The sequence below is a fragment of the Herpailurus yagouaroundi genome, unplaced genomic scaffold (assembly GCF_014898765.1).
Source record: "Herpailurus yagouaroundi ecotype Mexico unplaced genomic scaffold, PumYag 100, whole genome shotgun sequence".
In the NCBI taxonomy this organism is placed as follows: domain Eukaryota; kingdom Metazoa; phylum Chordata; class Mammalia; order Carnivora; family Felidae; genus Herpailurus; species Herpailurus yagouaroundi.
This window is the reverse complement of record NW_024412391.1, coordinates 50,795,660-50,867,748: the sequence shown is the minus strand read 5'-3', so window position 1 is coordinate 50,867,748 and position 72,089 is coordinate 50,795,660. Positions and strand designations below refer to the sequence as shown.

Below are 72,089 nucleotides of genomic sequence, written 5' to 3'. Positions count from 1 at the left end.
AACAAAATTTCACCTGTAGATAATGACAATAATTACAATGGTCTTCTCATCAAAAACCATGCAAGCAGGAAGAAATTGGTGTGAAATAAAGTGTTAAGAGAAAAAACACCACCAACCTAGGACTCTGTATCCAGCAAGGTTGTCTTCAAAAGTGCAGAAGATATAAAGAATTTCTCAAACAAAAATTGAGAGGATTCATCAAAAACAGACCCATTCTGTAAGACAGGTTGTAAGGAGTTGTTCAGGAAATAGAAAAATTACATAGGACAAACACTGAATTTGCATAAGAAAGAACATTGAAGAAGAAATAAGTGAGTAATATAAAATGTTTTATATTTGATTGGAGCAGTAACTACTTTCTTAAATAAGAATATTTTTTGATGTTTATTTTTGAGACAGAGAGAGAGAGAGAGAGAGAGAGTGCAAGAGTGGAGGAGGGACAGAGTATCCAAAGTGGGCTCTGTGCCAACAGCAGCCTGATGCAGGGCTCAGACTCCTGAACCATGAGATCATGACCCAAGCTGAAGTCTGCTGCTCATCTGACTGAGCCACCCAAGGGCCCCTCTTAAATAAGAATATTAATAATATACTGGCTGGTTAGAGCATAAGTCAGAAGATTAACAAAACATCTAAAGGAATGAGAGCAAACTAGGACTACCTGCATGACACAAGAAGTATAGTTACTTGACAGCAGACATAGATTAGTTAACAATTTATATTGCAAATACTACCGAAATCACTAATTTTATTTAAAAGGTATAATTGATACTTTAAGATAAGATATAGAGGTTTCATATGAAATAATTAAAACTGGACAAGGTAGAAGATATAAATTTTAAAAAGGAACAAATGCAGTGAATAAACAGATGATCTAAGTATGCCAACTAAAAGAGGCATATTGTCAGAGTGAATAAACAACAAGAACCAAATGCTATCTATAAGAAACAATGATAAAGATATATTTTCTTCTCTATATGCAGTGGAAATACCAACCAGAAGAAACTGAGAGTGGATATATTAATATCAAAAAAACTTCGGAGCAAAGAAAATTATCAGAGCCAAAAAGGGAGTTCATATATTGACCAAAGCATCAATTCACCAAGAAAGTATAGCAAGCCTAAATATGTATGTAACAAACAATAGAGCTACAAAACATGTGAAGTCAAAATTGATAGAACTAAAAAGGAAAACAGACAAATCCCTATTTATAACTGGAGTCTTCAACACCCCTCCCTCAATAATTAATAGCACAACTAGACAGACATCAGCAAGATTAGAGGCACTCAACAATATCCTCAACTGACAGAGATTAATAACATTTATAGAACACTCTCCCCAACAAGACAATACATTTTTTTTCAAGTGGCCATGGCACATGTATCAAGATAAACAATAGCATGAGATAGAAAAAAATACAGATAGGTTTAAAGAAAAGGAAAGGAGAAAGGTACATCATGCTACTACTAATCAGAAGAAAATGAAAGTAGCTGTGCTAATTTTAGACAGCACAGAGAGACTTCAGAACAAGGTCAGTCATCAGGAATAAAGAAGGATATTAAATAAAGGAGTCAATGCCCTAAAAAGAGATAACAATCCTAAACATGTGCACCAAACAAAAGATCTTCAGTATAAATGAAGGAAACTGAAAGGAGAAATAAATAAATCCACTGTTATAGTTGGAAGTTTCAATATCCCTCCATCACCAACAGATAAATCAAAGGCAGAAAATCAATATAAATTTAGATGTCCTAAACAACACTATCGATCAACTTGATCTAATTGACATTTATAAAATATTCCATCAAACAACAACAGAATACACATTCTTCTCAAAATCACATGAACCTTCACAAAGATAGACCACATGATGGACCATTAAACAACTGTGAATAATCAACAGTTCAAAAGGAAGCCTCAAGAAAAGTCAAAAATAGAAAAAATATTTGACATCTAGTAATGAATGGATAAAGAAGATGTGTGCGTATATATAATAGACCATATACAATGGAATATTAATCAGTAATCAAAAAGAATGAAATCTTGCCATTTGCAACAATGTGGATGGAACTAGAATGTATTATGCTAAGAAATAAGTCAATCAGAGAAAGACAAATATCTTATGATTTCACTGATATATAGAATTTAAGAAACAAAACAGATGAACACAGGGGAAAGGAAAAAAAATGGAATAAGATAGAGAGAGGGAGGCAAACCATAAGAACTGTTAAATACCGAGAACAAACTGAGGGTTGCTGGAGGGAAGGTGGGGGGGGATGGGCTAAATGGGTGATGGGCATTAAAGAGGGCACTTGTTGGGATGAGCACTTGGTGTTATATGTAAGTGATGAATCACTAAACTCTATTCCTGAAACCAATACTACACTATATGTTAACTAACTTGAATTTAAATTAAAAAAAAAAGAATACTTTGAATTAATGAAGTAGAAAATATGACCTTATAAAATGGGTGGGATGCAGTGAACACAGTGCTTGTAGGGAAATTTATAGCATTAATCACTTATACCCCAAAAGAAGAAAGATCTAAAATCAATCTAAGCATCCACCTCAGAAAGGTAAAGAAAGAAGAATGATTTAAGACTAAATTAAACAGAAGAAAATAAAGAACAAAAATTCGAGCAGAAATCAATGAAATTGACAAATAAAAAGAGAAAAATCAATGAAAACAAAAGCTGATTCCTTAATATAATCAATAAAATTAGTAAACCTCTAATGAAGAAAAAAAAAAGACCCAAATTATCAATATTAGAAATAAAAGAATGGTCATTACTATTGATCTCATGGATATTAAAATTATAATAAAGAAATACTATGAACAACTCTACAAATTTGTCGACAAATTTGTAGTTTAAGTGAATAGTTTAAATGAAGAAATTACTTGAAAAACACAAACTAAGGAAACTCACTCAAGGAGAGATAACTGTAATAGCCCTAAACATATTTCTGAAAATTAATAATTAATAACCTTCAAAAGGAAAACACCAAAGCCACTTTGCTTCACTGGTGGATTTTATCAAACATTTAAGGAGCAAAAAGTACTAATTTTCCATAATATTTTCAGAAAAAAAAAGCAGAGGACAAACTTCTTAATTTATTCTATGAGGCCAATATTACCGTATTTCAAAAACCACATAAAGACATTAAATGATAGAAAAACTACAGACTGATGTATCTCATGAACATAGAAATAAAAATATTCAACCAAACATTATCAAATTGAATTCAGTAATATAGAAAAATTATACACCATGACCAAATGGGATTTATTAAACATATGCAAGATTGTCTCAACATTCAAAATTCAATTAATGTAGTCTGCCTTATCGAAAGGCTGAATAAAAACTATAGCATATTAATTGATGGAGGGCAAAGCATTTGAAAACATCTGCTGATTCATGATAAAAACTTTCAACAAACTAAGAGTAGAGGAATTTTCCTAACTTAGTAAAAATATCTAATACCTTTTTGAAACAGGCTTGAAAGAGGTTTATTCTATAAAAATCTAACACCATAGTTACTGGTAAAAGACTGGATGCTTTTGCCCTAAGAGTTGGAAAAAGACAAGGATGTCATTTCATACCATTTATATTCAACATCACACTAGAATCCCTATTTACTGCAATAAGGGAAGAAAGGGAAATACAAATATGCATATTAAAATGCACATTAAATGGAAATACAAAGTATGCATATTAAAAGGAACAAAGAAAAAAATTTTTTTTCAACGTTTATTTATTTTTTTTGGGACAGAGACAGACAGAGCATGAACGGGGGAGGGGCAGAGAGAGAGGGAGACACAGAATCGGAAACAGGCTCCAGGCTCTGAGCCATCAGCCCAGAGCCTGACGCGGGGCTCGAACTCACGGACCGCGAGATCGTGACCTGGCTGAAGTCGGACGCTTGACCGACTGCGCCACCCAGGCGCCCCGAGAAAAAATGTTTTTAATTGCACATGAAATCATGGTCTGTGTAGGAAAACCAATGAACTTACACAGTAATTCCTATGACAAATGAGTGAATACAGAATACAAAGTCAATATACAAAAGTCACAGAATACAGAGTCAATATACAAAAGTCAATTTCTTATCTATATACCATCAATGAACAAATGGAAGTGAAAATTAAATATTATATTTATACAGCACCAAAAATGAAACACTTAGGTATAAATCTATCACATTATGAATAGCATCTGCATGCAGAAGCCACAAACCACTGAAGGAAGAAACTGAAGATCTAAATAAATTGAGAGATATTTTATGTTTACAGATTTGAAAATGCAATGTAACTAGGATGTGAATCTTCTCAACTTGATCTTTAGAATTAATGGAATCCCAACAAAATTCTCAGCACATTATTTTGAAGATGTGGACAATCTTTTACTAAAGTCTTTGTGGAAAGGCAAATGACCTAGAATAGTGAATACAGTATTGAAAAACAAGAACAAAGTTTGCAAACTCACACTACTCAATTTTGTGACATATGGCAAAGCTCCAGAAATTAAGACAACAAGGTATCATTGAAAGAATAGATACATAGATGGAAGATAATGGAACATAACAGAGAGCCCCAAAGAGATGCATGCCTATTGAGTCAACTGATTTTTCGCCAAGGAGTAAGGCAATTCAAAGGGGGAAAAATAATTTTTTCAACAAATGGTGCTGAAGTAATTAGATGTTCATAAGTAAAAATAATACATACCTAATCACAGACTTTACACCTTACATAAAATTAACTCAAAATAGAACATAGAAGCATCAAATACAAAATTATGATTCCTATAGGGGAAATTAAAGGAGAAACTATATGAGTTTCAATTTGGTGATGAAATTTCAGATGTATTACCAAAAACATCATGAAAGAGAAAGTGTTGGATTTTTTAAAGCTAAAATTTCTACTTTTTGATAAACACTTGAGAATGAAAATAAAAGCCACAGATTGAGAAAAAAAAATATTTGCAAAACATATATGTAATCAAGGAATTTTATCTGTATGCAAAGGCAAACAACAAAATTCCAAAACCTTAAAACTCAACAATAAGGAAATAAAACCTCTCAATTAACAAATTGGCCAAAATAAAAGCAGACACCTCTCCAAATATATATATATATATACAAATGGCAGCTAAGCGCATGAAAAAAATGCTAAATTTATTTATCATACGACTGGAAGTTTGTACCCTTCAACCACCATGGTAACTACACTGAATAATACTGTGTTATATATTTGAAAGTTGTTAAGAGAGTAAATCTTAAAAGTTCTCATCACAAGAAGAAAGAATTCTATGTGTGATGTTAGATGTTAACCAGCCTTATTGTGGTAATTATTTTGGAATATATCTAAATATCAACCATTAAGTTGTACATCTAAATCTAATACAATATGTCAATTCTATCTCAGTAAAAAATGATGCTCAACATCATTTGTCAGTAGGGAAATTACAAATTAAAACAAGATGAGATACCACTACATAACTATTAGAATGACTAAAACACAGCAAAACAAAAACCCGACGTCACTGACTGCTGGAGAGGATGCAAAGCAACAGGAACTCTTATTCACTGCTGATGTGAATGTAAATTCATATAGCTATTTGGGAAGACAGTTTGGAAGTTTCTTGCAAAATTAAAAATAGTCTTATCATGAAACCCAGCAATTGCTTTCCTGGGTATTGACTCAGCTGGTTTGAAATGTTGTAGCAGCATAATTGCCAAAAATGGAAGCAACCAAGGTGTCCTTTAAAGGGTGAAAGGATAAATAAACTGATGTATCCATACAGAGGTGAATATTAAATGTATGTTGCTAAATGAAAGAAACCAGGGTATGTATTATCTAATTCCAGTTATGTGGCTTTCAAGAAAAGGCAAAATTATAGAGATGGCATAAAGATCTGAGGTTTAGTGGTAGGGGGAGGGTTGAATACAACACTCACTGGGGACTGTATCTATTTTATATGATACCGTAATGGTGGATACATGAAACTATGTATTTGTGGAAACTCAAAGAACTTTACGGCAAAAATGGAGAACTTCATGCATATTTGTTTAAAAATTCATTTGGGAGTTCAGAGGGGTCCTAAGGTAGAATGCAGAATGTGACAAAACGATCTAAGTATTACAAATACATGAAACAACTTCATGGAAGGGAGTGGAGGGAAAAGTGCTGACCTATGTGACTTTGACAGTAAGATGAGCCTGTAACATTACATACAGATGAAGCTACACATAAGCACAATACTCTGGTTGATAAAGTTGTTTTCCATGGGAATGTCAGTTAACAACTCTGAAAATACTATATATGCTATATATGTATGCAGAAATTGAACAATTAAATGTACAGTGATTCAGGTTTCTTGTTGGAGAGGGAGGGTATAAAGCAAGGGAGAGGGTTAGAATCATGGTGATAGGTTAGAGTTGGAGACATGAGTAAGAACCCATGTTTACCCTAATATAGTACAGACGTAAGTATTTGTAGACACATACACCTCTGTGGGTTACTATACACACATGTGTTTCCTGGATGTGTCACCTGAGAAGGCCTAAATGGAACAACAGCCCAGCAGCAGTGAGCACACCTGGCACCCAGGTCCTGGTTTCTAATACCATTCTGTAATGAGTAAAAGAAATGAAAGCACTCCCAATGGCCAAAACTAGAATAATTTAACAAGAAAATAATTAAAGGAATATAGAATTACAAACTGAAGTATTAAATCAATCTCCGTAAGTCCATATTGTCATAATTAATGATTGAGTAAGTAAATAAAGAGAGAATAGATTTCCTCTGCAGAAGAATTCCAAATAAGAATTACACCCTTTTTTTTTGAAAAAAAATTTTTTTCGATGTTTATTTATTTTTGAGACAGGGAGAGACAGAGCATGAACGGGGGAGGGTCAGAGAGAGAGGGAGACACAGAATCTGAAACAGGCTCCAGGCTCTGAGCTGTCAGCACAGAGCCCGACGCGGGGCTCAACTCATGAACTGCGAGATCATGACCTGAGCCGAAGTCAGATGCTTAACCGACTGAGCCACCCAGGCGCCCCAAGAATTACACCTTTAAAGATGTGGAGCAATTAGAAAAGTACTAATCGAAAGGGACACATGCACCCTGATGTTTATAGCAGCATTATCTACAATGACCACATTATGGAAACAGCCCATGTGCATGGATGGATGAATGGATAAAGAAGGTGTGGTATATATATACAACGGAATTTTACTCAGCCCTAAAGACGAATGAAATCTTGCCATTTGCAACAACATGAATGAAGCTGGAAAGTATTATGCTAAATGAAATGAGTCAGAGAAAGACAAATACCATATGATTTCACTAGTGGAATTTTTGAAAAAAATATTTATTTTTGAGGGAGAGAGAGACAGAGGGAGAGTGGTGGGAGGACAGAAAGAGGAAACAGAATCTGAATCAGGCTCCAGGTTCCGAGCTGGCAGCACAGAGCCTGACATGGAGCTTGAACTCACGAACTGCAACATCATGACCTGAGCCGAAGTCTGACGCTTAACTGACTGAGCCATGCAGGCACCCCTCAGGTGGAATTTAGGAAACAAAACAAATGAGCAAAGGAACAAAAAGGAGAGAGACACAGTGAGAAACAGACTCTTAACTAGAAAGAACAAACTGATGGTTTCCAAAGGAGAAGTGGGTGAGGGGATGGGTTAAATAGGTGATGGGGATTACTGAGTGCACTTGTGATGTGCTCCATTTGTTGTATGGAAGTGTTGAATCGCTATACTGTACACCTGAAACTAATATTATACTATGCTAACTAATTGGAATTTAAATAAAAGATTTAAAAAAAGAGGTGGAGTATAACTCCCTATTCTTTAAATGTGAGCTGTATGTAATTTAGACTTCCGTCTTAAGAGAAAAGTTGGAAAGCAGGAGCAGGCTGGGGTGAGAGAGAGAAAGAGAGAGAGAGAGAGAGAGAGAGAGAGAGAGAAGTCCCTTTACAGTGGAGAACCTTGAAAAACACCATGTCAGTCAGGTGATGAAGGTCAATATCAACAGTGGTGAGTGGTGTTGATAGTATGTCCCCTTGACATGTTAAGAACAGTACTTTACCCCTTCTTCACAAAAAATCCATAATTCTGGTCTAATCATGAGAAACATATCGGAAAAGTCCTGAGGAATATTTTAGAAAATACCTGACTAGTACTGCTCAAAATTGTCAATGTCATTAAAAATAAGGAAACTGTAAAAAAACTTCACAATCAAGAGGAGACTAATGGACATGATGATTATCCCGAATGGAATACTGGAACAGAAAAAGGGTGTTAGGTAAAAACTAAGAAAATCTGAAGAAAGAATGGATTTTTAGTCAATAATAATATGTCACTACTGGTTCGTTAATTGTGACAAATGTGCCATACTAATGTCAGGTGTTAATTGTAGTAGAGAGTGGATTTGGGTACACTGGAAGGCTCTATTACCTTTACAACTTTGCTGTAAGTCTGAATCTGTTCTAAAATAAAATGTTCATTAATTTTAAAAAAATGGGGACACCTGGATGACTTAGTCAGTAAAGCATCCAGCTCTTGATTTCAACTCAGGTCATGATCTCCTGGTTTGTGGGTTCATCAGGTTTGTCTCTGACAGTACACAGAGCCTGCTTGGAATTCTCTTTCTCCTTTCTCTGCCCCTTCCTCCACGCACACACGCACTTTCTCCCCCGGCCCCCCCCCCCATATCTATCTATCTATATCTCTATCTATCTATCTATCTATCTATCTATCTATATCTGTCTCTCTCTCCCCCAAAATAAATAAACTTTAAAAAAATTTAAAAAAACTTTTTAAATCAACTGGCCATATTTATGTGAGTCTATTTCTGGTCTCTTATTTTTCATTGATTTTGCATCTACCCCTTTGATACAATAGTCTGATTATTGTCGTGATATATTAAATATTTAAACGGGGTAGTGTCAGTTCTCTAACAATTTTTTTCCTTTTCTATTTTTTTTTCTATTTACTTTATCTTATCATACAGAGTTTAGAATCTGTCTATAGTTTCAAAACTATTATACTAGGATTTTGATTGGGTTTACATTAAACTATAAGTCAATTTGGAAACGTAAGAATTTTATTTTTTTAATGTTTATTTACTTTTGAGAGACAGCACAAGCAGGGGAGGGGCAGAGAGAGAGGGAGACACAGAATCCAAAGCAGGCTCCAGGCTCTGAGTTGTCAGCACAGAGCCCATCGCGGGGCTTGAGTCCATGAACAACAAGATCATGGCCTGAGCTGAAGTCAGATGCCTAAGCAATTGAGCTGCCCAGGTGCCCAAAGAGTTTAATTTTTAATTCTTCATTACTAGTGTATAGAAGTATGATTGAATATTTTTGTGTTAGCCTTATATCCTTTAACATAGTAAACTAAAATATTATTTGCTTTTTGGGATAAATATCTAGGGATTTTCAGGGTGCCTGGGTGGCTCAGTTGGTTGAGTCCAACTCTTGATTTTTGACTCAGGTTATGATCCCAGAGTCATGGATCAAGCCCCAAGTCAGACTCTGTGCTGAGCATGAAACCTGCTTAAGATTCTCTCTCTCTCTCTCTCTCTCTCTCTCTCTCTCTCTCTCTCTCTCTCTCTCCTCTCTTCTCTCTTCTCTCTTCTCTCTTCTCTCTTCTCTCTCCCTGTGCCCCTCCCATGCCTGCCCTTTGTCTCTCTCCCTATCTCTCTCTCTCTTAAAATATAAAATCAATCAATCAGTTTAGGGAATTTTGGTGTCAATCATGATATTTCAAATAGGGACCATTTTATTTCTTGCTTTCTAATTTGGATTCCTTTTATTTCTCTTTCTTGCATATCATTGCACTGATAAGGACTTCTAGTACTATATTGATTAGGAGTGGTCGGAATGAACATCTTTGACTTTCCACAAACCTAGGAGGAAACCATTCTTTCATTGTTACATAGGATGTTAGCTGTGGATGTTTTCTGGATTCTATTAATCAGAAAAAAAGAAGTTCTTGTTTGTTTGCTGAGAATTTTTTTTTTAATAATCAACAGATGTTGAATCTTGCCAAATGAATTTTCTGCAACAATATGATCTTGTAGCTTTTCTTAGTTTGTTAATATGATGAATTACATTGTTTATTTTAGGAATATTGAAATTGCCTTGCATTTCTAGTACTAAGCCCACTTGATCATGGTGATTAGACTTTTTATATATTAATTTAATTTGTTTACATTTTGTTGAGGGTTTTGTGTCTGTTCACAATAAATATTAATTGGTAGTTTCATTTTCTTGTATTTTCTCTAGTTTGGAGTAAATCTAGCTTCATGAAATGAACCAGAAAGTGCTCCCTCTTCTTTTCTCTGGAAGAGATTGTGTAAAATAGTATTATTTGTTCTTTAAATGTTTGGTAGCATTTGTTAGTTTGAAGCATTGAGTTCCTACCTGCTTTCCATGCCCTGTAGTTTCAATGTGACTCCAGTTTCAGAGTGCTACCCAATAGCCAATAGGAGACCTGAGTGGTAGTCTAAACTGAGTGTTTAGTTTTTAAAGACTTTGGTATATATTTTAGGGTTGGATCCATGCTTGTGTAGCTAGAGAGTAAGAGAAAAAGCTAACACACAACTTTAGGGTATTGCCTTCTTAAGTTTCTTCCTCTCTGTACACTGCCATATGTTTGGGATTTTTAGAGGTCCCTCTTACTGGTCCTCCTTATAAAAAAACTGTGGCTTTAGTTTCCCTACTCTGCCAAGCATTCCTGAGAGTGTCTTCCACCAGAGCCAAATGGTGAGAAGGTAAAGAGTAAAAATAAAGCAATGGACATTCTCCCCATACTCTTTGAGACCACAGTTCTGGTCAAAGGAAAAAAATTCCTCTGCCACCACCTTGGAAGAGGTGCTTGGAAGTCAGCTTTTTGGATTGTCAGGTGTAGGAAGTCAATCCTGCTTTTTGGATTGACGAGAAATAGAAATTTTCTCTTGCAACTCTGTCTGCTTGCAATGCACAATGCTTGGTTTCAGGACTCTTTCAAGTGTAGACCAGAAGATAACCAGGGAAAAAGGAATGACCAAATTCATTATTGGTTCAATGGTACATTACTTTCTGCTTTCCTTCCCTAATCTACCCGCTGCTACTACTCTCCAGAGTCCTCAAATAGTTGTTCTATGTATTCATCCAGGGTTTTTAATTAAATTCACATAGGGTGGATCTTGCATATTCAGTCTTGACCATAACCAGAACCACCTCTAAAAACTTTATAATTATTTTTAATTTAACAGCATTTTAGTTAGAATATGTTCCTGAAGGGTTGAGGTGTACTTTATGAGCTAGTTTCCTGCCTTACCCCCACCCCATATGATAATCTTAAGGATAGAAGAGAATGAAATAGAGAAAATGCAAGTGATAATTAATTTCTCATGTGTTAAGGATATTAAATTACGTTAAATTTTCTCATGTATTAAGGACTTGGTAGTGAAACATTAATAAATAAAATAGTGATAAGTTCATTGACCTATGATTTGCAGGTGGAAAGACTAATCCAAACAAAATTAAATTAAACAAATGAAGAAATTAAGAAATAAATACTTCAAGTCTCCAAGTGAGAATGAGGAGAATAGAGAGCTCTCATCAAATATATTAGTGTTTGTGTTTCTTTTGTCCTTTATAAATATTTTTCTTTTTAATTTTTTATTTAATTTTATCTTCCTAGAGCAATTTTAAGTCCACAGAAAAATCAGAGGGAAGTTACAGAGATTTCCCATTTATTGCCTGCCTCTCCACATGAGTAGCCTCCCACATTATCAACATCCCTGCTAAAGTGGTACATTTGTTAAAATTGATGAACATACGTTAACACATCATTATCATCCAAAGTGCAGAGTTTACCTTAAGGAGTAGTCTTGGTATTGTGCATTCTGTGGATTGAGACAAATGCATAATAACATGTATCCATCATTATAGTATCATACAGAGTATTTTCACTGGCCTAAAAGTCCTTTGTGCTCTGCCTATTCCTTCCTCCCTGTGTGTTCCCACCCCTTTGCACCTACTGATCTTCTTACCATCTCCATAGGTTTTCCTTTTCCAAAGTGTCATATAGTTTGAATCACATAATATTTAGCTTTTCAGATTGGATACTTTCATTTAGTGATAGGCATTTAAGTCCCCCCCCCACCCTGTCTTCTCATGTATTGATAGCTCATCTCTTTTTAGCCCTGAAAATAAAGACATCTTGGTTTCTTGCAAGTGTTGGCAATTATGAATAAAGCTACTATAAATATCCATGTGCGGGTTTTCGTGTGGATATAATTTTCAATTCCTTTGGGTAAATACCAAAGAGCATGAATACTGTACTGTATTGTAAAAGTATGTTTAGTTTAATAAGAAATTTTCTTTTCTAATACATGTATTCCATGCTTTAAGTTTCCCTTTAATAATTCGTTTTACTGCATCCCACTAATTTTGACAAGCTGTTTTTGTTTTCATTTGGTTCAAGATATTTTTCAATGTCTCCTGAAATTTCTATGGCCCATGGGTTATTTATAAGTGTGTTGTTTAATATATGTTTCCATATATTTTGGGATTGTTCAGTTATCTTTCTGTTACTGATTTATAGTTTAATTCCATAGTGGTCTGAGAGCAGACATTATATGATTTCTAGTCTGTTAAATTGTTATGGTGTATTTTATGGCCCAGATTGTGGTCTAGCTTGGTGAATTTTCTTATGTAACCCTGGTAAAAATGTGTATTTTGATGTTGGATGAAATAGTCTGTAGATGTCCATTGTATACAGCTGATTGATAGTGGTGTTGAGTTCAACTATGTCCTTGTTGATTTTCTGACTGTTGGGTCTGTCCCTTTCTAATAAGGTATGTTGAAGTCTCCAACTATAATAGTGAATTCATCTATTTCTCTTCGCAGTTCGATCAGTTTTTGCTTCACATATTTTATGCACTGTGGTTAGGCACATACACATTAAGTTATATCTTCTTGGAGGAGTGACCTCTTTTTCATGTAATGTCCTTTTTTATCCCTGATAATATTCCTTGTTTAGAGTCTGCTTTGCCTAAAATTGATTTAGCTGCTTCTGCTTTTTTTTTTTTAATTTTTTTTTTTAACGTTTATTTATTTTTGAGACAGAGAGAGACAGAGCATGAACGGGGGAGGGGCAGAGAGAGAGGGAGACACAGAATCGGAAACAGGCTCCAGGCTCTGAGCCATCAGCCCAGAGCCTGACGCGGGGCTCGAACTCACGGGCTGTGAGATCGTGACCTGAGCCGGAGTCGGACGCTTAGCCAACTGAGCCACCCAGGCGCCCCTTCTGCTTTTTTTTTAATTGAAGTGTAGCTGACAATGTTACATTGGTTTCAGGTGTATGACAGTGATTCAACAAGTTTGTACATTATGCCATGCTCACGGTAAGTGTAACTGTTATCTGTCACCATACAAGGTATTATAATATCACTGACTATATTCCCTATGCTGTGTCTTTTATTTCTGTGACTTATGTATTCCATAACTAGAAGGCTGTATCGCCCACTTGCTTCCACCCATCTTGCCTATCCTCCACACCCCCAGGCATCCAGTTATATTTAATTAATATGTGTCTTTATATCTAAGGTGGGTTTCTTACAGACAGTTAGTTGGGTCTTGTGTTTTCATCCAGTTGTACCATCTCTTTTTTACATTTAGACCATTGAAGTTCAAAGTGATTAGTGATATAGTGTATTTATATTGACCATATTTGTAACTGGTTTCTATTTGTTTGCCCTTATTCTTTGTCCCTATTTTTGTCTTCTATTTCTGCCTTTGGTGCTCATAACTGAGATTTTTAGATGATTCCATTTTTTCTCCTTTCTTAGCCTATCAGTTAAAATTCTTTCCTTCTTTTTTTAGTGGTTACTCTAGAGTTTGCAATATACATTTACAACTAAATATAGTACACTTCAAGAAACAGTATATACTATTTCATGAATAGTATGAATGCTTTATAACAAAATAATTCTGAATTCTACTTTTTATTCCTCGTATCACTGTTTTTATTCATTTTACCTATATAAAGCATACTTAAGTGTGTATATATACATAAACAATAACAAAATATTAGCAACAATGTATTTGATTAGGTATGCTCATGTATTACATATGTGTAAAATACTTATATATACTTACAAGTTTTATATATATATATATACACACACACACACACACACACACACACACACACAGGTGTGTGTGTGTGTGTGTATGTGTGTGTGTATAACATAAGCATTCCTAATCAAGTACATTGTTGCCACAATTATTCTGTGGTTTTTAAAAAACTTTTTATTTAAATTCTAGTTAACATACAGTGTAATGTTAGTTTCAGGTATATAATAGTATACAATATAGTGATTAGATACTTCCATACATCACCCGGTGCTCACCACAAGCACATTTCTTAGTCCCAATCAGCTATTTCACCCATTCCCCACCCACCCACCATCCCCCTCATTTTGTTGTCTGTAGTTAAGAGTCTGCTTTTTGGTTTGCTTCTCTTTTTCCACTTGATCATTTGTTTTGTTTCTTAAATTCCATATTTGGTTAAAATCGTATGGTATTTCTCTGATTGACTTATTTTGCTTACTGTAATAATCAAATACATTGTTGCCATTATTATTTTGAACAAACTCTTGTCAGATCGATTAAGAATAGGTAAGTGCTCTTTATGTATATGTGAGTGTTTGGCCTATATTACTTTCCTTCTCCTCTGAAGAACTTCTTTTAACATTTCTTGCAAGGCAGGTCAACTGGAAATAAATTTCCCCAATTTTTGTTTGTCTGAGAAAGTCTTTTTGTCTCTCTCCTTCACCTTTGAAAGATAATTTCACAGAGTATAGAATTCTAATTTGGTGGTTTTATTCTCTCAACGTTTCAAATATTACCCTCCACTCTCTTCTTATTTGCATGGTTTCTGAGGAGAAATTAATGATATTCTTATATTTGGTCCTCTATAGGTAAGGTTTTTTTGTTTTTTGTTTTTCACCCCCTCTGGATTCCTTTAATTTTCTGTCATTTGAGAATGATATGCCTAGGTGTTGATTTTGGCAATTATCCTGTTTTCTGTTCTGTTATCATCCTGGATCTTTGGCTTGGTGTCTGGTATTAATTTGCATAAATTCTCAATCATTACTGTTTCAAATATGTCTTTTGTTTCTTTCTTCTGTGATTTCCATTATGCATACACTACCTTTTGTAGTTGTCCCATAGTCCTTGGATACTAAGTTCTGTTTTTTTCAGTCTTTGTACTTTTTGCCTCTCAGTTTTGGAGGTTTCTACTGAGATATCCTCAGGTTGAGATTCTTTCCTTAGCGGTGCCTAGCCTCTAATGAGCCCATCAAAGGTGCCTAGCCTCTAATGAGCCCATCCTTTCTATTATAGTATTTTTGATCTCAGCTTTTCTTTTTGGTTGTTTGTTTGGAGTTCTGTCTCTGTGCTCACATTGCCCATCTGTTTTCATATGCTGTCTACTTTATCCATTGAAAAGTCTGAGCATATTAACATAGTTTTTTTTTTAATTCCCAGTTGGGTATTTCTAACAGCCCTGGTATATCTGATTCTGATGCTTTGTCTCTTAAACTGTATGTTTTACCTTTTAGCAGGCCATGTAATTTTTTCTTGATATCTAGGCATGACGTACCAGGTAAAAGGAACTACTGTAAATATGTCTTTAGTAATGTGGTGATAGATATGGGGAGGAAGGGAAGCATTCTGTAGTCTTATGATCAGCTCTCTGTTTTAGTGAGCCTGGGCCTCTGAACTGTAAACCTTCTAATGTTTTCAGGGTTTTTCTTTTCTCTCCCTACGTGGGACAGGAATACTAGAGTGGGCTGGAGTTAGGTATATTCCTTCTCTCACATGGAAGACTAGAGCTAATTGTTGGTTAGTTTGCTTCCTATGAGTCAGTTAGGCTCTGATTATATCCCAGCAGGTTAGGGTCTCCTTAACTAGTTGCCCCTGAAGGCAGGCCTTATTAAGAAGAACCATGTGCTCTGGCCTCTTTCAAAATGGTTTCTTCCCCTTTCTGATGCCAAAAGAACAGTGGGTTTTTCATGGATGTTTACTATGGGAACATGGTCAAGCTACTGGAGATCTTACAATATTGTGGAATCCTCCCTATGACTCCCTCCCCCTGGAGTTTTTAACTTTTAGATTTGCCCACCCTGAGCCTCCAGCAGTTTGTCAATTAGAGTTTAGGTTTCCCTCCCTGAGCACTGGCTCTTCGGGGTGGTTTCCACTTAGGAGTCTCTGCTCCGGAAAGCTGTGGCTCACTGTATTCACTTGTCAGCCTCTATGATTTGGGGGCAGGAGTTTGCCCTGTGTCCTCTCCTCTCATATGGATCCAAGAAGAATTGGTGAGTTTTTAGCCTTTTCAGCTTTTTACTTATTGTTAGGATGGAGTGGCCCCTTATATGTAGAACCTGAAATTGGAAGTCCTCCCATATGTTTATTGATTTTTAAGATTCTTTTGATTATTTAAAATTCACATAATTTAAGTACATTTATGAGGAGTCAATTAATTAGAAGGATATTATGAAAAAGTAATTATATTGTAGATCTATGAACTGGAGTGGATTTCAAGGGACCATCTGCCATATGAATGATTATTTCCAATATACTAAAAGATTCAAGTATGGAGAAGTGAAGGAAAATAGGAGGAGGGGCAGAGAAGTTGATATGATGAAAAAGAGTATCAATGGAAAGATAAGAGAAAATGAGAGGAGTTAAGACACAAGAACAGTAAGAAAGGTGTTCTTTTTGTATCCTGGGAATTGTGAAATCAGAACGTTAATTTAAAATCTCTACAGAAGCAAAAAATTAAAAAAGTAATGGAATATATTCTTTCTAGCCCAAATAGGAGAAATTAAAGATCCCTATTCATGTTCCTTCGTCTTCACTCACTCATAGTGTTGGGAGGTCCCAAGCAGACTTCTCTTTCCTTGGCCTCATGCTGTTCATAAAACTGCTGACCTCATTACCTTTGAGAAAAATTATATGATGTCCTATTCATTTTGTTTCAGATCTTAAAAAATGATAAAAAAACCACATTTGACTTTGAATGAATAAAATCACTTCTTCTAGATGATTATCAGTTCAGTTATATTTATCATTGTGGTTTTACCCAATGTTTCATGTGGTTTTGTCCATCTTATGCTGTTATAATCAGTTTTATTTCTACCCTAATTTTTACATATCCAAGTTATTTTAGTGATTATTGTCATCCACTTAACAGTAATTAAGTACTATTATTGACTTATTAGATTATTTTAATCTTGCATAAATCTATCTGGTCCTTGGTTATTTCTGTTCTTCTCTGAATAACCTAATAACAAATAACAATTTGTTAACTATATCTGTATTTTTGACATATAGCATTATAACTTTTACCATAATAGCATGGCTTTTGCTTATAATAATTATAATTTAATAAAGTAATTTTAATGTGGTAACTCCTTGAAAGCTTTTAAGGTCTTTTTCGTATTGACTTTTAGAGTTGGGCATAATTTGCATTAGAAAAAAAATATATATGTGTGTGTGTGTGTATATATATATATGTATATATTATTGCCAAAATGTAGGTCAAAATATCTTCCTCTCCCACATTCATCATATCATAGATTTGCTACCTGAAAAACAAAAATTTAGGACTAATATTTAATAATGTTACTGACTATATTACAATGTAGTAATAAAAAGTGAGGATAATGTTTACTGTAAACACTGTTTCATCTTACAAAATAATTCCTTCATTTTTACTTCAGACATCATACAGTATTTCTCTGATATCATTTACGAATCTAATAGATGACCAGTTGATGATTAAAACTATTGTTAGACCTCCCCTTGGCCCTCCCATACATGTGTTTTATCTGTTTTTTGGTTTTGGTTTTTAAAACACTAACCTAAATCTTGCTACTGGTTGAAGAGTTTCTTAGGATCTTTGAGAAACTTATTAAATGTTTATAAAAATGTTATAGTAACTTTAAGATTTACCCCAGAAATCTTAGGCATTTTGTGAGAAAGTTAACATAGTAATTTCCTAAAGGTGAGTCTCCACCCTAAGAGAACGTTAACTTTATCTGCATTATTTGGCCGTCACAGTGAACAAAATTTGATTGTAGTCACACAGTCCAGAGCATGCCATTGCTTTTCAAAAGATTTTCTTTACCTCAAAAATTCCTCTCTAGGGAATGGAAGAATATGGATACCACCTGTTAATCATATCTGTAGCCCTCTGTATACTTAACATAAAACTTGCAATTAGTACCTTTAATATACTATTTTTAACGTGTTAAAAATAAAAATTACAAAATCTTTTCTCTCATTGGAGTTTTCCATCTACTTTAGTTAGTTTGTTACAAAATGGGGAAAGAAAGGGGAAAAAGATATTTACAAGGGAAGTTGTTGTATTTTCAAATTACTGAAGAAATTAAGACCCATTCACATCTAGATGAGAGTTATTAAAAGCCTACATGTTTCCCCCAAATAGTGAGTATGCTACACACTCACAAATATGACTTCACAGTGCCCAAATATGGCAGGGTAGTCACTAAACTTGACTCAAATGAGGAAGGAGGAAAAGCTGACAGTCATATCAGTTGTGGATACCTATTAGAAATCCGAGCAACTTTTTACTATAAACAATATTTTAAAGACTGCTTAAACAATGCAACAAGTTTACTTACTTAACCTAAGTCAAATCCTTACAATAACCAGTCTCTAACAATAGTAAAGGGCTCTTTGGTTGCAAGAACCAAATTTGAACCTCATAAGGGTGCAAATTAAAAGGATGTTTATCATAAAGAGGAGAATATTCTCATGGCAACCAACAGCAGGAAATGGAGGTAGGCCTTACATGAAGTAGAAATTTGGCTGGCAGCCAGTCTCTCAAACGCTACACTTCTGGGAGTAATCTGTCTTCTCACAGAAAACCACCTCTTTGTAATGTCCTAATTTTTGCTTTTCAGTAATTGTATTTTGCACCAGAATCCACCTGATTATTTTTCTGACGTTATTTCTACTCTCCATGAATTTACAGCTCCAGTCTCCACTGAATATGCTGATTTAATCTCTATTTCTATGTTCCACAGTCTTCAGAAAGATACATTGATTTCAGTTTGGATCATTGTCCATCCCTGATCGAATCAACATGGCTAGAAAACAAAGGCTTGCCCTTAGTGGAATTGTGGGCCAGACCTGACTGGGTTAAAGAGGGTGCACATGGGAAGAGAGAAACTTCATTTCTAGTTATACTTTTTTTTTTTTTTTTTGAGAGAGAGAGAGAGAGGGAGAGAGCATGTGCGTGTGTGTGCAAGAACGTGGGGAAGGGCAGAGGTAGAGATAATCTTAAGCGGGCTCCACGCCTAGCATGGATCCCCATATGGGGCCCGATCTCACGACTGTGAGATCATGACCTGAGCTGAAATCAAGAGTTGGACACTTACCCACTGAGTCACTCAGTTGCCCCCCTTTCTAGTTATACTTAAGGTGCATTTCTCTTATCACTTATTTGCAATAGGATATTAAGTTGCATATTCACCTCCTTATTCTGTTAAGTCATCTAGTTTCAATGCAAACTATCAGACTAGGTATTTTCACGGACTTTTAAGTATTATACATGTCTGTGCTTTCAAAGAAAGCATAGGCAATCATTTAAATTCACTGGAAGATAAAATACCAAAAAAAAAAAAAAATAACATCTGGAAGCTACTACATCAATATTAAACAGAAGGAATGCTATTTGATCTTATTATGATATACAAGTTAAAAACCTATGAATATTTCTTTTGTAATTTGAAACTAAAACAGATAAGGCATATTTAATGTGACACAATATTTTAAATATACTTTCCAATTACAGGTCTTCATTTATCCTTGATATCATTGATATTCAAATAATTATTAAGCAAACACCATTAACTGCTTCAAAGTAATTTCTTTAGATTATTGGCCAAGATTAAGTGATGTCAAAGATGCAAAGATGTAAAAGGAAAAATTGACTGTCTCTGAACTCATCATGTGTCATCTTCAACTTGCTCACTCTGCTATAGCCACATAGGTATCCTGGGGCTGGAAAACTTTCAGAAATATGAAACCCATGATACTTTTCCTATCTTTAGGCCTCTTCAGTGACTATGCCCCAACTCTGAAATTCTCTACTTCTGGATTCCCTCATCTTTAGATTCTAATTTCACCTTCTAATGATACTTTAATTCACTATCCTATTTAAAATTACAATTTTAATTGTTTTTTAAATTTCATTGATTGTTTTCCTCATCTCTAGTTGGTTCTTTATCTCTTTGTTAAGTGTCTCACTAGTGCCCTCTACTCTTTGCTCAAGTCCAGTGAGTATCTTATGACCATTACTTTAAATTCTCTATCAGACATATTACTTATCTCAGTTTCACTTAGGTCTCTTGATATGGTTTTGTCCTGTTCTTTCATTTGGGACATAGTTATTCGTCTCTTCATTTTGTCTAATTCTTTGTGCTTCTGTGTGTTATGAAACTATGCTATATCTCTTGCTCTCAAAAGTAGTGGCCTTATGAAAAAAAGGTCATATAGTACCCTGAAATGCAATGTCCAACTGTTTACCAGAAACTGGGGCTTCGGGAGTGTCTCCTAGATGTATTGTGGGTGCCCTGTTGTGTCTGAGCCATGTTTTCCTTCAGTCCAGTTGTCCGCAGTGGCTCACTTTGCTTTTGTGGGGAGGGTTTTGTCCCTGTTGTATTGGTGGGCCAGTCTGGGGCCAGCTTAGGCTTGAGGTGAGATAGACCAAGAATTTCCCAGAGATGGAGTAGCACAGAACTGCATGGTGCTTTCCATGTGTTGTCCCCTGAGAAGCTTCATTGGTGGGCAGGACCTGCAATCAGATCAGCCCACTGCTGGAAACACATTCTGACTGGTTTGTGTAGTTACCTTTCCTTCATGTGCCTCCTCCAGGGCAGGAGTCATGTTGGAGTAGTGGAAGCTACTTGGGGCTGTTTGCACACTGACAGGCTCGTGTACCTGGCTTGAGTGGACTCTGGCCAAGAACAGTATTGGAGGGGGGCAGATCTGCAAAGTGTGTGGGTATGCAACACACGGATTTGTATATCCATTTGCAAGCCGGTCCTCAGTGAGAGGAGACCCACTGCTGCCAGGACCCAGGACCCACAAATACAGGTCAGCAGTCAGGGTTGTGGTAGGATTTGAGTTGTCCTCTGGGAGAGGGCACACGTGGTGCTGAGACTGAGGCAGGCCTGGGTGAAAGGGGTGGATCCCCAAGCCCCAGAGGACAGGGCAGAATGTAAGCAAGTTAGACAGTGAATGTCCACAGTGCTGCTTCCTCCAGGTGGCCCTGTGTTTATATGAGGGAGCTGGGAGTAAAATGGCACCTTCTAGCTCCTTTGTTTTTGGAGGAGTCTCCCAGGATCTCTGTCCTTCCGGGGCACACTCTGACATGAGTAAATCATTCTCCATTGTGCCCCAACTGTTTTTCAAACTGCTGCTTCCATGCTATATCTCCATGGGCTATTTGTTCTGCTGTCTCTTTAAGGGCAGGGTGGCAGCTTTCTCTGGCCCTCTGGGCTTTCCAGAGCCAAGCCCACTGATTTTTAAAATTCCAAGCTTTAAGTCCTGCTAGTTGTAAAACAACAACAACAACAACAACAACAAAAACATGAAATTCGGCCTCTCTGGTTTTCAAAGCCAAATGTTAAAGGGATCTAGCTTCCTTCTGTGGGCTTCCTGGTATGATAAAGTTTCTTTCTCTCCCTTCTCTGTGCCTCAGGGTCCCTCCCTCCCTTAGACAGTCCCAAGGTCCTTTTTGCTCCCCACTGTGTCTCTGCCCTTCCTACCCTCTTCCATGTGAACTTTTGTCTACATTTACTTGTGGAGTTTATTCTACCAGTCTTGGGGCATTTGCTGCATTATTTATACTGATGTGAATGTTATCTAGTTGTATCCCTGGGACAAGGTGAGCTTAGGGTCCTCCTACTCCATCATCTTCCCAGCAATGACTTCATTTGTTTTTTGAATGTGTCAGCAGTACGGGTTTTCCATATTTTGAAATAATTTGAACTCAAATGTAGAGACAGTTAACAAATGAACCCAGATCTACGTGTGTGTACTTATTCTTTCTTCGCCCATCACATGTGTGTTGGTAAAATATACAGAATCTCCAACATTCAGCTGGATGAAAACAATACCTCTCTGGACTTGTCTTTAATCTGACTACACCCACAAAGGCACTTTGGCAGTCCCCTTTATTTTTTCATTTGTTTTTCTTGTGGTGTGCCAGCACCACAAGCCACAGCCTCAAGGGCAATGAACACAGAATCAAACAAATGAATGGGAAGAATAGAATAAACGCACTGTCCCAGGGATGGCTATAATTAACGAGTGATTTTAAAAATAAATAGTTTCTTTCTCTTTTAAAAGAATTTTTTTTGAAAGGACGAAATGAATGGGCCATGTCTTTCATCGATAAAATACAAACTTCCAGTACTGTATCGTAATAAATTTGTAAATGTCTCTGCTAATCCTTCCACCACTTATGACCCCTTGTGATGACTAGGATGTTACTTTTGAGTTATAAAAACAGAACCTACATCGTCTCAAAGCTAAATGTTCCCAACTTGACTGATTCATTTAGCAATAGCCTGAGCCATCTGTTGGTAGATTCAGATACTAATAATACATGGGTTAGGATCATTCTATGACTCTTGAATGTTGCTATTTCTATCCCATGCCTTTTTCACTGAACAAAAGATGTCATTCAGTCAGGAACTCTGTGGGGAAAGAAACAATACAAAAAGAAAATGTTACCATTTCAAAATGCTTATTAAGATAAAAATATTATGTCTATTGGGTACCAGATATAGAAGTCACCTTTTGGGATATCTGCCAGATAACAGTGATCCCCTTTTGGGAGGACTTGTTTGTACAAGTCTTCACAAGTTGTAATAAATTCTCACAAGTCAGGATGGCAGGCAGCCATGTTAGTACTCCCAGCAGTGGACACCAGCTCCCACCTGGGCCAGATTCTTTCCCCTGAGAATTTGCTATTGGGACTGAGGGCCAAGAATCACTCTCTGTATGGGTGGGGCTGTAAAATGTTTGTAGAGAAGGTCTGTGAGTGATCAAAACTCTTGGTACTGGGCAGTAACTTCGAATCTTTCTTGAGGTCCAGCTTCATACTTGTCTTGGAATTCCTACAGCAATGCTGAATTCATATAACGACTCTCACTTTTCTTTAAGCTTAAGTAAATTATAGTAGGCTTCATTTACTTGGGAATAATTATAAATGATGGGCTTATGGGGAGAGAAATCTATATATTGCTTGTGAAGTTCTTGTGAATTCTTGTGAATTTTTTGCTGCAACAGAGCCTGTCAAGGTGGAAAATGTTAATTTGATGGGACAACACAATGTGGGTCTGAAAAACAAAGCAAGAGAAAACATGTTGTTATTGGCATAGAGCTCTACAGAGAAGAGCAAAGCTGAATTGTATCATATTAAAGTAGACTTAAGTGCTTTTCTCTCCTAAGGGTAGATTACTTGGACCCTTAAAAAGAACATTAAAAAAGAACAAACAAAAATTCTGCCCATTGGATCTCCTGGACTGAAAGAATACACTTGGCTCCATGGCTGTCTTTTATATCTCTATAATAATTCAGCTTCAGTAGTTAGAGGTTACAAGGAATGGAATTAGAGTGTAATTTTTTCACTCATTCGACAAATCTGTATTTAGGGCCTCCTGTGTGATCAGCAGTGTACTATCTGAAATTCAGGGGCAATGTTTCTGCTCTCCTGGAAAGGGAGAGGGAGAAGAGAGAGAGATTTCTTGGTTTGTGGGCTGCAGACGTTCAAGAAGATGTTTCTGACTTTAGGTTGACTGGTTGTAGGCATTCAGATTATTATAACTTCTCTCCATCTCTTTGGCTCTGTTGTCCTGTTTTCCTGAAAATAGGTTAATTCCACATGATCGTCAAAATAGTTACCATCACCTTTAGAACCTAATAGCTAGGAATCTGTATTACTCAGCTCCACCACAAACAGGCACTTAAGCACAGTTAAACATGCAAGGATTTTGTTAGGGAAAATGCCTGAGAGAAAGAGAGAATTGGAGGGAACTGGGGAAGACAGGGTAAGCTGTCAAACCGCAATGCAAGTCTGACAGAGAAGGAAATAGAGAAGTAAGGAAGGTTAGGTAGAGATGTTCTAGGTTGCTGTGTATTCTAAAGGTGGCTCATAGAAGGGCAATTAGGGAGTCCTCAAGTCAAAGCCAGTTGTTAGGGAAGTCCTGTGCCTCCCAGGAATGACTGTCTTACATTCATGCTACCATGTCATCAGTGCCGGTAGTAGAGAGCATGGCCTTGTGTAAATGTTGTATGGATTTCAGAGTGCAGCAGCTAGGGCAGTTAGCTAATAAAGCTCCCTGTTTGGGAGGTCTGTGAGATGTCTATTCCCAAGGAGGTTGAATGATCTCCAAGATAAGAAAACAAGCTTCTCTCCTACAGTTTCAAAATTAGTACTCCCAAAGCTCACTGGTCATTTGCTTCATCAGTTGGTTATTTTGTAAACCATAATTGCTGGGATGGGGTCACATGGAGCCCCAATATTGGGTCCCATGATTTCATAACCCCATGTTAATCCATAGAGGAGAGGAGAGGTGTTTTCTAAGAGGGATATGATACAGAAAAATTAGTAGATCTCCACTAGTATCTGTGAATGTATATATGTGTGCATATAATGACCAAGACGTTAGCACTTTATTTGACATTTAGTTTTAAAATAAGACAAATGACATAAACAGTAAGCAACTTGAAGAAAAGTTTTCTAAAGGTGAATCCATAAAATAAAAAATATTAGTTAAGTTTGATACTAAAGTTGAGATCATGGGTGCTATAATATGAAAATATCCCTGTATACATCTGTATATATTATATCAAACTGTAGTGATATATAGTATATGTATAAAATATATAAAGGATATAAATTTGCCTTATCTTTTGAGAAGAAGTGATGTCAAGAGACAGTTTTCCACAGGTCTCTTGCATTTTTGCACGTCTTGTGACCAAGAGTCACTCAGCTTCTGGTCCAGACTAACTTTTCAAAGTTAGATATAGCTAAAGCCATGGAAAGTAAAAAGCGTCTTCCTTCATGTCAGAGGCCATGTTGGTTTGCTGTCCACTGTAATAATAACATCTCCCTCTGGGGCAAAGGTTGGGCAAGTGTGCCTGCAGCCATTATAAATGCTTAGAGTCCCTAAGCATAGGGTTTCTTAGCTGTAACACAAGCTTGCTTCAGGCACAACATCTATCACAGGCCCTCAGCATTGTCCTCAGGGGACTGGCAGGGCAAAAGGAACTGACAAAACAAGAAGCTCAAGCTTCTTGGTGTGCCATGAATAATAAAAGTCCCATGTTCCTCACCTGAGAGTCTCATGTTATGCCAGCATTCCATGAAACTATGGCAAACCAACTTGCTAGCTTGCAAGTAGGTTGAAATGTCACTCCTCACTGTTCTTAACAGATTCAAGTAAAGGAATGAGATTCCAGGTATGTAATAAACTATTTGAGATATGCAGCAGTACACATGACATTTAGGGTTTTAAACTGAAAGAAATCTTTAGATCATCCAGTCCCCAACAGAATGTTATCATTGTGCATCAAAAAGAACACACACTGGAGAGGTAAGCAAAATTGTTCAAAGTAACAAATTGATAAGAATCCGTTAAATTCACAATCACGTTGGCTTTATTCCACCACCCCCCCCCCCATGGGTTAGCCACTGTCATTTAACATGCCAGTATTAAAAGTAATAAATAAAAAATTGGGTATAAATATCTGAGAACACTAGGCACTGAGGACTGTATTCTTTCAGGATTCATATGCATGAATAGTAACAGACAAAATATATCTTGTGATGCCTATAAGAATCTTCTTTAACTGGTGATCTGGCCTACAGTCTGTCAGAAAGACATTAGAATTAACAAAATACAGTGGGATGCAGAATTAGCAGGAATTTCTTTCATGTATTAGACACACTGTGTTTAGATTTCTTTCCTTCCTAATCTCATAAATCTCTAGGTAATTTTATTTACTAACACACTAATTTTAAATTATGGATCATGGTCCTCTTTCATGGATCTATTACCTTGTATTTTCAACTGTTTACAAGACAAAAATGGGTAAGGTATTTCATTCGTCCTGGTTTTCCTTTGGGTCAGTATGTACCAGAGCATTTTCTATTTATGTCAAGTGAATGTGGAACTAGTTACCTACAACTATACACACTGCAGCTTATTTGCTATTGAACTCTTGGCTGCAAATTGGTATTTGCTGATTCTGCTTCTATTCTTAATTATTTGAATTTTATAACTTACTAAATATTTACCCTACTATAAAATTTTAAAATTCAAGTTACCAAAATAATGTAAGTAAGTGGGAACAGGTTTATCAGTCTAATGCCCGAGGAAAGGCAACCGGGCTTTAAGATGATCCAGTGTACTAAATATTTATATGAAAGAAGACAAAACATAATATGAAGTTATTTACTGCTGCCAGGACAGAGGTTTGAGAGAGAAAACAGTTTAGACCAAATATCTGAACATCTTTGTTTTTAGTAAGGAGAGCCAATAACACACAGAGTTCAACATTTATCACATTTTCCATGAATTACTCGAAAGAAATGCCAAAAAACATCAGATCATGTACAGAGGTATCCATTACATTTTAGTTTTGTTCTCACTGAACGGTATATTAAGACTATTTTTAAAGTGATTTGTGTACTTGCAAAAAGATATATTTTCTTTTCAGTGCCTAAAGTATATTTTTAAAAAACTGACCATTGGGCTCCAAAGAAAATCTCAATTTCCAAAAGTAGAAATCAGAGCTTAACTTTGAAGGCCACAGTGCAAAAAACAGCTAGAAACTTAGGCGGGGGGGGGGGAAAGAAAAAAACTAACAATAAACATCATCAACACAGAAACTCTTAGAAATTTTAACAATACCCGTCTACATAAATCTTGGATCAAATAATTCAGAGATATGTAGGTGTTAACGAACAGTAAGAACAGTACATATGTATCATCTCGGATACATAATGAGAGTGAAATCACAGGAAGATTTTAGGGCCAGATGCTTCCATTAAAAAAAGGATAAACGGGGCGCCTGGGTGGCGCAGTTGGTTAAGCGTCCGACTTCAGCCAGGTCACGATCTCGCGGTCTGTGAGTTCGAGCCCCGCGTCGGGCTCTGGGCTGATGGCTCAGAGCCTGGAGCCTGTTTCCGATTCTGTGTGTCCCTCTCTCTCTGCCCCTCCCCCGTTCATGCTCTGTCTCTCTCTGTCCCAAAAATAAATAAACGTTGAAAAAAAAAAAAATTTAAATAAAAAAAAATAAAAAAAGGATAAAGTTTGAAATTAAATAGGAACTAAGAATCTAAGGACCCAAGAAAACAAAAAGTAGACTGAAACTCAGGATTTAGAAAAGACAAAACAGAAACTGGCAAATTTGGTAAATAAAACCAGTGGTAATTTAAGAAGGCAAATAACATACACAAGACTTTGGCATATCTTGCCTCACAGAAGGCTAGTGTATAAAATTATTTTTTAAATCTTCCATCAAGACTTTTATTTTTCTGAAAGTGTGGTGAAGTTTTGGTATCCTGTGGATTTTTTTTTTAATTGAAGTATAATTAACATATAGTGCTATATTAGTTTCAGGTATACAATATAATGGTTTAACAATTCTATACATTACTCAGTGCTCATCATGATAAGAGTATTCTTAATCCCATTTATGTATTTCACTTATCCCCTCACCCACTAACTCTCTGACAGCCACCAGTTCTCTGTATTTAAGAGTCTAATTTTTTTGTTTGTCCCTTTTTTTTCTGTTTGTTATTTTGTTTCCTAAATTCCACACGAGTGAAATCATATGGTGTTTTCCCTAGTGTTTTATTTCACTTAGCATCATACCCTTTATGTTGTTGGAAATGGCAAGATCTCATTGTTTTTTAAGGATGAGTATAATTCTAATGTATGTACATACCACTTCTTTATCCATTCATATATTATTGGACACTTGGGTTGCTTCCATATTTTGGTTACTGTAAGTAATACTGTAATAAACGTAGGGGTGCATATATCTTTTCATATTAGTGTTTTCTTTGGATAAATACATAATAGTAGAATTACTGGATCATATGGCAATTCTATTTTTAATTATTTGAGAAATTTCCATACAGTTTCCACAGTGGCTGCACCAGTTTGCATTCCCACAATAGTGCACCAGGCTTTCTTTGTCTCCACATTCTCACCAACATTCGTTCCTTGTTTTTTATTTTCACCATTATGACCAGTGTAATACCTCACTGTGGTTTTGATTTCCATTTCCCAGATGACTAGTGATGTTGAGCATCTTTCCATGAGTCTGTTGGCCAGCCATCTATGTGTTTGGAAAAATGTCTATTCAGGTCCTCTGCCCATTTTTTAATCAGATTTTTTTTTCTTAGCATTGAGTGAGTTCTTTAAATATTTTGGATATTAACTCCGTATCTGTTATATTATTTGCAAATAGCTCCTCCCATGCATTACCTTGCCTTTTGGTTTCATTGATGGCTTCTTTCACTGTGCAAAAGCCTTTCATTTTCACGTAGTCCCACTAGTTCAATTTTGCTTTGTTTCCCTTGCCTGAAGAGACATCCCTAGAAAAATGTTGATATGGCCAACATCAAAAATCACTGACTGTGTTTTCTTACAGGAGTTTTACGGCTTTAGGTCTCACATTTGAGTCATTTTTGTGTATGGTTTAAGAAAGTGGTTCAGTTTCATTTGTTTGTATGTAGCTCTCCAGTTTTCTCAGCACTGTTTGTTGAAGAGACGGTCTTTTCCTCATTGTATACTCTTGGCTTCTTTGACACATATTACTTGACCATGTAAGCATGAGGTTATTACTGGGCTCCCTGTTCTGCTCTGTTGATCTAAATGTATATTTTTATGCCAGCACTATACTGTTTTAATACACCTTTGTATATCTTGAAATCTGGGATTTTGACAACTCCAGGTTCTTCTTTCTCAAGATTTCTTTGGCTGTACAGTGTCTTTTGTTGTTTTATACAAATCTTAGGATTATTTGTTGTAGCTCTCTGAAAAATGTTGCATTTTGTTAGGGATTGCATTAAATCTGTAGATTGTTCTGGGTAGTATGGACATTTTAAAAGGCGAAAGATTTATACGATCTGAAGAGAAACCAGAGTATTATGGACATTTTAACAATACTGGTCCTTCCAATCCATGAGCATGGAATAGCTTGTGTCATCTTCAATTGCTTTTATGAAAATTTTATACTTTTTGGAGTACAACTCTTTCACCTCCTGGGTTAAGTTTATTCCTAGATATTGTATTATTTTGGAGCAATTGTAAATGAGATTTTAATTCCTCTTTCTGCTACTTCACTAGTGGTGTATAGACATGCAACAGATTTCTGTATATTAATTTTGTATCCTGTGACTTTACGGAATGAATTTATCAATTCTGGTAGTTTTTCACTAGATATTTAGAATTTTCTATATAATGTATCATATAATCTGCAAGTATGAAAGTTTTACTTCTTCCTTGACAGTTTGGATGCCTTTTCTTCTTATCTGAAGCTGTGGCTAGGATTTCCAGTACTGTGTTGAACAGAAATGGTTTAAGTGTACATTCTTATCTTGTTCTTGATCTTAGAGGAAAAGCTCTCAGGTTTTCACCATTCAGTATGAGGGTAGCTATATGTTTTTCATATATAGCCTTTATTACATTGAGGTTTGTTCTCTCTAAACTTACACTGTTGAGAGTTCTTATTAATGGATGTTGCATTTGTCAAATGATTTTTCTGCATCTATTGAGATAATAATATCGTATTTATCCTTCCTTTCCTTTTTTTTAAGTTTTTATTTTGAAAGGGGGAGGGGGAGGGAGGGAGGGACAGAGGGTAGAAGAGAGAGATTCCCAAGCAGGCTCTGCACTGTCAGCACAGAGCCTAATGTGGAGCTCGAACTTGGAAAACCACAAGATCATGACTTGAGCTGAAGTCAGATGCTTAACTGACTGAACCACCCAGGTGCCCCTATCCTTTCCTAATGTGATGTATCACATTGACTGATTTGCAATCCTGGAATAAATCCCTCTTGATTGTGGTGAATGACTTTTTTTTTTTTTAATGTACTGTTGGATTTGGTTTGCTAATACTTTGTTGAGTACTTTTGATTTTGGTTATCAGAAATATTAGCCTTTATTTTTTTTTTTGAGGTGTCTTTTTCTAGTTTTGGTATCATGGTATTTATTATTGGCCTTATAGAATGAATTTGGAAGCTTTCCTTCCTCCTTTATTTTTTGGGGTGGGTTTAGAATAGGTATTAACTCTTCTTTAAATGTTTAATACATTTCACCTGAGAAGCCATATGGTCCTGGACTTTTGCTTTTTTGGGAATTTTTTGATTACTGATTCACTTTCATTGCTAGTAGTCCGTCTATTCAAATTTTTTTATTCCTCATTGTTTTGGAAAGTTAAATGTTTCTAAGAATGTATCCATTTCTTCTAGGTTGTCCAATTTCTTGGCATATAATTTTTCATAATAGTCTCTTATAATCCTTTGCATTTCTTTGGTGTCAGTTACTATTTCTTCTCCTTCACTTCTGAATTTGAGTCCTCTCTCCTCTTTTTGGATAAGTCTGGCCAAAGGTTTGTTAATTTTGTTGATCTTTTCAGAGAAGGAGCTCCTGCTGTCATTGATCTTTCTACTGTTTTTTTAAGTTTCTGTGCCATTTATTTCTGCTTTAATCTTTATTATTTCCTTCCTTCTACTGGCTTTGGGCTTTGTTTATTCTTTGTTTATTCTTTACCTCTCAGGTATAAGGTTAGGTTGTTGGGTCTTTTTCTTGAGGTAGGCCTATGTTCTAAACTTGCCTCTTAGAACCACTTTTGCTGCATACCAAAGGTTTTAAACAGCTGTGTTTTCATTTTCATTTGTCTTCATGTATTTTTTTTTTCATTTCCTCTTTGATTTTGCAGTTGACTCATTCATTATTTAGTAGCATGTTATTTAAACTCCATGCTATTTGTGTTCTTTGCAGATTATTTTCTTGTGATTGAACTCTAGTTTCATGCCACTGTGGTCAGAAAAGGTGCATGTTATCATTTGAATCTTTTAAAAATTTGCTGATATTTGTGATCTAACATGGAACCTATTCTGGAGAATGTTTCATGTGCACTTGAAAAAAAATGTGTATTCTGTTGTTTTATTTTTTAATGTTTATTCATTCTGAGAGAGAGAGATGATGAGTAGAGGATGGGCAAAGAGAGAGGAGAGAGAATCCCAAGTAGGCTCTGTGCTGACAGCAAGGAGCCCAGCATGGGGCATCCCACAAACTGTGAGATCATGACCTGAACCAAAATTAAGAGTTGGACACTTAATAGATTGAGTACCCCTCTACTGTTTTAAGAATGTAATGTTCTGAATATATCTGTTAAATTCATCTGGTCCAGTCGGCATTCAAAGCTGCTGTTACCCTGTTGATTTTCTGTTTAGATCATATGTTTGTTGATTTAAGTGTGGTGTTAAAGTCCCCTATTATTATTGTATTAATGATTAGTTCCTTTATATTTGTTACTGTTTTATTTGCTTGGGTCATCCCATATTAAGTGCATATTTACAATTATTATACCTTCCTGTTGTGTTGTCCTCTTTATTATATTGTGTCCATTGTCTTTTATTACAGTCTTTGTTTTAAAGTCTATTTTGTCTAAGTATTGCCACTCTGGCTTTCTTTTGACATCCATTTGTATGATAGATGCTTTTCCATTCCCTCTTTGAATCTGCAGGTGTCTTTAGGTATAAAATGAGTTTGCTGTAGGCAGCAAGTAGATGGGTCTTACTTTTTAATACATTGTGTCATTTTATTACCTGTTTTGTGGTGGTTTCTGAAGATTTTCTCTGAAACTTTATCTTTCTTTCATGGTTTGCTGGTTTGCTCTAGTGATATATTTGGATTTCTTTATTCTTTGCATGTGTGTTAGTGGTTTTGATATATGGTTACCATTATATGTGTATATAACCTCTTCTGTATATAGCAATCTATATTAAGTTGATGGTCATTTAAGTTTAAACCCATTCTTTTTTTTTTTTTTTTTAAATGTAGGGTCATTTTTTTTTTTTTTTTTAACGTTTATTTATTTTTGGGACAGAGAGAGACAGAGCATGAACGGGGGAGGGGCAGAGAGAGAGGGAGACACAGAATCGGAAACAGGCTCCGGGCTCCGAGCCATCAGCCCAGAGCCCGACGCGGGGCTCGAACTCCCGGACCGCGAGATCGTGACCTGGCTGAAGTCGGACGCTTAACCGACTGCGCCACCCAGGCGCCCCTAAACCCATTCTTTACTCCCCACCTATTAGATACATGTTGTCATATTCCACATTCTTTTATTTTGAGACTTCCTTAACTGATTTTTTATAGAAATAAGAATTTTTACTGCTCTTGTTCCTGCCTTCATGCTGTCATTTTTGGTCTTTGCTTTCCACTCACAGTCCCCTTTAGTATTTCTTGGAGGGCTGGTTTAGTGGTCTTGAATGCCGTTAGTTTTTGTCTGAGAAACTCTTTATGTCTCCTTGTATTCTGAATGGTGGCCTTGCTGGCTAGCATATTCTTGGCTCCAGATTTCTTCCTTTCAGCACTCTGAATATATCGTGCTAGTCCTTTATAGCTTGAAGTGTCTGCTGAAACATCCACTGATAGCCTTATGGGGTGTCTGTTGTATGTAACTCAGTCCAGTGAGTATCCTTAGGATCATTGCTTAAATACTCCCTCAGGCACGTTACTTCTATCTGTTTCACTTTGATCGCTGGCTGTGGCTTTATCCCGTTCTTTCACTTGGGACACATTTCTCGGTCTTCTCACTTTGCCTAAGTCTCTGTGCCTGTTTTTGTGTGTTAAGAAAGTCAGCTATGTCTCCTGTTCTTGAGGGTAATGGCCTTATGAAGAAGAGGTCCTACAGTGTCCTGCTGTGTAGTGTCTCCTGTTCCCCAGGGCCTGGTGCTTCTAAGTGTCTCCAACGTGTGCTGTGTGTGCTCTGCTGTTTTTTCTTGGCTGCTTTATTTGTCATGCCAGTCTGCAGGGGCTGTCTTTGCCTGTTGTGGGCAGTGTTTGGTCTCTGGCCTGAATGTGGTACATTGTAACTAGGTGGACTCTGGTCTGCCAACAGAACTGAGGTCCTGCAAAACTCTTGGGTCAGGAAATGTGGTGTTGGCAGAGGTTTGGGCCAGTCGTCTGGGGGAGGGGGCCTGCCCTGCTGGGACTGAGGCATGTGTGATTGGGAAGGGCAGTTCAACCAGACCATGGGAAGGCGGGGCTTGGTGTAATCAAGTTTGGTAGCAAGTGTTGGTGCTGTGCTGGTTCCCGTAAGTGGCCTGCACTTATACTGAGTGGTAGGTAGGAGAGGGAAATGGCACCTGCCAGTTTATTCTCAGAGGGATCTCTCTATTAATGCCTCTCTGGGGCACACTGTGATATAAGCAAATAAACTCCCTACTGTGTGCCCCAGGTACTCTTTGGATCACTGTTTCCACACTGTAGGTCTGTGGACTGTCTGTCCTGCCTTCTCTCCAAGAGCAGTACACTGCCCTCTGGGCTCTGTCCAAGTAAAGCCACTGACCTTTAGAACTCCAGGCTTTAAGCCCTGCCTATTGCAAGAAGTCAGGAAATTCAGCCCCTTAGAGGCTTTCCAAACGAATTGCTATGGGGCTTCCTCTTCTTGGTGTACTCCCCTGTATGCTAGTCTGTCTCCCCCACCCCCTTCCCTGTGACTGTAACTCCCTCCCCACTGCAGCGGCCACGATCCATTTCTCTTCCAAACCACATCTCTGTATGTCCTTATTTGCTACCTTCTTCGGTGAGGCCTCTTGTCTACCTTTAGTTATGGAGCTTGTTTTACCAGTCGTCAGGTCAGTTTCTGGGGTATTTATGATGATGTGATAGTTACCTAGTTGTATTCTTGGCAAGAGGTGAGCCTGGGGTCCTTTCTCTACTGCCATCTGCTCTCCTGGATTCCTTTTCTTTTTCTTTGCGCATGTGTTACAGGTTTTCAATTTTGGTTACCATTAGGTTCATAGATATCTTAGGTGTATAGCAGTCTATATTAAGTTAATGGCTAGCTTAAGTTTTAACTCATTCTAAAAGCATTTTTACTTTGATCTCTCACATTTTAGTACAAGATATCATACTTTTCATCCTCTTATTTTAAATTTCTTTAATTTTTGTTGGTCTGGGAAACTCTCTCTGTCTATTCCAATATATAACCTTGCTGAATAGTGTGTTTTTGGTTGCAGATTTTTTTCTTTTCAGTACTTGGAATATTTCATGGCACTCCCTAGCGTCTAGAGTTTCTGCTGAAAACTTATTGCTAACTTTATGGGCTTCCCTTTGTATGTAACTTTCTCATACTGCTTTAAAATTCTCTTTTATCAGTACTTTTTGCCATTTTAATTACTGTCTTGGTGTGTACCTCTGATTGGGGTTCTCTGTGACTCCTGGATCCAGATGTCTGCTTTCGTCTCCAGATTAGGGAAGTTTTCAGCTATTATTTCTTCAAATTTTACTGCCTATATCTCTCTCTCTTTTTCTGAGATCTCTATAACGCAAATGTATTAGGCTTGATGATGTTGCCAAGACCCCTTCATCTCATTTTTTTTTCTTTTTGTTTAGCTTGGTTGCTTTCCATTACTCTCTCTTCCGTATCACTGATCCATTCTGATTCCTGTAGTCTACTATTGATTTATTCTTTCTAGTGTGTGTGTGTGTATACACATCCATCTATCCATCCACCCATCTATCCATCTATCTATTCACTTCTGAGAGACAGAAAAAGCAAGTGGAGGAGGGGCAAAGAGAGAGGGAGAAAGAGAATCCCAATGCTGTCAGCACAGAGCCCAAGGCAGGGCTCACACTCATGAACTGAGAGATCATGACCTGAACCAGTATCAAGAGTTGGATGCTTAAGTGACTGAGCCACCCTGGCACCCCGGTCTATTTTTAATTTCAGTTATTGAGTTCATCATCGCTGGTTCCTTTTTGTGTTTTCTATCTCTTTGTCAAAGCTCTCAATGAGATCCTCCACTCTCACATCAAGTCCACTGAGTGGCTTTTTGACTATTAGGTCAAATTCTCTATTGGGAATTACTGTCTCCAATTAATTTAGCCCTTTGGCTGTGATTTTGCACTGTTCTTTCATTTGGCTCATAGTCTCCTTTTGTCTGGTTTTAAGAATTAGGGAAGTGAGCTACATCTCCTGCTCTTGAAAGTAGTGGCCTTAGGAAGAAGAGTTCCAGGTATGCCCTATAGTGCAATATCTCCCATTCACCAGGACCAGGTGCTTCAGAGCTATTTCCTATGTGGGCTGTTTGTGCTGTACTGTTGTTGGTGACACATGTTCGCCTTCAGTCTAGTCAGTTGCAAGAGGCTACTTTGCCTGTTGGGGGTGCAATGGGCAGGGTTTGGACCCTGTACTGTTAAGGGGCCGGTGTGGGGGTCACCATGGTCCTAGAGTTGGGTCGTATCAGTGGTCAGACCAGATGCCTACCCTCAGCTCATCTATCAGGGCTGTAGTCCATGCATAGGCAAAGCATTCTCACTTGCTTATTCCCTTGGAGGCTTCTGTTGATAGGTCGAGGCTTGTGGTGAGGCCCAATGCCTGCTCCCAGTCCCTCTGCTGAAGCTGCAATTCCACTGATGAGCAGGGCATTCTCTGTGCTGCCAGCTGTAAGAGCTGCTGGGTATGTGGGCACACTGGGGTGTGTGGTTATTTTCCCCTATCCCCAGGGCAGGAGTCACTTTGGAGTGGTGCCAGTTCCTACTGGGGCTGCTTGCAGGGTGTATTGGGACAGGAGCTACTTTGGAGACACCTGCCAAATGGGGTGAGTTGGATGGGGAAAATATGCAGAACATGCAGATGGAGCATGAGATCTTAGCAAGATAGTGTGTGTGTGGGTTCTAACAAGTGTTTGCTATCTGACCTGGGGGTGGGGAGAAATGGTACCTGTCAAATATTTTGTTCTTAGAGGAGTCTTCTAAAGGTCCCTGCCTCTCCAGCACACCTTGAGATTAGCAAATAAATCTTCGCATTTATCCTACGCACTTTTTACACTGCTGTTTCTGTGCTGTATCTCAGCCATGTTAGGGGCCTTTAAGGGCAGGGACTCCGTTTCCTATGGCCCTCAGGCTCTCCTGGAGTTAAGTATGCTGTTTTTAAAGTACTCCATGTTATGCCCTGATGATTGTAAAACTCACAAAGTGCCACTGGCTTTCAAAGACACGTGTTAAGGGGACTCGTCTTCCTTGTGCAGGTCCCTGGTGTCTCATGTGAGGTCTGATACTCTTGATTCTCCATGCTTGTAGGGGTCTCTCCCATTACTGGTAAAGTCTCACCAAGGGCTTGATTCCCAACCATGTTTCCACCTCTTCTACCCTTTTAGATGTGGCCTCTTCTCTATGATTAACAGTAGGAAGTCTATTCTGCTAGATTTCTGGTCATTTTCTGAATTAGCTACACTGATGTGGTTATCTTGGTGTGTGTGTTGGGAAAGTTGAGCTTATGATCTTCCACCGTCTTCCTAGAAGTCCGTGTCTATTTTTTTCTTCCATGTTTATTTATTATTAAGAGACACAGCATGAGCAGGGGAGGGGCAGAGAGAGAGGGAGACACAGAATCGGAAGCAGGCTCCAGGCTCTGAGCTGTCAGCCCAGAGCCCAATGCGGGGCTTGAACTGACAAACCGCAAGATCATGACCTGAGCTGAAGTTGGACGCCCCGCCCCATGTCTATTTTTAATTTTGAGAAACCTTCATAAAATTTCCACAATGGCTGCACCAGTTTGCATTCCCAAAATAGTGCACCAGGGTTCCCTTTTCTCCACATTCTCACCAACACTTGTTGGTGTCTTTTTTTGTTTCTTGTCTTTTTTATTCTAACCAGTGTAAGGTGATGTCTCATGGTTTTGATTTGCATTTCCCTGATGAATACTGATGTTGAGCATCTTTTCATGTGTCTGTTGGCCATCTATATGTCTCCTTTGGAAAAATGTCTATTCAGGTCCTCTGCCCATTTTTTATTTATATATTTTGGATATTAACTCCTAACTAGATATAGCACTTGCAAATACCTTCTCCCATGCAGTAGCTTGCCTTGTTTTATTGATGGTTTCCTTTGCTTTACAAAAGCCTTTCATTTTCCTGTAGTCTGACTGGTTTTATTTTGCTTATTTCCCTTGCCTGAGGAGGCATCCCTAGAAAACTGTTGCTATGAACAATATAAAAAATCAGTGCCTGTGTTTTCTTCCAGAAATTTTATGGTTTTAGGTCCCAAATTTAGGTCTTTACTAAACCATCTTGAATTTTTGTATGGTATAAGACAGTGAGGACGGACTTCAGTACTATGTTGAATAGAAGTGGTGAAAGGGGACATCCTTGTTCCTGATCTTAGAGGGGAAAAACCTCAATCTTTCACCAATGAGTATGATGTTAGCTGTGGGTTTTTCATAGATGGTCTTTATTATGTTGAGGTATGTAGCCTCTAAACCTACAATGTTAAAAGAGTTTTTATTATGAAGTGATTTTTCTGCCTCCCCTGAGAAGATCATATGGTTTTTATCCTTTCTCTTAATGTGATGTATAATGTGACTGACTTGCATATATTGGAACACACTTACATCCCTGGAATAAATCCCTTGATTGTGGTGAATGATTTGTTGTAATGTATTAGATTTTTTTTTTGACAATATTTTGTTGAGGATTACCCTGACACCAAAATATAAAGACACTACCAAAAACAAACAAACAAAAAAACTATAGACCAGTATCTCTGATGACCCTAAATGCAAAAATCCTAAACAAAATAGCTTCACCTACAATTTTTAATCTTCTAGCCAGAAAATGAAAAAAAGCTAGATATAACATTATTTAACACACTATACCAAAAATATAATTTCACCAATACAAAACTGAGATAATTTACATTCTTTGTACATCTTCAAAATCTTGTATTTTATACTGATAGCAAGTCAATTTGCATTAGCCATATTTTAAGGGCTCAATACCCACACTAAACTGTAGAAAAAGAAACTGGCCTGGTCCATTGTCTGGTCTTAATTTAATTAAGAACAAGCGTGTGAACGTATGTTACTCTCCAAACTCTGTATTCTATTACTATAGATTTGGATCAAGATACACTTTCTGCAGAATTTATATATTAGTAAAATTTAATAGTGTGAGACCAGTACTACATCTGATATTAGATAAACGGCAACAAAATGGTTGCCACTTGAAATTCATTTCAACCATTCATCCATTTACATTCAGTAGACACTCTTGTTTTTAGTACTTCCCAGAATTACTGCCTTCCTGTATTTTACTTATATATATTGTGCATGTGTGCATCTGTTTCTCCTATGACACTACATAAGGGAAGGGACTACAATCATTATACATCTGTTCCTTAGTAGAATGTTTTACACACAGCAAAGTGGTCAGGTACTGTTAAATCAATGAATGTGGCCATGCATTGATTATCAGCCTGAACCAGCTTGTCATTTCATCAGTGTTTTCCAGTAGTTAAGACACAGTCCACATTTCGCAGTGCAATTTTCTCTTAAGAATCGTTTTTAATACCTTAACCCAATTATAAAGTAGTTGAGAAATTTCCTACTAGTAAGAATGGCATTTACAGCTGAGGCACACATAAACAAGTACAAGAGAAGAGCCCTCTACATCAACCTCTTATACAAAAAAAAAAAACAAAAACAGAAACAAAAACCAACATACATCTGGAAGGGAAGAACAGTGAACAATGTTTCCTACCACTGTCAATAGTGGCATGGTTCTAATGAGCTCTCGAGACTTCAGAGATCCTTTGGCAAACCATTCTAAATTGAACCATAGAAATCTCGTAGTAGCCAGAGAAGAGAAAATCTAAAAATCTCATAATATTATGACTGAAGGTCAAACCTACTAAAAAATACACAAGCTCAAAACCATTCGGTAATGATACAAATAACACTCTATTACAAAGTCCTTTACCAGTCTTCAGATGACAGAAGTAATTTTATGTAGCATGTAAAAACTGGAAAAATGCAAGACTTGAGAGAGGTCTTATCCTCTTATTCTGTATACAATTAAAATGGCAGTTTGATAATATTGGTATTTCCAAAAGTAATTACCACTTTAATAATTTTAGCACCAAAAATTCCTACTAATGAAATGTTTCCTGTTTTGCAGACTACTGGAATACACAAGCATTTCATATGATTCCCACATTTATTCGTCTACTGTATGTAAATCAATCTTCAAAAAACTGAGTAAAATGCACTAAAGGAATTACTTTTCCCTTTTCTTTTTAGATGAGTGTTCCAAAAGTGGGGTAAATTCAGCTTCCTCACTGTGTTTTCTTTTCTTTTTTCTCTTTTTATGGTCACTCTGATAACCACTGGAGTCACTACCTTGGAAAACAGGATCCTGGTCCTCCTGGTGCCTTTTCTTCTTCTTCTTCTTCTTTGGCTCTTCGTTCTGGAAGCCATTCGTATTATTAATCTGCAGGTTTGTCTCTTCTTTCACAGTGACATCTGCAAAATCTGCTAGTTCTCTGTTATCACTCTCCACTTCATATGGCTCTGGGTCTGTCTTCTTTTTCTTTTTCTTCTTCAGAGGTTTTTCTACAATTTCTTCAGTGCCAGTTTCTGTTACTTCTTCAGAAACTGTAGAGCGCTTGGTTTGTAAACTAAAATAACAGTTAAAAAAAATTACAGAGCAATAAACAAAAATAATAAAATGAGATCAAGAATATACCAAATGTTAATCTTTCTTCTAAATAATGACAGTAGTACAAGATACAGAAGTATGGCATAAATATCTATAAATATTCTATTATCCCTCAGCTCATTAAAATGTCTTGGAAAAGTTAAAATTTTTCCAAAGTCCTTCCAGACTGTTTTCATACATAAAAATGACATAAAAAATTTTTATCAAAATGTACCTTATAAATTTTGTTTGGATTCAAAAAAATTTGCTGCATGAAACATCACAATACTCAGGCTTAGTAGCCAAACAACTGACGAGCGATAAAAAACACACGTGTACTGTCTACCAAAATTAATGGAATTTCCCATCTATGAATCCTTGTTTCAAACTATTCATTTTTTTCAAAGTTGTGAGTTAACACTAAAAAAAAAACAAAACAAAAAAACCAAGGATCAGTGAAGTAGCCCTCTCTACTGGATGCAGAGTCCCATCCAGTAGCACTAGCTACATCTAATTTCAATGAGCTAACAGAAAAATACAGAAATTATCTACCTGGCATAGTGACATTAAGCTTTCAGCAGTTTCAAGCTCAAGAATCAACTTTTCAAAAAATTAACCAAACTAGAAAATAGGAAGATTGAGTTAGTAAACAACAGAACCATTAGCTAGAAGTGCAGACCTTTGGAATATTCAATATGCTGTCAAAGCACTTAAGATTCCAATTTACATTGACTTTATGGCATATTCTAAATTACTTTCCGAAAGAGGGGCTTATGTTCTCTAAATTCAGAATTAAACAGAAATGACTACCAAAATTAAAATAATGTGATGAGGAACTGACCTAGAGGTATTTAATTTTCCCCGAATGCAGAATACTCCAGCAGCATCTGAGTCCAAACGAAATACTTCAAATTCTAGTTCATCACCCACATTTATCTCTAGGATCTGCCACTGCTCAGCTGGCATCTGCTCAGGTTTAGGGATGGAGGCATTGAAACACCCATGTACTAAACAGCCAATGTGGCTAGAAGACACTTTATTAACTGTACCCTGGGAAGAAAGAAAAAAAAGAGAAAAAGCATCAAGCTATCTAAAGAGTTTAAAAGGTAAATAAAACTTTATAAGCTTCAAAATGATCTTAGAAAACATTGAAATAATGGAATAATTTCATATAGAAAAAGATTTTCAATTAAAATTTACATGCTATACTAAACCATTTTAAAACACTGTAGAGTTTTTAGAAGGCTGGAACTTTGTTAAACTGCATACATATCAATTGCCTAACTGGATAAACAACTCTTACCACCTCTAAAAAAAAAAAAAAAAAACCAAAACAACCTACCTCAGTTCCTGCTACAGGACTCCCTGGGGAGATTATAACCATATTGAAACCAAGCAGAAAATACTGTTTGATACAAGGCAGGAAGCATATGTTTTTTTATAACTAGGATCCACATTATATTTCCATAAACAGTCTGAATTTCAAAGCTTAAAAAGCATTGCTGGAAGGCATGGTCACTTAAGTGCCTGACTTCGGCTCAGGTCATGATTTCCAGGTTTGTGGGTTCCAGCCCCGCATCAGGCTCTGCTGATAACTGGGAGTCTGGAGCCTGCTTTGGATTCTGTGTCTCCATCTCTCCCTACCCTTCCCCCATTCACATTCTGTTTCTCTCAGAAATAAACATAAAAAAAAAATTATTTAACAATTAACTTTGGTAGGATATAATAATCACTGTATCTGAAGACAACTTATCCTTCATCAGTAGATCTTGAGCATGGCTACTCTGAATCACAAAAACATTTTTAGAAGCTTTAAAGCTAAAAAGTATGAAGTTTATAAACAGAACTACTAAACCTCTGTAACACAAAAGTCCAGCTAAAAATGGGCAAAGCACTTAAACAGGCCTTTGTTATTGAAACACAAGAAAAATCTCACGAAGGAAAACGCAAATTAAGGAGAACCTAGTATTATCCATCAGTTTAATTAAAAGACTAACAAAACCAGATGCTGGCAAGGACAGAGCAACTAATAGTTTTGAATATTTAATTTTATGAAAAACAGGCTAATTCCTCAAACACCTACCCTCTGACTTTCAATACAGCTTCCAGTTCCTACCTAGGAGAAATGAAAATACACATTCACACAGCTTCATTCATAATAGCTCCAGACTGGAAACCAAAATGTCCATCAATGAAGATGAACAATCAAATTGTAATACACTCATATAACCGAATTCTATGAACAAAAAGGAATAAAACTACCAATACACCATCAAACAGCATGGATGAAGTGTAAAAACATGTTGAACAAAAGAGGTCAGATTTTCATCAGAGTATATAATGAAAATTTCCACTAATATAAAATGAGAAGCTTAAGCAAAACTAATGTATGATAAACAGAAGCAGAATAGTGGTTGGATCTAGAAGAGAGGATTGACCAGGAAAGGGCATGATGGTCATTCTCAAATAAAATGGTATATATGCACTTGTCAGAATTCATTGAACTGAACACTATGATCTATGCATTTTGTTATATATAATTTAGATCTATTATTTTATTGTATGTAAAGTATACCATGTTTAAAATTAAAAACTGGAGGGGAAGGAAAAAAAAAAGAGGTTAGAGTGGGAGAGAGCCAAAGCATAAGAGACTGTTGAGAACTGAGAACAAACTAAGGGTTGATGGGGGGTGGGAGGGAGGAGAGGGTGGGTGATGGGTATTGAGGAGGGCACCTTTTGGGATGAGCATTGGGTGTTGTATGGAAACCAATATGACAATAAATTTCATATATAAATTAAAAAAAAAAAATTAAAAACTGGAAAAAACTGCCCAGATGTATTTGAAGACTGGATCTCATTGTGGGGAATAGAGTAAAAGGAATAATTTTATTCTTAGTTTCATACTTTCTGTACAGTATGTTATTTCCATGTTTATATCTATGGTAACTTACACGAAGCAGATGAGTTAAGTGTCAGAATTTTTTTAAGTACAAATCTGCCAACTTTAATAGTATGGAGGCTAGCTGTATAACCCAACTTTGGCAGGCCCATGATACTATTTCTACCAGTTTAACCGACACTGTAAAAATTTTTTTAAATTAGAAATGCCTTGTAGAATTTGTCAGTGAAATTTGATCAGTATATTCATTAACAATAAAGGTTAATCTTATAAGAACCGTTAATAAAAAATTTTATAGGAAGTGCTTAAAGAAAAAAACATACAAACATATGTATGAATACACACACACACACACACACAACAACAAATACACTCAAAACTGCTGGTAGAAGACAGTCAATTTCACATTCATCTGTATATCTAGATTGTCTTAAAAAACCTTCCCAACAGGGCCTTCTTTACCATGGCACCTGATGGGTGCCCTAACCTCATTGTTCATTCACTTTCATTACCTGCCTGGTCCCACAACTATTTGAATTTTCAACTCCTATTTGAAACACTACTACACGGTTTGAATCTTTTAAATATTTTTTTAATGTTTATTTGAGACAGAGAGGGGGAGAGAGTGCGTGCACATGACAGGGGAGGGGCAGAGAGAGACAGAGAGAAGCAGAATCTGAAGCAGGCCCCAGGCTCTGACCTGTCAGCACAGTCTGACATGGGACTCGAACTCACAAACTGTGAGATCATGACCTGAGCTGCATTAGGAAGCTCAACTGAAGAGCCATCCAGGAGCCGCTAGCCCCTGTTTAAATCCTTATAAAGAAACTATTGGTATATAATTGAGAAGAAACTAGTGATTTTTTTTATCACTTAAGATCGTTCTGGTGCTATACAAAGAAGAGAATAAATTGTATAACACACATACTCTGCATATACAGGTGAGTTCTAGAAGAATGGAGTTTAAAAACTTACCAAGGTTGAATTGACTTTTTTTCTTTGAAAATAATTTTTAGGGGTGTCTAGGTGGCTTAGTCAGTTAAGCATCTGACTTGGGCTCACGGCATGATCTCACAGTTCATTAGTTAGAGCTCCATGTTGGGCTCTCTGCTGTCAGCGCAGAGCCTGCTTTAGATCCTCTGCCCCCCTCTGCCCCTCCCCTGCTTTCTCTTTCAAAAATAAACATTTTAAAAAATAACTTTTAGCTACCCACAATAGCAAGCCATTTACTTCTCGAGGTGTATAGTCTTAAAAATCTTCCAAATTATATCATTATACAACTATACAAAGAAAGCTTTAAATATATATACATACCATAAGCTTTTGCCCTGGTTCAGGGCAGAAAATAACAAAATCTGCTTCAATGTTAAGATGAATGTGTCCTTGATCATCATAAATATCTCCCAGTTCACCTACCACTTTGATGTTATCATATGCAATGGGGACACCTAAAAGGCTGTTAAAAAAAAAAAAAAAAAAAAATGATATGTTTTATCCTCTTTCAAAATAGTCCAATGTCCTGATTAAACTGGCTGAGTCCAAAAATTATACATCTATCTCTTAAATATAAGCCCACATGCCAAAATACAATAGCATTATCATTAGTCCATAATGACTTGAGTAATTCAACTTGACCAAATGCTTCCAATATACTAAATTTAAAAGGATTATTCAACATAAGTACCCAGAAACAAAATGTTCAATTATGCATGAGCAGGTTGACCTTTCTTCTCTAATAGCTATGCACTGGAATTATAGTCATTCTCCAATGAGAGAAAGAAAAAAAAAAATGAGAGAAAAATGTCTCTAATTTCTGAGTATAACTGAATGAAGGCAATTTTGGTATTACCCACCATTACTAGATTTCTGTACTAGATGGCCCATAGCAAGATCAGTATTAAAGGTGAAGGCCCTGAATATTAAAGCCAATGAGTTACGGGAGAAAAATCCTCAAATTGTAACTGTTAATAGTAAACAGAAATGTTATTAAATACAACTACATATTTCATTTATTAGGAACTGAGTGGCTCAAGCAGTAAGGCTCTAACTCCTGACTTTGGCTCAGGTCATGATCTCAAAGTGAAGAAATCAAGCTCCACATCAGGCTCCCACTGGGCATGAAGCCTGCTTAAGACTCTCTTTCCCAATCCCTCTGTCCCTACTCTGCTTGTGCACTTGTGTATATGCATGCATGCACACGCTCATTCTCTCTCTCTCAAAAACAAAACTGATTTTGCCAATTTAGTCTACATAGTATGAAAGGATTAGGGGACAACTATTTCAAAAGGTCATTTCCAAGTACTTAAGGAATTTTAACTACTAAAGAGGCAAACCTGGTGACTTCACTAGCACACCCACTACTTACTCATGAAAACTTCACTGACTCCCCAGGAAAGGCTTAAATCACTCCTCTTCCACTCCTAGAAGACTCCATGGCACAGCATCGCATCCTAAGTGTGCTTGATCTCGGTTTACTGACTCTAGCTCTGTGTATGTTTGCATTCCACACACTACTCAAAAACCCTTGAGAAGACAGAACACTTTGTAGAACTCTACTAAATTCCTAAAAGTATTCACATAGTATAAGAGAAAGAATTTACCCCAATAGCTGTTGCTTAATAAAACAGCCAGGAGCCACTGGAAAGGAACTTTAGTAACTATCAAATCAAGAAGATCCTAAATTTAGAGATTTACTCCAGAAAGCCCTTTTTGAACTGTTAATTTCTCAATGTGTTTTCCCAAGCAGGAACTACACCATCACAGAAACCCAGAAGTCCACCAGACTTGTCAATGAGGGAACAAACCTATTTATAAATAGCTGGACACAAAATCTAATTCTAAATATATATATGTATACATATACACATACATAAATACATACATATCAGCATAAAATCATGTTTGCATGGTTTCAATATACATAAAAATTTCCAGAAAGGACACCTGGATCAATCTGTTGGTTAAGCGTCCAACTCTTGGTTTTCACTCAGGTCATGATCTTACGGTTCTTGAGTTCAAGCCACGAGTCGGGCTCTACACTGCTGTAGACCCTACCTGGGATTCTCTCTCTGCCCCTTCCTGCTCGCTCACTCTCTCACTCAAAATAAAATTAAAATTCAAGGGTAGATTATTAAGTATGGAAGTATTAAGTATTACTGAGAAGTACTCCTTACTTCAGAAAAGCATTTTGCCATTGGAGACACTGTATGTGTTCTCTGAGTTGTCAATTCCAAACCCCTGCATCAATCTACCTTTCTAGACACATTCATGATTCTAGGTATCAGTGCATATGTCATCCAACTATTTCAGTCTTCCCAGGTAGTCATGCTTGAGTATTCTCACACGGAAGCATATTGTATTGTATTGTATTGTATTACAGCACTTACAGATTTTTGTGTTTTTTCCAAATGTGTAAGTAGCTTGTATTACCTTTAAGTTTCAATTCACAATAAAGATGTATTTTCATGATAGTAAAGGTAGTACTGCAAAATATTTCCCATAAGAAAGAGGTATTGGGTTATGTAGGGTTCCAAATTGGTAACTAGGGAATGTAACCATAGAGCCCTAAACCCAAATAGATTTGTGTAAATCCATCAAACCCGAGAAACCCTTTATTGACATCAAATTGTTTTCCAAATAAAATACTCAAACAGTGATTACTAAATATAGGTTTTATCTACTTTTGTCTTGAGAAAGTAAATTTGGATTTGTTCATAAAGATGTTTTATGCTTATTGAAAGACTGTACCGTCAAGTGGGACTGACCTTGAGAGGGAGTGCCTCCATGGACACAGAGAAGGGAAAGGAGAGGACCCTGCCCCAGGCACTCCAGGTTGAGAGGTTGCCCTGAGAAGACAAATCCCTGTAACATTTGGCTTTGAAAACCAGAGGTCCAGAAGCTTCTCCAGTTTTGTCCCCTCCCCACCTCCACAATCAGAAGGGCTTCACACCTTGAACTCTGAAAATCAACAGGCTCAATAGATTAAGAGGCAGGAGGGTAACAGAAAACTGAGTCTCTGCCCTTAAAGTAAGCACAACAAACAGCTCCACTTAGATACAGCACAGAAGCAACAGTTTGAAAAATGCCGCGGGTGTACAGGAAAGAGATTTAATGGTCTCAGAGCATGTGCTGGAGAGGCAGGGAAATCTGAGAGATTTCTCCAAGAACAAAAGAACTGATGGGTGCTATTTCCCCCCCCCCCCCCACTCCCCATCCTCAGCCTAAATACACGGACACCTGTGGGAACAAGCACACTGCAATGATCACCTAACCTGCAAAAAGTGCACCCCAGCCACATACTTCCGTGAATACACTCCCTTCAACCCTCTGCCTGGGCAGAAGTTTTCCCAGGCTGCTTCAGCTCCATTCCACAGCAGCCCAGTGCAGACCCTGCGGGCACGATGTGCAGCACACCCAGCCCCCATGTTCTCCTGTAGATCTTGGATGAGCCTATCCCAAGCAGTGTGGCAAGCCTTGTGGTGTGCAAGCAGCCCCAATAGGGGCGAGCACCACTCCAAAGTGACTCTTGCCCCTGAGAGAGGGAAAGTAACAGCACACCTCAGTCCAACTACAGCCCCAGCAGTAGGCTGGTCAGACACCTGGCTGAACTGCAGGCCTAGCCCACCAACAAGTTTCTCTAGTGACAACATGCAGAAAGCACCCTTGAGTTTGGAGCTACCATAGCTCTGGCAAATGCCTGTTCTGGTTCACTTTAAACTCAAGGTAGCCCCAGACTGGTCCACTAAAAACACAAGGACCAAACCTTGCCCACAACAGCAAAGAGACCCATTGCAGATAACTGGAATCAAGGAAAACATGGCTCAGCCACAAAATTGGGGCACATGCAAAACACAAAGGAGACACCCCTGAAGTGCCAGGTTATGGTAAATAGGAGACACTGCACTGCAGGGCATTACAAGACCTCTTGTTCATAAAGGCACTGCTTTCAAGAGCACGTGACTTCCCTAACACTCAGAAAAAGACAGACAAAATGAGAAGGAATATGTCCCAAATGAAAAAAAAAAAAAAAAAAATAGGACAAATTCAAAAGAAGAGAGCTAAACAAAAGGGAGATAAGTAATACACCTAATAAAGAAAGTAATGATCATAAAGATAATCACTGGATTTGAAATGAGTGGAGAGCATCAGTCCTAATCATAGTCCTTATCTTACACTCAAAGGAGCTAGAAACAAAGGTAAAAAACATAAAAAAGAGAAGAAGTGTTGAAGCTGAAGGACTCTGAACCCCAAGAGTCTGGGAGGAAAAGAGACAGCCGGCTTCCAGGGACCCACTGGGACAACCTGAGGGGCCGTAGGTGTGTGACTGCAAACTGGGAGAGAGAAAAGGAACAGAGAGGAGGGATCCCCTTTTGTGGAGAGACAAAAGGAAGAGAAAAAGAGAAAAGGAAGCATAGGCCTGTATCTGGACAAGAGAAAAACTTCAGTCCAGGAGAGATAAAGATCAATCTAACTGTGGGCTTTCTCTGGTCTGGGGACGGCTGCCCCTGGATCACGTACCTGGGGAGGAGGGGAGCCAGCCCCAGGTTCGGTGGCTAGGTCAGGGGTGCAGTCCACAGAAGGAGAAAGCGATTCCCTCCCTGGAGTGCTGTGGGACAGGACAAAGCATGCCTGTGCCTGCCAGCCAGGGACCACATATCGGGAGGCGTGGAGCCGCTCTTCCCCAGTACGGGGCATGCGGAGCTAGGCACAGGAGTCAGTGGAGTGGACAAACTGCCTCATTTGCACCCGTGGCACAATGAGGATGGCTCGAACAGAGTGGTCTGGGACACCCGGTCCACGAGAGACTGGGGGTCGCCATTTTTCTCCCCACCACCACCAAGGTGGGGCCTCAAGGACCGGACAGTAGGGCCCAGTAGGGCCCACGGTGGAGGCAGGATCCGCCTATACCAAACCACGCCCCTCTGCACCTGGTAACTGCATAGCTACAGGAGAAGGATTGACAGTGAGGAAACACACGCCCTACCTCCAGACAGGCACTGCTGCATTGCCTGATTAATTCTCAGACAATTCTTATTATATATATTCTTCCTTCCTTTTCTCATTCTTATCTTTGGTTGTTAGTTTAAGCAGACATATTTAATCCATTCTCTTAATACGTGTTCCACACCTCCTTCTTTATTCTCCATTCTCTCTGCATTAAGCCTTATAGTTTCTCTGTCTGCATACCTTTCTTTTCTTTTTTCTTTTTCCCCATCCCCTTCTCTATTTCCCTTTCTTTCTCTTTGGATTAAGCCGTATAGTTTCTCTGGTCAATTTTTATTCTTTCTTTGTCCCTGCCCCTGTCATTTCTCTCTTTGTACAGGATAAGGCCTCTTCCATCAGTACTGCACCCACCCTGTTTACTTGTAGCTGGTGTTTCTGGGTTTTTTTGGTTGTTTGCCTGTTTTTTTTTTCTATTTTTTTGCTTATTTGTTTTCCTTTCCAGGGCTACTTGAACAAACAAATCAAAGCACACCTGGTGGAGGGTCCAAAACATCACTACGAGTAGGGAGATAAAGTAACCAGAGTCACAACAACAGAGAGCAAGTAACACTCTCCAAAAAACATTTCCTGAAGGGCCAGGTCCTGGACAGTGTATGACCTCTCTTTAATATAGTAGTGCTCACAGGCGCAGGGCACATAACAAGCTTTTAAAACACAGAAGAGACAGAAAACTAGGCAAAATGACGAAACAGAAGAATTCACAAAAGAAATTCCAGGAAAGGTAAAAGCTAAAGAAGTGATCAAAAGAGTTGTAAACAATATAATGGAACAAGAATTTAGAATAATAGTCGTAAGATTAATCGCTGGGCTTGAAAAAAGCATAGAGGACAGCAGAGAATCTACTGCCCAAGAGATCAAGGAACTAAAAATTAGTAATGATGCATTAAAAAATGCTGTAGATGAGGTGCAAAATAAAACAGAGGCAGTCATAGCGAGGATTGAAGAGGCAGAGGGGAGAATGGGTGAAATATAAGATAAAATTATGGAAAAAGAGGAAGCTGAGAAAATGATAAAAAAATTCTGGATCATGAGGGGAGAATTAGAGAACTAAGTGATTCCATGAAACGGAACAATATCCATATCATAGTAGTTCCAGAAGAAGGAGAAAGAAAGGGGCCGAAGGTATAGTTGAACAAATCATAGCTAAGAACTTCCCCAGTCTGGGGAAGGCACAGAGAACTCCCTTCAGAGGTAACTTGAATTGGTCTTCTGAATGACATATCATAGTGAAACTGGAAAAATACAAGGATAAAGAGAGAATTCTGAAAGCAGCTAGGGATACACGGGCCTCAACATACAAGGATAGACACATACGGGTATTAGCAGCTCTATCTACTGAGATGTGGCAGACCAGAAAGGAGTGGCAGGAAATTTTCAATGTAATGAACAGGAAAAATATGCAGCCAAGAATCCTTTATCCAGCAAGCCTGTCATTCAGAATAGAAGGAGAGATAAAGATTTTCCCAAACAAAAACTTAAAGAATTCATCACCAATAAACCAGCCCTATAAGAGATCCTAAGGAGGATTCTGTGAGTGAAATGTTGCAAAGACCACAAAGGACAAGAGACATTACTACAAGTATGAAACCTACAGATAACCTACACAAGGACTGTAAACCCATATCTTTCAATAATAATACTGCATGTAAATGGACTAAATGGTCCAATCAAAAGACACAGGGTATCAGAATGGATTAAAAAAACAAGACCCATCTATTTGCTGTCTACTAGAGACCCATTTTAGACCCAAGGACACCTTCAGATTAAAAGTGAGGAGATGGAGAACCATCTATCATGCTACTAGAAGTCAAAAGAAAGCTGGAGTAGCCATACTTGTATCAGACAAACTAGATTTTAAACTAAAGGCTGTAACAAGAGATGAAGAAGGGCATTATGTAATAATTATGGGGTCTATCCATCAAGAAGAGCTAACAATTATAAACGTCTATGCACCGGATTTGGAAACACCCAAATATATGAAACAATTAATCACAAACATAAGCAATCTTATTGGTAAGAATGTGGTAACTGCAGGGGACTTCAATACTCCACTTACAACAATGGACAGATCATCTAGGCAGATAATCAATAAAGAAACAATGGCCCTGAACAATACACTGGACCAGATGGACTTGACAGATATATTTAGAAATTGTCATCCTAAAGGAGCAGAATATACATTCTTCTCGAGTGCACATGGAACATTCTCCAAGACAGATCACATTTGAATCACCAAACAGCCCTCAATAAATATGAAAGAACTGAGATCATATCATGCACACTTTCAGATCACAATGCTATGAAACCTGAAATCAACCATAGGAAAAAGTTTGGAAAACCTCCAAATGCATGGAGGTTAAAGAATATCCTACTAAGGAATGAAAGGGTCAACCAGGCAATTAAAGAAGAACTTTAAAAATACGTGGAAACAAATGAAAATGAAAACACAACAATCCAAACCCTTTGGGATGCAGCAAAGGCAGTCCTAAGAGGAAAATACATTGCAATCCAGGCCTATTTCGAGAAACAAGAAATATCCCAAATACAAAATCTAACAGCACACCTAAGGAACTAGAAGCAGAACAGCAAAGACACTCCAAACTCAGCAGAAGAAGAGAAATAATAAAGATCAGAAGAGAAACAAATACAGAATCCAAAAAAAAAACCCCAAAATAAAACAAAACAAAACAGATCAATGACACTAAGAGTTTTGTTTTTTGTTTTTTGTTTTAATAAAATTGATAAACCTCTAGACAGCCTTCTCAAAAAAAAAAAAAAAAAAAAAAAGACAGAGGACCCAAATAGAAAAAATCATGAATGAAAGTGTATTTATTATAACCAATCCCTCAGAAATACAAGAAATTATCAGAGAATACTATGAAATATTACATGCCAACAAACTGGACAACCTGGAAGAAATGGACAAATTCCTACATACTCATACACTACCAAAACTAAAATGGAAAGAAATAGAAAATTGGAACAGACCCATAACTAGTAATGAAATTGAATCAGTTATCAAAAATCTCCCAGCAAAGAAGAGTCCTGGGCCAGATGGCTTCCCATGGGGAATTCTACCAGACATTTAAAGCAGAGTTAATACCTATCCATCTCAAGGAATTCCAAAAAATAGAAAAGGAAGGAAAACTTCTGGACCTATTCTATGAAGCCAGCATTACCTTGATTCCCAAGCCAGACAGAGACACCACAAAAAAGGAGAATTAGAGGCCAATATCCCTGATGAACATGGGTGCAAAAATTCTCAACAAGATACTAGCAAATAGAATTCAACAACATATAAAAAGGATTATTCACCACTATGAAGTGGGATTCATTCCTGGGCTGCAGGGCTGGTTCAATATTCACAAATCAGTGTGATACATCACATTCATAAAAGAAAGGATAAGAACCATATGATCATGTCAATGGATGCAGAAAAACCATTTTGACAAAACACAGCATCCTTTCTTAATAAAAACCTTCAAGAAAGTTGGGATAGAAGGAACATATTTAAACATCATAAAAGCCATTTATGAAAAGCCCACAGCTAATATCATCCTCAATGGTGAAAAACTAAGAGCTTTCCCCCAGAGATCAGGAACACGACAGGGATGTCCACTCTCACTGCTGTTGTTTAACATAGTGTGGTAAGTCCTAGCATCAGCAATCAGACAACAAAATGAAATAAAAGGGATCAAAACTGGCAAAGAAGTCAAACTTTTACTTTTCACAGATGACATGATACTCTACATGGAAAACCCGAAAGACTCCACCAAAACACTGCTAGAACTGATACAGGAATTCAACAAAGTCACAGGGTACAAAATCAACGTATGGAAATCAGCTGCATTTTTATACACCAATAAGAAGCAACAGAAAGAGAAATCAAGAAACTGATCCCATTTACAATTGCACCAAGAACCATAAAATACCTAGGAATAAACCTAACCAAAGATGTAAAAGATCTGTATGTTGAAAACTGTAGAAAGCTTGTGAAGGAAACTGAATAAGACACAAAGAAATGGAAAAACATTCCATGCTCACGGATTGAAAGAATAAATATTGTTAAAAGGTCAATAATACCCAAAGCAATTTACACATTCAATGCAATCCCAATAAAAATTGCACTGGTATTCTTCTCAAAGCTAGAACAAACAATCCTAAAATTTGTATGGAACCAAAAAAGACCCTGAATAGCCAAAGTAAACCTGAAGAAGATAACCAAAGCAGGAGGCATCACAATCCCAGACTTTAGCCTCTACTATGAAGCTGTAATCATCAAGACAGTATGGTATTGGCACAAAAAAAAGATACAGAGACCAATGGAATAGAATACAGAACCCAGATTGGACCCACAGAAGTATGGCCAACTAATCTTTGACAAAGAGGATCCAATGGAAAAAAGATGGTCTCTTTAGCACATAGTGCTGGGAGAACTGGACAGCAACGTGCAAAAGAATGAAACTAGACTACCTGCTTACACCATACACAAAAATAAACTCAAAATGGATCAAAGACCTAAATATGCGAAAGGAAATCATCAAAACCCTGGAGGAGAAGGCAGGCAACAACCTCTCTGACCTCAGTCACAGCAGTTTCTTACTCAAGACATCTCCAAAGGCAAGGGAATTAAAAGCAAAAATGAACTATTGGGACCTCATCAAGATAAAAAGCTTCTGCACTGCAAAGAAAACAACAAAACTAAAAGGCAGTTGACAGAATGGGAAAAGATATTTGCAAATGACATATTGGATAAAGGGCTAGTATCCAAAATCTATAAAGAACTCGCCAAACTCCACACCTGAAAAACAAATAATCCAGTGAAGAAGTGGGCAGAAGACATGAATAGACACTTTTCCAAAGAAGACATCCAGAAGGCCAACAGACACATGAAACGATGCTCAATGTCACTCATCACCAGGAAAATACAAATCAAAGCCACACTGAGATACCACCTCACACTGGTCAGAGTGGCTAAAATCAACAAATCAGGAAACTACAGATGCTGCCGAGAATGTGGAGAAATGGGAACCCTCTTGCACTGTTGGTAGGAATGCAAACTGGTGCAGCCGCTCTGGAAAACAGTGTGGAGGTTCCTCAAAAAAAATAAAAATAGCACTACCCTATGACCCAGCAATAGCACTGCTAAGAATTTACCCAAAGGATACAGGAGTGCTGATGCATCGGGGCACATGTACCCCAATGTTTATAGCAGCACTTTCAACAATAGCCAAATTATGGAAAGAACCCAAATGTCCATCAACTGATGAATGGATAAAGAAGATGTGGTTTATATACACAATGGAATACTACTTAGCAATGACAAGGAATGAAATCATGCCATTTGCAGCAACATGGATGGAACTGGAAGTATTATGCTAAGTGAAATAAGTCAGAGAAAGACAGATACCATATGTTTTCACTCAAATGTGGATCTTGAGAAACTCAACAGAAGACCATGGGGGAAGGGAAGGGGAAAAAAATAGTTACAAACAGAGAGGGAGGGAGGCAAACCATAAGAAACTCTTAATTACAGAGAATAAACTGAGGGTTGATGGGGGGTGGGGAGAGGGGAAAGTAGGTGATGGGCATTGAGGAGGGCACTTGTTGGGATGAGCACTGGGTGTTGTATGTAAGCGAATTTGACAATAAATTACATTTCAAAAAAACATAAAAAAACAATTAGACATGAAGAACTCAGTAACTAAAATTAAAAATACACTACAGGGAATAAATAACAGCTAGAGAAAATAGAATGGGTCAGTGATCTACAGGAAAGCATGATGGAAAGCCATCAAGATGGAACAAGAGTGAAATGGATAATAAAAACTGCAAATAGATTAAAGGAACTCAGGACACTATCAAGCATAATAACATTTGCATTACAAGGATCCCAGAAGGAGAAGTGAGACACAGGGAGCAAAAAGAAGAAGTAATAGCTGAAAACTTTCTGAATCTGGGGAAGGAAACAGACAACCAGATCCAGGAGGCAGAGAGAGCCCGTAACAAAAGCAAACCAAAGATGTCCATACCAAGACACGCAGTAATTAAAATGGCAAAAAGTAATGATAAAGAGAGAATTTAAAAAACAGCAAGAGAAAAGAAAAGTTATACACAAGAAACTTCATAAGGCTAACAGAGGGTTTTTCAGCAGAAACCCTTTAGACCAGAAGGGAGTGGCTTGATACATTAAAAGTGCTGTTAGGAGAAAACCTGCAACAAGGATACTCTATCCAGAAAACTATCATTCAGAATAAAAGGAGAGATAAAGACTTTCCCAACCTAAGTGAAAGAAATTCATCACCACTAAACATAATAACAAACATAAAGGAAGTAATCAATAGTTAATATAATAATACGATAATAGTAGAGATCTTTAACACCCCACCTCCATTATCCAAACAGAAAATCAACAAGAAAACAGTGGCTCTGAATGACACATTAGAACAGATATATCTTTTGGATCTATTCAGAACATTCAATCCTGTAACAGGGAATGCACATTCTTTTCAAATGCACACGGAGAGTTCTCCAAAAGAGATGTTAGCCCACAAAACAAGTCTCAACAAATTAAAAAAGACTGAAGTCATATTATGAATCTTTTCCAACCTTAATGCTATCAAAGTAGAAATCAACCACAAGAAAAAACCTAAAAAGAACACAAATGCATGGAAACTACATAAGAGGCTACTAAACTGTGAATGGGTCAGCCAAGAAATCAAAGAAATCAAAAAATACATGGAGATCAATTAAAATGAAAATACAATGGTCCAAAATGTTTTTGGATGCTGTAAAAAGTGTTCTAAGAGAGAAGTTTATAGAAATACAGGCCTACCTCAAGAAACAAGAAAAAAATCTCAAACAACCTAATCTTAAACCCAAAGGACCTAGAAAAAAAACAAACAAAACCTCAAACTGGTAGCAGGAAGGAAATAATAAAGTTTAGAGCATAAACAAACAAAAGAGAAATTAAAAAAAAAAAAAAATGGAACCGATGAAACCGAGACCTGGTTCATTAACAGGATCAACAAAATTGATAAACCTTTAGCCACACTCATCAAGAGAGAGACAAAAAGAGAACTCAAAATCAGAATTGAAAGGGAAATACCAACATCACAGAAATACAAAAGATTTTAAGAGATTACTTACAACTGTATGCCAACAAATTAGATAACCTAGAATAGGTAACCTCCTAGAAACATATAACTGCCCAAAACTCAAGAAGTAGAAAATTTGAACAGATTGATTACCAGCAATGAAATTGAATGAATAATCTAAAAAACTCCCAAGAAACGAAAGTCCAGGACCAAATGGCTTCTCAGGTGAATTCTATCAAACATTTAAAGAAGACAAAAATGCAAAATCCCTCAACAAAATATTAGCAAAGTGAATACATCAATACTTTTAAAAAATTTATTCACCATAATCAAAAGATTCAGTATTTACAAGTCAGTGTGATAACCCCATCAAAAAGAGGAAGGATAAAAATGCTATCATTTCAAATAATGCAGAAAAGGCATTTAACAAAGTGCTACATCCATGCATGAGGAAAAACCCGAACAAAGTAGGTTAGAGGGAAAATACCTTAACATAACAAAGGCCATATAAGAAAAAACCACAGCTAACATCATACCTAATGGTGAAAAACCAAGAACTTTCCCAGTAAGATCAGGAACAAGACAAAGATGTCTGCTATCACTACTTTGTTCTGGAAGTGCTAGCCATAGCAATCAGACAATGAAAAGAAATAAAAGGCAACCAAATTGGTAAGGAAGAGGCAAAAATTTCACCATTTGTACATGATACTATATACAGAAAACCTGAAACACTCCACCAAAAACCTACTAGAACTGATAAATGAATTCAGTAAGGTCACAGTATACAAAATCAATATATAGAATCTGTTTTGTTTCCATACACTAATAATGAAGTAACATAAAGACATTAAGAAAACAATCCCACTTATGATTGCACCATAAATAATGAATAAACTAGGAATAAACTTAACCAAGGAGATGAAATACCTGTACTCTGAAGACTATAAAACATTGATGAAAGGGGAGCCTGGGTGGTTCAATCGGTTAAGTGTCCAACTTTGACTCAGGTCATAATCTCACAGTTTGTGAGTTTGAGCCCTGCATTGGGCTCTGTGCTGACAGCTAAGAGCCTGGAGCTTGCTTCGGATTCTGTCTCCCTCTCTCTCTGCTCCACTCCTGCTTGCACTTTGTTTCTATCAAAAATAAACATTAAAAAAAATTTTTTTTTAATAAAAACATTGATGAAAGAAATTGAAGCCAACACAAGTGGAAAGACATTCCACGCTCACAGACTGAAAGAATCAATATTGTTAAAATGTTCATAGTATCCAAAGCAATCTATAAATTTAATGCAATCCCTATCAAAATCCCAACAGAATTTTTTTTTTTCAACGTTTATTTATTTTTGGGAGAGAGACAGAGCATGAATGGGGGAGGGGCAGAGAGAGAGGGAGACACAGAATCAGAAACAGGCTCCAGGCTCTGAGCCATCAGCCCAGAGCTTGACGCGGGGCTCGAACTCACGGACCGCGAGATCGTGACCTGGCTGAAGTCGGACGCTTAACCGACTGCGCCACCCAGGCGCCTCCCAACAGAATTTTTTTACAGAACTATAACAATTCTAAAATTTCTATGGAATCACAAATGACCCCAAACAGCCAAAGCAATCTTGAAAAAGAAAAACACAACTGGAGGTACCACAATCCTAGATTTCAAGTTATACTACAAAACTACAGTAATCAAAACAGTATGGTAGTGGCACAAAAAAACACACACCCATATTTTCAAAGGAACAGAATAGATACCCTAGAAACAAACCCATGATAATATGGTCAATTAATCTTAAATAAAGGAGGCAAAAATATACAATGGGGAAAAAACCAGTCTCTTCAACAAATGGTGTTGGGAAAACCAGAAAACTACATGTGAAACAATGAAATTAGTCCACTTTCTTAAACCATACACACAAACTCAAAATGGATTAAGGACCAAAATGTGAGACTTGAAACCATAAAAATCCTAGAGAAGTGCACAGGGAGTCATTTTTCCGGCATCAACCCTAGCAACATTTTTCTCGACATGTCTCCCAAGGCAAGGCAAACAAAAGCAAAAATAAACTACTGAGACTACATCAAACTCAAAAGCTTCTGCATTCTATATTGTTTATTTCTGCTCTGATCTTTATTATTTCTCTTCTTCTGCTGGGTTTACGCTGTCTTTGCTGTTCTGCTTCTATTTCCTTAGGTGTGCTGTTAGATTTTGTATTTGGGATTTTTCTTGTTTCTTGAGATAGGCCTGGATTGCAATGTATTTTCCTCTCAGGACTGCCTTCGCTGCATCCGAAAACGTTTGGATTGTTGTATTTTCATTTTCATTTGTTTCCATATATTTTTTAATTTCTTCTCTAATTGCCTGGTTGACCCACTCATTCTTTAGTAGGGTGTTCTTTAACCTCCATGCTTTTGGAGGTTTTCCAGACTTTTTCCTGTGGTTGACTTCAAGCTTCATAGCATTGTGGTCTTAAAGTATGCATGGTATGATCTCAATTCTTGTATAATTATGAAGGGCTGTTTTGTGACCCAGTATGCAATCTATCTTGGAGAATGTTCCATGTGCACTCGAGAGGAGAGTATAGTCTGTTGCTTTGGGATGCAGAGTTCTAAATATATCTGTCAAGTCCATCTGATCCAATGTATCATTCAGGGCCCTTGTTTCTTTATTGACCTTGTGTCTAGATGATCTATCCATTGTTGTAAGTGGGGTGTTAAAGTCCCCTGCAATGACCACATTCTTATAAATAAGGTTGCTTATGTTTGTAATTGTTTTATATATTTGGAGGCTCCCATATTCGGCATATAGACATTTATAATTGTTAGCTCTTCCTGATGAATAGACCCTGTAATTATTATATAATGTCCTTCTTCATCTCTTGTTACAGCCTTTAATTTAAAGTCTAGTTTGTCTGATATAGGTATGGCTACCCCAGCTCTCTTTTTACTTCCAGTGACATGATAAATAGTTCTCCATCCCCTCACTCTCAATCTGAAGATGTCCTCAGGTCTAAAATGAGTCTCCTGTAGACAGCAAATAGATGGGTCTTGTTTTTTTATCCATTCTGATACCCTATGTCTTTTGGTTGGTGCATTTAGTCCATTTACATTCAGTGTTATTATAGAAAGATATGAGTTTAGAGTCATTGTGATGTCTGTAGGTTTCGTGCTTGTAGTGATGTCTCTGGTACATTGTCTCACAGGATCCCCCTTAGGATCTCTTGTAGGGCTGGTTTAGTGGTGAGGAATTCCTTTAGTTTTTGTTTGTTTGGGAAGACCTTTATCTCTCCTTCTATTCTACATGACATTTGCTGGACAAAGGATTCTCGGCTGCATATTTTTTCTGTTCATCACATTGAAGATTTCCTGCCATTCCTTTCTGGCCTGCCAAGAAGTTTCAGTAGAGAGATCCGTCAGGAGTCTTATTGGTCTCCCCTTATATGTTAGAGCATGTTTATCCCTAGCTGCTTTCAGAATTTTCTCTTTATCCTTGCATTTTGCCAGTTTCATTATGATATGTCATGCAGAAGATCGATTCAAGTTACGTCTGAAGGGAGTTCTCTGTGCCTCTTGGATTTCAGTGCCTTTTTCCTCCCCCAGATCAGGGAAGTTCTCAGCTATTATTTCTTCAAGTACACCTTCAGCACCTTTCCCTCTGTCTTCCTCCTCTGGAATACCAATTATGCATAGATTATTTCTCTTTAGTGCATCGCTTAGTTCTCTAATTTTCCCCTCATACTACTGGATTTTTTTTATCTCTCTTTTTCTCAGCTTCCTCTTTCCATAATTTTATCTTCTAGTTCACCTATTCTCTCCTCTGCCTCTTATTTCCGAGCCGTGTTTGTCTCCATTTTATTTTGCAGCTCACTTATAGCATTTTTTAGCTCCTCCTGTCTGTTCCTTAGTCCCTTGATCTCTGTAGCAATAGATTCTCTGCTGTCCTCTCTAAAAAAACTGTAGAGCAGATCAATGAAACCAGAGTTGGTTTTTTGAAAAAATAAACAAAATTGATAAACCTCTAGCCAGGCTTCTCAAAAAGAAAAGAAAGATGACCCAAAAGATAAAATCATGAATGAAAATGGAATTATTACCACCAACCCCTCAGAGATACAAGCAATTATCAGGGAATACTATGAAAAATTATATGCCAACAAATTGGACAACCTGGAAGAAATGGACAAATTCCTAAACACCCACACGCTTCCAAAACTCAACCAGGAGGAAATAGAAAGCTTGAACAGACCCATAACCAGCGAAGAAATTGAATCAGTCATAAAAAATCTCCCAACAAATAAGACTCCAGGACCACATGGCTTCCCAGGGGAGTTCCACCAGACATTTAAAGCAGAGATAATACCTATCCTTCTCAAGCTATTCCAAGAAATAGAAAGGGAAGGAAAACTTCCAGACTCATCCTATGAAGCCAGTATTACTTTGATTCCTAAACCAGACAGAGACCCAGTAAAAAAAGGGAACTACAGACCAATATCCCTGATGAATATGGATGCAAAAATTATCAATAAGATACTAGCGAATCGAATTCAACAGCATATGAAAAGAATTATTCACCATGATCAAGTGGGATTCATTCCTGGGATGCAGGGCTCGTTCAACATTCGCAAATCAATCAACATGATACATCACATTAATAAAAGAAAAGATAAGAACCATATGATCCTGTCAATCGATGCAGAAAAAGCATTTGACAAAATTCAGCATCCTTTCTTAACAAAAACCCTCAAGAAAGTCGGGATAGAAGGAACATCATAAAACATCATAAAAGCCATTTATGAAAAGCCCACAGCTAACATCATCCTCAATGGGGAAAAACTGAGAGCTTTTTCCCTGAGATCAGGAACACGACAGGGATGCCCACTCTCACCGCTGTTGTTTAACATAGTGTTGGAAGTTCTAGCATCAGCAGTCAGACAACAAAAGGAAATCAAAGGCATCAAAATTGGCAAAGATGAAGTCAAGCTTTCCCTTTTTGCAGATGACATGGTATTATACATGGAAAACCCGACAGACTCCACCAAAAGTCTGCTAGAACTGATACATGAATTCAGCAAAGTTGCAGGATACAAAATCAATGTACAGAAATCAGTTGCATTCTTATACACTAATAATGAAGCAACAGAAAGACAAAGAAACTGATCCCATTCACAATTGCACCAAGAAGCATAAAATACCTAGGAATAAATCTAACCAAAGATGTAAAAGATCTGTATGCTGAAAACTATAGAAAGCTTATGAAGGAAATTGAAGAAGTTATAAAGAAATGGAAAAACATTCCGTGCTCATGGATTGGAAGAATAAATATTGTCAAAATGTCAATACTACCCAAAGCTATCTACACATTCAATGCAATCTCAATCAAAATTGCACCAGCATTCTTCTCGAAGCTAGAACAAGCAATTCTAAAATTCATATGGAACCACAAAAGGCCCCGAATAGCCAAAGTAATTTTGAAGAAGAAGACTAAAGCAGGAGGCATCACAATCCCAGACTTTAGCCTCTACTACAAAGCTGTAATCATCAAGACAGCATGATATTGGCACAAAAACAGACACATAGACCAATGGAATAGAATAGAAACCCCAGAACTAGACCCACAAATGTATGACCAACTAATCTTTGACAAAGCAGGAAAGAATATCCAATGGAAAAAAGACAGTCTCTTTAACAAATGGTGCTGGGAGAACTGGACAGCAACATGCAGAAGAATGAAACTAGACCACTTTCTTACACCATTCACAAAAATAAACTCAAAATGGATAAAGGACCTGAATGTGAGACAGGAAACCATCAAAACCCTAGAGGAGAAAGCAGGAAAAGACCTCTCTGTCCTCAGCCGTAGCAATTTCTTACTTGACACATCCCCAAAGGCAAGGGAATTAAAAGCAAAAATGAACTATTGGGACCTCATGAAGATAAAAAGCTTCTGCACAGCAAAGGAAACAATCAACCAAACTAAAAGGCAACCAATGGAATGGGAAAATATTTGCACATGACATATCAGACAAAGGGCTAGTATCCAAAATCTATAAAGAGCTCACACCCGAAAAGCAAATAATCCAGTAAAGAAATGGGCAGAAAACATGAATAGACACTTCTCTAAAGAAGACATCCGGATGGCCAACAGGCACATGAAAAGATGCTCAACGTCGCTCCTCATCAGGGAAATACAAATCAAAACCACACTCAGATATCACCTCACGCCAGTCAGAGTGGCCAAAATGAACAAATCAGGAGACTACAGATGCTGGAGAGGATGTGGAGAAACAGGAACCCTCTTGCACTGTTGGTGGGAATGCAAACTGGTGCAGCCACTCTGGAAAACAGTGTGGAGGTCCCTCAAAAATTTAAAAATAGACCTACCCTATGACCCAGAAGTAGCACTGCTAGGAATTTACCCAAGGGATACAGGAGTACTGATGCATAGGGGCACTTGTACCCCAATGTTTATAGCAGCACTCTCAACAACAGCCAAATTATGGAAAGAGCCTAATGTCCATCAACTGATGAATGGATAAAGAAACTGGGGTTTATATACACAATGGAGTACTACGTGGCAATGAGAAAGAATGAAATATGGCCCTTTTTAGCAACGTGGATGGAACTGGAAAGTGTGATCCTAAGTAAAATAAGCCATACAGAGAAAGACAGATACCATGTGTTCACTCTTATGTGGATCCTGAGAAACTAACAGGAACCCATGGGGGAGGGGAAGGAAAAAAAAAAAAAGAGGTTAGAGGCGGAGAGAGCCAAAGCATAATAGACTCTTAAAAACTGAGAATTGGGGCGCCTGGGTGGCGCAGTCGGTTAAGCGTCCGACTTCAGCCAGGTCACGATCTCGTGGTCTGTGAGTTCGAGCCCCGCGTCAGGCTCTGGGCTGATGGCTCAGAGCCTGGAGCCTGCTTTCGATTCTGTGTCTCCCTCTCTCTCTGCCCCTCCCCCGTTCATGCTCTGTCTCTCTCTGTCCCAAAAATAAATAAACGTTGAAAAAAAAAAAAACACTGAGAATAAACTGAGGGCTGATGGGGGGTGGGAGGGAGGGGAGGGTGGGTGATGTGTATTGAAGAGGGCATCTTTTGGGATGAACACTGGGTGTTGTATGGAAACCAATTTGACAATAAATTTCATATATTTAAAAAAAAAGCTTCTCCAGAGCAAGGGAAACAATCAACAAAACTAAAGACAATCTATGGAATGGGAAAAGTTATTTGCTAATGGCATACCAGATGAAGGGTTCATATCCAAAATACATAAAGAATTTATATAACTTTACATAAAAGACAAATAATCCAATTAAAAAATGGGAAGAAGGTATGAAGAGACATTTTTCCAAAGAAGATACAGAGATGGCCAACAGACACATAAAAATATGCTCAACATCACTCATCATCAAGGAAATGCACATCAAACCAACAGTAGCATATCACTTCACACTTGTCATCCCAATGGCCATAATAAAAAATATAGGAAACAAGTGTTGGGAAGGATGTGGAAGAAAAGGAACCCTCACACACCTTTCTTTGTTGGAAATCATTCTGGTGCAGCCACTGTGGAAAACAGTATGGAAGTTGCTTAAAAATTTAAAAACAGAATTACCACATGATTTAGTATTTCTACCAATGGGTGTTTACCCAAAGAATACAAAAACAGTAATGTGAAAAGATACATGCACCCATGTGTTTACTGCATCATGACTGATGACAGCCAAATTACGCAAGTAGTCTGAGTGTTCACCAATAGGTGAACTGTTAAAGAAGTGGTATATGTACTCAATGGAGTATTATTCAGCCATGAAAAAGAATGAAATCTTGCCACTTGCAACAACATGGATAGATCTAGAGAGGATAATGGTAAGTGAAATAAGTTAGAGAGAGACAAATACCATATGATTTCACTCATATGCAGAATTTGAGAAACAAATGAACAAAGAAGAAAAGAGACAGACCAAAAAACAGACTCAACTACTGAGAACTGACGGTTACCACAGGGGAGGTAGGTGAAAGGGATGGGTGAAATAGATAAAGGGAATTAAGAGTGAACTTATCAGGATGAGTATTTAGTAATATGTAGACCTCTCAAATCACTATGGTAAACGTGAAACTAATATTGCTTACTATTTAGTTTTCACTAGAAAGTAGTTTCTAAGCATTAAGAATTCTAACAAATGTCATTAAGACTACTGGAAATAAGGAAGCACCCTGTGCGCAAGGAAAATAAGATATGTGTTTTTGTTAAGAAAATTCTGAGAAATGGGAATACATTTTTGTTGAGGGAAAATAAAGGAATTTGACCTAAAATGAGACTGGTTTAGAAAGGGAAAACTGCAGAAAATATGAATGTTTAAAAAAAAAAAAAAAAGTTGTAGAAAGTCTGTGAAAAAGGAATCTTTGCTAAAGAATGTGTGGTCAGGACAAAGACTGGAATTAATGAGTTTTAAAAATATACTGGTTCATGATTGGAGTTTGGTTTTTCTCTCTGTTGAAATGAGGATTATTCTGGAATATTGGTCTGTTTTTGACAGAAAAAATTACAAGGTTTTTCCTTTATCTGCCCTGAAAATACAAAGTTTGCTATCAGGTCTTTACTTAATAAATTTAAATCTCATCAATACTAAAAGAGCTAAGTTTTGCTAACAACTACGTAACCTTCTGTATATGCCTTTAGAATCTCTTATTGCCACCTAGGTTAAATAAGTTTTAAGTTTTTAATGATTTGTGTTTCTTCTTAAGAGTGTGCTTTAAAAAAAATATTTTTAATCATTTATTCATTTTTGAGAGAGACAGAGAGAGAGAGAGAGAGAGAGAGAGTGCGCGCGCGAGCATGAGAGGAGGAGGGGCAGAGAGAGAGGGAGACACAGAATCCAAAGCAGGCTCCAGGCTCTGAGCTGTGAACAGAGCCCAACACAGGGCTAGACCTCATGAACCGTGAGACCGTGACCTGAGCCAAAGTTGGACGCTTAACCAACTGAGCCACCCGGCACCGCTGTTTATTTATTTTTGAGAGAGAGAGAGAGAGAGACAGAGCATGGGCAAGGGAGGGGTAGAGACAGAGGGAGACACGGAATCCAAAGCACGGTCCATGCTCTTAGCTGTCAGCACAGAGCCTGACGCAGGGCTTGAACTCAGGAACCTGACGGAGATCATAACCTGAGTCAAAGTCAGACACTTGACCAACTGAGCCACCCAGGCGCACCATTCAGCATGTGCTTTAAAACTTTGATATTTTTAACAAATTTCCCAAAATTCAAATTCTAAATTAAGTCTTTTTAACTAATCAGGCTTCTTTATTATGGTATGTTAAACTACATGGGAAGCATTGTCAGAAACCTTTTAAGGTTCTGCTGCATAAGTGAATGCCATGAAATCCCAAAATCCCAATAATCATTACTTGTAATTCTAAGTATTGAAGTATTGTCTATCCCAGAAGTAATCAAATTTCCTTATCAACTATAATGTTCATTACACTATAATGAACTCTCATCACATCTTTAACCATGTTCATTTTTGAGTCCTTTGTTATTTACAGTTACTGTTCTGATTTGTACTCCTACAAATGTGTTTCATCTTCAAGGACATTCATAGAGAGGACTCTCGACAAACACAGGTTTGTGATACCCTTAAGATAATAAAACTAAGCCAAATAAGAATTTCTGGGAACGGGAAAACCATACTCAAACTGAACAAGAATACCATGACTAAAGGAATCAAGGAAGATTATTACAGTTTTTATGACTCGTTTGAAACATCACTGATTATCTAATGTTTGCTCTTCGGGATTTTAAAAAACATTTTATCTTTTCCCCCTTACCTTATCCCTCCTGAATTCACAAACTCTTGGTGAGTATTCTTACCCTCATGGCACTTAAGTTATTTGCATAAATTCAGTAAGAATTTCTTGTAACAGGTCACCATTAGAGAAACTGATTCTATTACCATGGCTTTGACTAGAATGTCACATTTGAGAAAGACATGCAGACTCAGATATGACCAGAAAGCTAAGGAACTAGGGTTGACATTATGGTGCCAAGAAAGCCCCCTAGAATAACTGGCCTGGCTGGTACCATGCTTACAAGGTTCCTGGAGCCTTACGAGGTTAAGTAAGGAAGGTCACTTCCTGGCAGGCTCAGGAACCTCAGGATATTTGGGGGACCCCGAAAAGCGAGGGAGTATTTCATTTCTTTAGTTATTACAAGCGAGTCTGATGGCAAGTATTTGGTTTGGCTCTTTGCCTTGAAAGGCTTTCAAAAGCTCGATCTGAAATTCCTTATGAAAAAAAAAGTTCCAGCAAAGCAGATCTGAGAGAACATGTAAGGCCAGTTACTATTCTTGCTGTACTTACAAAAATATTTGGGCCAAATTTGTGAAAAATAGACTTGTTTTACAAACATATTAGTCTTATTTTGGCTATTGTTGATGGAAACGAGGGTGATTTTGGAGAGAAAAAACTATGTTTCAGTAACATACCTCTATGGGTGTAAGATTCTAGTTGTAATTGTCCTTGCATGTTTCTTGTTTACCATACTAGCTGGATCCTGACTTCTAATGATTTCCTTGATTATTTGGATAATTTTCTGCCTGACTACTTACACACTATAGGCCTGACTGAAAGCCATGAGACAACTGTTTAAGTGAACTGACCTGATTTACTTCATTATGAAATGTGTAATAAGAAGCGAAGACTACACATTAAAGTTCCAAAAAAAATGGCTCTATGAAGGATAAAGGGCTCAATGTAATACCAGGGGCTACCTATAACTGGATGAAAGACAGTTTCACCCCTTGAATCCTGATCTATGCCCCTTTTCAGCAGGAAGTAGCTGGAGTCGTCCCTGTCACTCAAGAGTGAGGAATGATGAAAAGTCAGGTTGCTATGGAGACCAAACAGCTACTGTGTTGTTGCTAAATGAAGATTTGCCATGTCTACTCACTTTGAAACATCTGTCCTACTGCCCCAGCCTGGCACTGCTGATGTCCCTCTGTCCCTGTTGCCTCAGGAAGCATCTCCCTCTTGTGAGCCATAACTTAAGGTCAAATTCACAATCACTTCGAGGCTGGGTCTTTGGAGAGGATCTCTTCTGCTGATACCTTCACTTGATGACTCACCTCTTTACCAAGTCACTGGGGAACCACTAAATGTTTTCTTTTATAGGTATATTAACCTCATGTGGCCATTTATATTACTGCTGTGACATAGGTATGCAAGCCAACTAACTCTCAACATCTTGCTCTTGGGCCATCATGGAAGAATGTCACGTAAAGACTGCACGGGCCAGGGGCGCCTGGGTGGCGCAGTCGGTTAAGCGTCCGACTTCAGCCAGGTCACGATCTCGCGGTCCGTGAGTTCGAGCCCTGCGTCGGGCTCTGGGCTGATGGCTCAGAGCCTGGAGCCTGTTTCCGATTCTGTGTCTGCCTCTCTCTCTGCCCCTCCCCCGTTCATGCTCTGTCTCTCTCTGTCCCAAAAATAAATAAACGTTGAAAAAAAAAAATTAAAAAAAAAAAAAAAAAAGACTGCACAGGCCATAAACATGTTGCGGGTAAAGCATACCAATGCTGACAATACTGACTCCATGTTGGACCCTCCATCCTGTTCACGTCCAGGCCATCACCTCCCTCAGGGCTACATATCCCGGGCCCCCTGGAGGTTTAGGTATGCCCTGACCAGAATTAGGGAAGATCTTCCCTAAAGTTGTTTAGATAACTAGTAGAAGTAATGTACTTTCCTCCCCCATCATTTGGAGTACATGTGGTGCCACAGGGTCTGTTAAGTGTTAAACCCTGTGACCTCACCACAGTGCCCTCTGCACATCCCTTCACACTCTATAAAATCTGTGGACTGAGGTCTAGACTTTGTGAAGAACAGCTGTGCAGCTACTTGGATCATCACCTGCCCAATCCCCCGGGTCAGTAAGTTACCCTGAATAAAACTCTGTGTAAACTGTATGGAGTCACCTGCTTCGTTTTCTAATCTCAAAGTGCCTTCTTAGTTTAGGGGATACTTTATTGTGCATCCTCCACCTTCCAACACTCTCTTTTCCTTGTTTTTTACAAAAAGAGAAGCAAGTCCTCCTGATTCTATAGGATGGCCCCGAAATCTGTAAATCTAACTATACATAAGTGGTTGACTGACATTACAATTGTTGGTATGTTCCATGTTCTGTCCCTACTTAGAAATACACAGTTAATGTGTGCTGCTTTATCAGCACTGAGTAAGCCAGAGTCTTAACCACAGCCCACAAGTAATGGTGGGGGTGGGGGTGGGGGAGGAGGGTGTAGAGTGCGCAGTCTTGATCTGCTCAGAGTGCAACCTGCTCCACATAGTCACACTGTATCGTTTGGTTACAAAAATTATCGTTCAACTGGTTCCTTGTATCTCTGGTATAAGGGCTCTGACGGGAGACACTTCAGGTGGCTTCCCCCTAGCCTGTCAAGTGGAGGCACTGATTGGTTACAATAAGTGGTAAAATACATCAAACAGTTGCCGCTTCCCAGATTTTATGACCATATTTATATCCTTAAGTCTCTCAAACCCATACTCTCTTATCATTTTTCTCTTGGACAACTGTAACAGTCTCTTAGTTGGTCTCCATGTCTACAGTCTCACCTTCCTTAAGCCATCAGCTAATGCTACCAAGTGTGGTTTCTTGAACTGTGTGTCTGATTATGTCCCGGAGATCACAGATTCATACTACTCTCTCCAGACTGCACCAAGTTTCGGAGTTGGAGGGCACACTGAAAGGATGAAGTGCTAAGTCTGCTTAAGCAAACAGAAAAAGGTTAAAAAACAAAAACCTAGTAGACAGGAGGGAAAAAGCAAAATGGTCGTCCTGAGTTGTCCCCCAAGCTGTCTTTGCCCTCCTCTCTCCAACTGCACACAATGTCCTTCCCCTAAAATAAACCTTACTCCAATTATATAGTACTTACAATTCTCTGACCGAACCAGTCTATTTTATATCCACTATCCATTTGTTTATGCCACACCTTTTCCCTTGAATACTACCATCACAAAGAACCTTTCTCCTATTAAGTTGTTCTCAAAAAAGGTCCTAATATCAAATTCACTACTCTTTCAGTATAACTTACTTTGTTTCTGGCAAATTTTAACACTTCATTGGATTTACCTGGCTTACATTTGTATCTTTACTAGAGATTACAGTTTCTTCAAACAGGGATCTTGGTTTTTTTGTTTTTGTTTTTTTAATCCCAAATCCCTTATGTACAAAATAGGCACAAAAGTGGGTGTAGGTGTTTGGAGTAAGCTGTACATTCTAGACCTGCTTGATTCCTTAACCTGTCCAGGATCCCTTGAGAAAGTGAACACTTTGGGTACTTTGCCCAAGAAAACTGAAAGGAAATTTCCCAGAGGGGAGGAGGGAGGGTCATGAAATTCCTTAAGAGCAACAAGGAATCCCTAGGGATTCCACTCACCCTAGTTTTAGAACCCTTACTTTCGAGACAAAGTAGTCTTTAGTAGTTTTAACGTACATATGCCCCCTCCCTCTGACCCTCCACTCTCGCAACTCCAAGAGTCTCCAAGTTTCTATTTAATATATTAACTTAACTGCACCACAAAGTTTTTTTTTCACTCCAATTAAGACTTAATAAACTGCTCTCAAAAACAAAACAGAAATATTGCTTCTCTCATCCGTGATCAGGTCCACGAGAAGAGAACCCAAGGAAAACACCAGGGCCAAAATAAAAACCAGAAACTTCGTCACGGTTTACAAACAAAAGCCTGTACTAATATGTATAATTTTCTACAGAATGAGAGACCGTATGTTGAAGTAATGCATTCGAAACTCCCACTGCCAAATGGGAAAACACAGAACTGGCTTACCGGGTCTCCAGACCCTGATCTATTCTTACCCATACACGCCAGTTCTAAAACAAGCTTCCCCACCGGCTCCGCCCGCACAATTCACGTCACCTTCACGCTTCCCTTCTTGTCCATGAAACGGTAAGAACAGATCCCGACTAGGGACACACTGGAAATTTCGGCTAGTTGGAAACTCCATAACGTCTCGAGTATAAGCTCGAGTGGCCGGCGCGTTCTCTCCCATTCACCCCTTTTCTGCGACGCCATCAGCACGTCCACCAGCAACCCCCCCCTCCCCGAGCCTAAAAGAAAGGGGGGCAAGCTACATTATGGCGTTATCCGCTCCGCGGAGGAAAAGACGGAGAGACTGATACCTCTCGGAGTAGCGCAGGAGTTCCGCATCGAGCTGTTCTCGGATACCGGTGCGTTTCCTGTTAAGGTAGCGCGGCGAAAGCGCGATGTGTCTTCGGTGCGGCCCCGCCACCAGGCAGGAGTAGCGGCTATTCACCAGCGCACACGCGGCAGCGTAGGTTGGCAGCTCTAGGCAGGGCAGGACGCCGGCCGGTCCCGCCACTGGTCCCTCAGAGGCCGCCTTCGGCGGCGGAGCCTCTGAACAACCCGCAGCCATGCGGCCTGACAGGTTTCCCGCGGCGCGCGCCGCTGACGCAGGCAAAACCGCCTATCTCCGGACGCTGGGTTTCTCCGTCATCCGCCAGCTGGCACGCCCCTAGGAAATTTCTCTCCTTCAGATGCATTACGCACTTCTGACCAGCAGAGGGCAACCGCTCTTTCGACTGGGTAGCTAGGAGCCTGAGCGAATTGGAACGTGCTCCAAGGCAGGGCTGGCAAACCTACGTTTTCGCGAACGTCCTCGGTAGAGTTAGTATGTAGGTGTAACAGGGATTCACGCTTTGATAATTTCCCGTAATAACGTGGTTTGGTAAATTTTACAAGCGTGGTCAGTACAGTAATAAATTTTAATATATTTAGGGAGTGTATTTTCTGCAGGAAATTCAATCCTAAAAAGCAGCCCAGATGCCTCAAATACAATACATCTGAAAATAAAACCATCATCTCTCTCATCCCGCTTCTCTCTTCATTCTGTAATAACGAACTCAGGAAATCTTACCACCATTTCCCAAATGGCTCAGTCCAGCTGTCAACCTTGGAGCCTCTCTTGTACCCTCAAATATCAAATCAGCCCCAAGGCTTGTGGGGTCCAAAGTGGAAACATCAGTCTATTGGGATACTTCTCTCCGCTCTCGCTTCCAAAACTACAGAAGTGCCTGTGGATGGTCAAGAGGACACTCAGAGCACCTTCTCCGAAACGAAAATGTAACCATGACTTGTCCCCATGCATGCCCCATTTTTCTAAGGATAATACAGATTCCTTAATATGGCTCTTAAGTTACTTACAAGACCATATTAGGATCTGCTGTCAGCCCAGGAGTTAGATTTATCACACTTCCCATTTTACATTATCTGCTAGTCACCACCCATATTCATTCACTTTTAGCTTGCTCCCTCTCTTTTTCTCGGTTTCTGCTACCTGGTGGGAATACAGTAGTTTCTCTCATATGGGAAAACTCTAGCTTAGATTCTACATTCTGTTCCTCTGCAGTTTACTACCACCCTACCTCTCCCTGCCCCCCACATAAGGATTAGTTAGGTCCCCCATCTTTGTAAATTACTACCTTCAAGCACTTGTTTTTATGTTAATTTTATGTCAGTTGCCTGTTGGCCTTCCTTCAAAGACTCCAAGCTCACTAAGGCACGAACCATGATAACTGTCTTCTTCACCACTGCAACTCCCCTATGACTCAAAATAGCCAAAGCGTAGGAAATAAATATGGGGTAGTTTTATAACCCTTTGCATGCTCGTAAGACATTTGCTTGTTTGATTTTGAAAATTGTTTTCTAGGGGCGCCTGGGTGGCTCAGTCCATTGAGCATCCGACTTCGCTCAGGCCATGATCTCGCGGCTCATGGGTTCGAGCCCCGCATTGGCTCTGTGCTGACAGCTCAGAGCTGGAGCCTTCTTCTGATTCTGAGTCTCCCTCTCTCTCTGCCCCAACCCACTCGCATTCTGTCTCTGTCTCTCTCAAAAATAAATAAATATTTTAAAAAATTAAAAAAAAAACTGTTTTCTACTTTTTAGTTTTTTTTTTTTAAGTCCTATCTTGATTGTTGGTTGCTATCCACAATCTGCATGATTTGAAAGAGGGAGAAGGTGATCTAGCCTACGCAAAAATGTTCACCATTATGGAGTTACTTTAGCAAATCCACCTGTTTCACCTACCATGCAGGGAGGAAGGAAACAAGTACAATGAGATTCCCCCCACCTATTTCCCATCTCACACAAATCCACAAACTTCGTTTGATCAAGGGCCTATAGATAGACTGTACCTTTGTCTTTGGTCTAAAATTTGATCAAAGTGACAT

At 38.0% G+C, this 72,089-nt stretch overlaps 1 protein-coding gene across 1 annotated transcript; it reads right to left on the bottom strand.

Moving 5' to 3' along the window:
* Positions 1-39,232: 39,232 nt before the first annotated feature.
* POLR1F (RNA polymerase I subunit F) lies at positions 39,233-70,318 on the bottom strand. Its single transcript, XM_040472479.1, has 4 exons — positions 70,023-70,318; positions 44,046-44,187; positions 40,674-40,882; positions 39,233-39,812 (listed from the first exon to the last, which is right to left on the bottom strand). Exons 1-4 carry the CDS (start codon positions 70,274-70,276, stop codon positions 39,413-39,415), a joined length of 1,005 nt encoding a protein of 334 aa, XP_040328413.1. The 5' UTR covers positions 70,277-70,318; the 3' UTR covers positions 39,233-39,412.
* Between the last annotated feature and the right edge of the window lie 1,771 nt (positions 70,319-72,089).

Excerpts from the sequence above, each read along its gene's own strand:
- POLR1F (XM_040472479.1), bottom strand. The coding sequence starts at position 70,276 with ATGGCTGCGGGTTGTTCAGAGGCTCCGCCGCCGAAGGCGGCCTCTGAG. Across the intron at positions 44,188-70,022 it reads CTCCTGCGCTACTCCGAGAG|CCTTTTAGGTGTCCCCATTG; the intron begins GTATCAGTCTCT and ends TTTTTTTAACAG. Across the intron at positions 39,813-40,673 it reads GGAAAATTAAATACCTCTAG|TTTACAAACCAAGCGCTCTA; the intron begins GTCAGTTCCTCA and ends CTGTTATTTTAG.